General features: G+C 47.6%; 1 protein-coding gene across 2 annotated transcripts; it reads left to right on the top strand.

The window, feature by feature from the left end:
* The first annotated feature begins 14,745 nt into the window (after positions 1-14,745).
* Positions 14,746-56,996, top strand: GYPC (glycophorin C (Gerbich blood group)). 2 transcript variants are annotated; one of them, XM_030325267.1, is made up of 3 exons: positions 14,746-14,925; positions 55,284-55,343; positions 56,299-56,996. In XM_030325267.1, the coding sequence occupies exons 1-3, from the start codon at positions 14,889-14,891 to the stop codon at positions 56,496-56,498; spliced, it is 297 nt and encodes a 98-aa protein (XP_030181127.1). In that variant the 5' UTR covers positions 14,746-14,888; the 3' UTR covers positions 56,499-56,996. The 2 variants fall into 2 exon arrangements, with proteins under 2 accessions (XP_030181127.1, XP_030181128.1); XM_030325268.1 differs by lacking the exon at positions 14,746-14,925 and adding an exon at positions 50,289-50,311.
* The last annotated feature ends 15,093 nt before the right edge of the window (positions 56,997-72,089 follow it).

The raw sequence follows: 72,089 nt of genomic DNA, 5'->3' as shown, positions 1-72,089 counted from the left end.
ATTGGTTCATCAATTGTAACAAATGTGCCTTACTCATACAAGACTTTGATAATAAGGGAAGCAGTGTGTGTAGGGAGGGATGTATATAGAACTCTCTGTACTATATGCTCAGTTTTTCTGTTAATCCATAACTGCTCTAAAAACTAAAGTCTATTCATCCTTAAAGTCACTTTTTTCATATCACACTTTCCAATATTTTTGTCCGAGGATGCACTTTTTTCCTTCAAAATAGTTGCCTCTGAAGCCTGGCAGTTATTCCAGTGTTCATGTGAGCTGCTGTCAGACTTACAGGGTGTTCTTTTCTACCTCCTGCATTGGTATGTCTCCTGGGAAGTTTTAACTTGAAGAGCAGTCACCAGTTTTTCTGAACCGAAACTGAAGAACAGCATAGCTGATTGGATATATTTGTTTTTCTTTTTGTAAGGCCTGATTTTCTTAGTTGGCATGTAAAGTAAATCTGCAATTTGCCAAGTTGAGATGAGACAGAAGACCATTTCAAAGACGGGCTACATCACTGGAATATGGTTGTCGCCTCTACATCTGGATTTTCCCCTAAATACAAATAACTTCACATTCTATTTCTGCCTATCATTTTAAAACTATACAGACAAAAGGAACATCCATTTAAATATTTAAATCCATTTAAATGTGATTCCTCTTTGCCAATAGGGGGAAAAAAGTCAATTTTCAGTCTAAGTATTATTCCTTTGAAGGTAACATGCCCTTTTTCTCTAGCTGCCTTTAGGATTCTCTCTGCCTTTTTTTCTCACCAGTTTTCCTGTGATGTGTTTAAACATAGGTTTATTTATGGCATTTATTTTGCTTAAGGTTTAAAACACTTGTGGAAATTGTGACTTGATGTCTTTTGTCATTTGGGGAAATTATTGGCCATGATGTTTTCAAATATAGCTTCTACTCTGTTTCATTCTCTTCTCCCTCTGGGACCCCAGTAACTCTGTGTCATATATTTTCACCATGTTCCATTTGTCTCGTATTCTTTTCCCGTATTTTGTATGTTTTTTCTCTCCGTGCTTCAGTCTGTTTATTTTCTACTGACCAGATTTACAGCTTACTAATTCTGTTGTAAGTCTATCCAATCTGTTGTGAAATTCATCTGTTGAGCTCTAAATTAATATAGGTTCTTGTATTTTTTTTATTTCTAGACTGTTCATATAAACTTTTTTATAGTTTCCTTATCAAAGTCTTCATTTTGTCAGCTAACTCCTTGAATATATGAGTATAGAGTTCACGTCTAATAAATCCAATACCTGAATTTTCTGTGGGTCTGTTTGTATTGTCAGATTTTCTATTTTTAAAATTTTTCCCTGGATTATAATTAATATGCAGTAAAGTGCACAAATCTTAAACGGACATGTATTGGTGCATATATATATATATATATATATATATATATATATATTCTGTAACCCCCACCAGATTGAGATACAATAGTGATTAACAATATATAAAGAGTTCTAACAAATCAATAAGATTAGAGAAAATCACCACAAGGAAAAATGGACAAAAGTTCTAAACGGGCAATTCACAAGAAAACACAAATAAGCTATAAAAGAATAAATCTGACAGATGTGCAGGCTCACTTTTAATCAAAAATTGCAAGTTAAAATAGCAATCAGATGCTATTTTCCATACATTTCATTGAAAGTAATACAATACATCATTGATCTATGGTGGTAAAGCTGGAACTTTCATGTCTTAGGGAAGTGGAAATGACAAGTTTTGGTTGCCAAGTATCTCTCTGGGTTTTAAGTTTATTGCTCGTTGATTCAGCATTTCCATTGTTAAGGCTCTATCATTTCAGAAATTTTCATAGAAGCACACAAAGATATATTAGCTAATAATAATGTCAACATTTTTTCAGAGCTCACTATTTGCTAGACTTAGTGCTTTTTGAGTATTAAGATATAATTCTCAAAATGACATAGAGGCAATAGATATTTCCCTGTGTGAATGGTAAGTTGAATAGGACACTAAACCTGAAAAGGGAATGTAGGGCTTGCTTTTGCCTCACTCACTAGGTAGAAGACGCGAACGTCTTAAAAGGAATGGCTGAGTCGTGGCTATCAGGCACAGATCAAAATGTTGCCCAGGTGGGTCACAGGGCAATGGCATGGAACCACGTAAATAAAGCCATAAGACTGGGCTAACCAGGTCCCTAAATTTTGATAACTGTGGGAGAAGATTTCACTACCTCCACATCAAATAATGTCCATCACCTGCCGTCTCTGTGTGCTCCACTGTGCCAACTGCTGTGGGACTTACGAAAGAATGACAGGACTTAATCTGTGTCTAAAAGTCTGGACGTGATGTAAGAATAGCGTGTACTCTGCTCCAGACTCTCAGAGAAGGATCCCTGCCCAGATATCTAGCAGCATCGACAGCACGGTGTGGGGACGTTCTGACACGTGTTTCTCTCCAGTGCTTGTCTATGTTCTTCCTGATGGTAACTCTCTATTGGATTCATCTCTGTTATCTTCTACACCTAGTACAGTGTCTGGCAGACAGTGAGCAATCAGTTCAATAAATGAATGATTGGATCCAGGGATATGCAGATGAAAAGCTGAGTGGATGGGTGGAGGGGAGGGTAAGTGAATACCTCCTACCAAGTATCAACCCTTTCCTCATGACAAGAAGATGAAAGGGTCACCCTAGATAATGTCTAAAGTCTACTATGAATAGTTCTATATTCTGATCTAACTTGTGTCCATACTTCAGGATTCCAGTTTTGTGGAATTTATTTCCACCCTGTAAGTTTCATCATCAGCACAGAGAAAACTATAATTAAATTGGTGCTGTTTCCCTTAGCTGTTTTTTTCTCTTTTCCAAGCAGAAAGCTCTTTGTATTTATTGTTTCCTGTTTCTGAGAAAACAAGCACTAACAGCTTCAGGGATGAATATGAGAGTATCTGTCCACTGTCATATTAATTCCTCTCTGCAAAGAAAGTCTATTTCATGTTTATTATTTTTTATTGTTGCCATATACAATGAAATTCTGATATGTTTCAGACTGTCATCATTGTGAGCAAATCTCAACACAGGCATTCACAGCTGAATCAAGGCATCAAAATGGCATAGTAAGAGCCAGTGGGGCTTCCAAAGCATGACTCAGGCTGAAGAGTCATCAGCTACCAGGGGCACGCTCTTCCCATGGTAGAGGGCTCGAGGACAAGCGGTCAGGCCAAACCATGCAAACATATTCCAAGCCTCCACTGGGATGCGGCTTAGGTCATGTCCACTCACATTCCATTGGCCAAAATAAATCTCAGGACCAATCCCAATATCCATAGGGCAGGACAGCATACTGGGCTCTTGCTGGGGAAGGGAAGAGTAAATATTTGCTGAATAGTAATACAAGCTATCACAGGGGGTCATTCAAAAGTTAACTCTCAAACTCCTTGCTGCTTCCTTACAGTATCCTGGAGCTCTGCCCAATTTTTATGCTTTGGTGACTTTTAATTCAATGAGTAAAAATAACAACATAAAGAGTCATTATTTCTGGAGTACCCACTATGCTTCAGCCACTTCACATGTATCATTTGTAATTCTCACCACAGATCTACAAAGAAAGAGTTGCTACGCATATGCTACGTGTATCACATATGAGAAACCTACAGATCCAAGAGAGAAAGTATCACATCCAATGTCACGAAGTGCATGCCAGAGATAGACACCAAGACCATTCTAGCAGCCCAACTCACGGACCATGGGCCCTTTAAAATTTCTTGGGACGCTCAACCTCACTGATCATCTTATCTGATTTATTTATTTGTGCCATTTAAGACCACAATGAAATACTCCTACACACCCAACTGAGTAAGTAAATTTAAAGGACTGAAAATACCAAGTGTTCGGAAGACAGAGTATCAACAGCTCCCTACACTGTTGGCGACAATGGAAATTGGCACTTTAGGGATCAATTTGACATTATCTATTAGAGTCAAATGCATACTGTGTTAATACCCAGCAAGCCCGCTCCTCCTAAATACACTATGTAATATGTAGACATATAGATGTAGGCGTAGATATAGATATAAATATAGAAGTAGGTATTGATGTATGTGTGTGTGTACAAGCAAACAATAATTAAAGAAAAGAATCCTCACTTAAAAGGACAAAAGAGGAAGAAATGCCCTTAAAGAAAGCCATGCTCCTGAAAGAGCAAGAACAGAAAAGTAACATCTGACAAAAAGTTGCAGAATACAAGGAAATCTGCTGCTAGGAATGTGAGTGTTGCAGCACCAGTAGAAGGGCTGGGAGAGTCAGAGGAATGGGCAATGGGCTCCCAGTAAGGATTTAAGAGCTGGGTAGGTGAAGAGCCTGGGAAGCTTGAACTTGAGGAAACAAGAATGCACAATGATACTGATCTGGGTGATCCACTGGGAGGAGGAAAAGGTTTCTGTTTTAGAGCCTCAGCTGGAATTGATTGGTGGTGGGGCAGCGGGGACGGGGGGGGGGGGCGTTGAGGGGCTCAGGGCCAGTCCTTTAAGGAGACCACAGAGATTGAGACACCTCCCTTAGCACACACCCTGTAAATCATGCCACGAGCAGAATTGAGGCTGAGGACTGAGCTAAATTATGTTTCTGTGGTACCATCCATGTGCATGATTTTGAAGCAAGGTCAGGGACTTAAATTAATTTGCTGCTAAATTTCATCTTTCCAGGTTAAGCCCATTTTCTAAGCCGCCTGAAGGATTTTTGGTTTTGGGTGGGTTTTGTTTTGTTTTGTTTTGATGTTTTAGGTTTTTCCTGTGGTTTTCAAGTGTTTTACAAAATTTAATAAATAAATAAATAAATAAATAAATAAATAAATAAATAAATACATGATTCAAATAGCACAGAGGGCTTTTGTCTTAAAAGCAACCGCCTCCCACCCCATGCCCCTACCCACAGGCCTGTTCTCCAAATGCTCTTTTTACCATCACAGATAGCGGGTCTCCAGTTGGCCACATCATTTTTCTAGATAATATGCTCATTATCCTGGTTTGTGACTTGCCAACTTCAGACAATGCATTGACTTCTTGTAATGGTTACTGTCCATTTACCCATCTCCCAGACCCATTCTCCCCTACTCACAGCCAGAGGAGGGACTTGGGGTGTAAAGGAGTAATCTTTTCTTGTCCTCCATCAACAGTCCCCCAAAATGCCATATTTTAGCGAGCTTCGTATTTGGCTTACTTGTACAGCTTTTTGTTTGTTATTCTGGGTTTTTAGCCAACATTTTTTTTTCCTCTGTGGAAAAGCAAAGTATGCATTCTTAGTTCATTTTCAGTTATATCCAGCTGCTCAATCATCTCATCTCCTACAGCATTCTCCCTCCTGAATGTCACCATTTTCCAGAACTCAGCAAAAGCCCTGGAACCTCGCAGTCCTCCCTCCAGCCACACCTACTGTCCTCTGCATCCTGGGACTCCTCTGCCTGGTCATTCTCCCTTGGTCTGACAGATCTTATTTTCCAACAGCTTTCTTCTGCATAAGAACTAAACTTGTTGAGCCTTTAGATATCCAAAGACCTCTTATTCTTCTCTCATGATAATTTATTTATTTCTTTTTACTTAAACAAAATTTTAATGTTTATTTTTGGGAGGGAGAGAGAGAGAGAGAGAGAGAGCAGGCCGAGGTAGGGTAGAGAGAGGGAGACACAGAAGCAGAAGCAGGCTCCAGGCTCCAAGCGTCAGCACAGAGCCCAACACAGGGCTCGAACCCATGAACAGTGAGATCATGACCTGAGCCCAAGTTGGATGTTTACCTGACTGAGCCACCCAGGTGCCCAGGCATGACAGTTGATTTTTTGTCCAGGTGTAAGATGTAAGGTGTGAAGTCATCTTTGCCTCTTAACTTCTACATTCTGTATTTTTGATAGGCGTCCTGATGCCAGTCTGACTTGAATCTTCTGCAGAAGATGCCAGCTACCCTCCCCCACTCACCTGTCTGTGGAAGCTTTTAAATCTCTTCTCCGTATCATTGCTGTTCTGAAATTACATAACACATAGTTATATATAATTTTTTAAATGCAGTCCTTTCTATTTGAAAACCTGTATACTCCTTTAGCTCCTCATGATTTCCTCCTCCTTTCCCCGCTCATTCTTCTCTGTCTTCCTTATACATATTTACATGTAAATTCCTCTCTTTCATTTTCTCTGCTGTTCTTTGAGAAATTCATATAAGTTGGACCTCCTAATCTCATCACTCATTTTTTCTCCAATTTTCTCTTGTTTTGTTCTTAGTCTAGAATTACAATTGCACCAAGAAGAATAGAATACCCAGAAGTAAACTTAGCCAAGGAGGTAAAAGATCTTTACTCTGAAAACTATATAACATTGATGAAAGAAATGGAAGATGATGCAAACAAATAGATATTCCATGCTGATGGACTATAAGCATATGTTTAACAATATCAGTATTGTGAAAATGTCCACACTACCCAAAACGATCTACACATTCAGTACAATCTCTATCAAAATACCAACAGCATCTTCACAGAACTAGAACAAATAATACTAAAATTAGTGTACAATGGCAAAACACCCCAAATAGCCAACGCAATCTTGAAAACCAAACTAGAGGTATCATAATTTCAGATTTCAAACTAAACCGCAAAGTTGTAATAATCAAAACAGTATGGTATAAGCACAAAAGTAGACACATAGATCCAACAGAACAGAATTAGAGAGTCCAGAAATAAATAACTCCACACTTACATGGCAAATTAATCTTTGACAAGGAGGCAAGAATATCAAATGCAAAAAAAAAAGAAAAAAGACAATCTCTTCAACAAATAGTGCTGGGAAAACAGGATAGCAACATGCAAAAGAATAAAACTGGATCCTTTCTCACAATATATCCAAAAATAAAATCAAAATGGATGAAAGACCTCATTGTGAGACCTAAAATCATAAAAATCCCAGAAGGGAGCACAGATAGTAATTTCTCTCACACTAGCCATCGCAACATTTTTAAGGCCAGAGAAACAAAAGCAAACACAAACTATCAGTTATTCCTTCAGCTTTCACCTTCTTGATTGGATTTTCATTTTAGCCATTACAGATGGTCTCCAACCCAGCATGGTTCAACCTAGGATTTTTGGACTTTATGATGGTGCAAGTAATACACATTCAGTATTCAGAATTTTGAATTTTGATCTCTTCCCAGGGTGATGCTGCCTCATGATTCTGGGCAGTGATAGCTCCTGGTCAGTCACATGATCACAAGGCCAAACAACCCCCACACTTACCACCATTCCATTTTTCACCTTCTGTACAGTGGTAAATGAATTATATGAGATATTCAATATTTTATGAAAAAATAGGCTTTGTGTGAGATGATTTCACCCAATGATAGGCTGGGTAAGTGTTCTGAGCATGTGTAAGGTAGACTAGGCTGAGTTATGATGCTCAGGAAGTTAAGTGGATTAGTTGCATTGACAACTTATATTTTCATCTTACCGTGGGTTTACAGGGATGTAGCCCCATTAAGTGGAGGAAGATCTATACATCGTTAATTGTATAATTAATCTATATGTTGTTACTGCTAATTGTCAAAAATTCCTTTCTCATTATTCACCTCTCTTATTTTATGGTTTTATTATTTTCCCAAATTTCTGAGTATTAAAGTTTTGCCTTGTCCCTTGGTTTTCTTTAGATCCTCGTCTTATTTAGTTCTGTTTCTTTTTTTGAAGTTAGCTTTTTTCTTTTGTTTGGCTCGGCCATGTTCTGGCTCTTGTATGTGACTTGGTTGTCATATACAGCTGTCTATCGATGCTTAAAAAGCAAAGGCCAGGCCAATCTTTCTAAATCATGTTAAGGATTCTCTCTTCCATTGTCTGAATATGTTTCCTGATTAGTCTTCCTTCTGGGAGGGAGAAATCTGGCTGGGAGATCTGTGTTTCTGGACTAAATGGTCTCTGCTTTAGGGTGTGTGGAAAAGACCTTCTTGACAAATCCCAGAAAGAGGAGGGTTTCACCAAAAGAGGCTCCTTCCCACACTAGTAGCCTTGACTCACTTACACAGTTTCTTAATTTTCTTAGGGACATTCACACGCTTTTGTCCCCAGGGGCAGACCTTTGTGGTTGGCCTGACATTTTGTACCCAAAGGTGGGGAAGCAGGGAGGAGTTGCTTCCACAAGGAATAAACCTTTAACCAATGTCCTTGTCTGTATTCTCACTTCCAAACCCCATGCTCCAACCTGCCACTCTGAGCCCCGGCCCCTGCGGCTCTCACAGGCTGAGCCCAACCCCCCTGCCCGCACGCACCATTGCGCGCACGCAGGCACACACACACACCACACACACACACACACACACACACACACACACACATACACACACACACACCGGCCACCCTGCAGCCTCCCCTGGTTTTCCCCTGTGCTGGAACCTCTATCTCTCTATTTCCTCCCTTGACATACTCCATACCCCATCTTCCTGGAATTCTGGAAATCTCATACACACTGAAGGATCCCTTTAGAGCCCCTTCACTTTATGAGCTTCTTTCTTTACTATTCCTATAATGTAATTGTCATGTGCTGTAAAAAGAGTACAAAATACACTAATTCTGTTGTCTCGAGCCTTACACTTGAAGGGACTTAAGATGAGAGAAATAGGTATACAGTCACCTGTGTCCCTGTGGCCTGGACAGTAGACATAGTTATACCTAGTTGTGTTCGTGGCGTACTATGTCTCTCTGTGTATTACACATGATTTATTTTAATTTTTTTCTACAGTGCTACAACACTGTACATACATTTACATCTTGGTAAATGTGTGAGCTTTTGGGGGGAATCTGCACTGACCCCTTCAGAGCACATCGGATGTAGGGGTCATTAACCCCCTTTTGCACGTGAGAAATTTTGGAGGCAAAGTCACTGACCAAAGTCGCACATGGTGAGCCAAGAATGAGAAGCCATGTCTGCCACATTCCAAACCCTGTTCTTTCTTTGTTCATGAGATTGTTTGGGGTATTACATGAGATAAAATATGCAGAGCTTGTAGCAAAAGTTTGGCAAATGTAATTACCATTCTGGTTCCTTCTTCTTAGTCACAGCTACATACCCCAAATCCCTCTGTCTTCTTGGGCCAAAGGGAATAAAAGCCACAGCAAAGACTCTAAGGAGGAAACTGCCTCCTCTCTTAGTGGGCCCCAGACCTCAGCTGGAAGCAGCTAGAGTACAATTTTTTAGTTCAGGTTCACACCAACAACTTACTCACAAAGGGAGAGGGCTGTGACCCAAACAGGACTCTCTGAAAGTTGGTAATTCATTCTACCTCCCGGGAGATAATAATTTCCTTATGTGCTGGTGGGAACCGTTGGAGACTCATTTAGCAACTCCTTGCCTCCTTCCCTTGTGTCTCAGGGTTGCCAGCATGAAGAGTGCCATCAAGCTGGGCAGTAACACCAGGGAGTCCACCGGGGCACTTGGATCCTCCAGGGACACTTGGATCCTCCAGGGACACTTGGATTCTCCAGGGACATTTGGATCCTCCAGGGACATTGGGATCCACCAGGGACACTTGGATCCTCCAGTGACAGTGGGGTCCTCCAGGGGCACTGGGATCCATGAGGGCCACTGGATACAGGGATACAGGAGGGGTGCCAAGGAGACTGAACTAGTAGAATTTCCCCCACAGCAGAGCTTTAGGGTTGGACAGTCCTTGTTCCAATTCTAGCTGTCACTGAGTAGCTGTGTGAGCATGAGTAGTTACCTCTCCTCTCTGGTCCTCAGTTTCCTTTTCTGTAAAAGGAAGAAAAGGGAAAAGGAAGAAAAAAAAGTCAGAAACAAAATGCCACCTACCCTGTAAGGATACTGTGACATATCAGTAACCTCACATGGGAGGGCCCAACACAGCACCAGGCCTGGCACATTCTAAGTCCTCAGGAAATTGTTACTATCTGTATATTCCTATGTCTGCTGGGATGTGTTTTTCTGGAAAAATCACACTTGCTTAAGTGTTAGAACCACCCAGGCTGACTTATGTGCTGGCTGTGTCCTTTTCACTGATTCTTCCCTGCCTGAGATTCAAACCAACCCCATCCTGACATTTCTCTATGTGTTCTTTCTTTCTTTCCTTCTTTCCTTCTTTCCTTCTTTCCTTCTTTCTTCCCTCCCTCCTTCCTTCGCTGTCTCCTTTCTTCTTTTCTTTCTTCCTTTTTTTTCTTCCTTTCTTCCTTTCTTTCTTCCTCTTCTTTTCTTCCCCCACCGCCAGTCTGAAGCCTCTTCATGTGTCTCAATCCTAGTCTGTACTAGGTGGACTCTCAGAGCTGTCACCAATGCATAAGATTTTGCTTATGGTCACTTCCAACTACCCCAGCCCACCCAGTGTTCCTGCCGGGTTTCTGTGCTACTCTTCCTCTCTTAAAGATACTGTTAGAAAGTTACCAGAGTCAGACCATTCTGGATGCTTACGACCTATCTACTCCCGGATGAGGTGCTGCTATAAGCTAGGGGCCTAGGCTGCAGCTCTGGGTCTAGCATGAGTCCCACAGCCTCACTGACCTTGGACACCCTTTGCTCTGCCTGGCATGGCCAGAGCCAGCCTTTAGTAAAGTCTAGACAGAAGAGGGCTTAGCGGCTCAATTGTAGCAGACAGCCTTAGACCTTCTTTCTCTCAGCCTTCAAACATCCTCACTCATGGATTCTTCTCAGAAAGATGTGTGTCCTGAGGGGAAAAGGGAGAGGCTCTTGGCCAAGGCTGCAGCGTCTGCTGCCATTGATGTCTCTGTGTTCCTCTGGACCCCACCCTCCCAACTCCCAGCCCATGTTCCTCATTACTCACAGCTCCCCCTGCTTCTTCTCTCCACGCCTCTTAAAATATGCAGAGCCACAGTGTGGTTTTCTTAAAAGCTGCCAACTTGTCAATCAGATAAGTCAAGCTATGTTTCTGTGCTAATGAGAAAGAACCAGAAAAGGGCCCAAGGAGAAAATGTTCGCAATACACATGAAAAGACGTTGTTGTCTTTTGTGTATAAAGAGTTCAAGGAAATCAATAAAAAAAAAATAAATAAAACACCTTTCTGAATGAGAAACAGCATGAACAAAACATTCAGCCAAAAGAACATGCACTTTGTAAATAAGCATGACAGTATATTCAGCCTCACTAGTAATCAAGAAAATGCAAAGTCGAATAATTACATATTTCCCGTCCACAGAATTATCAATGATTTAAAATCTAATGCTTGATTCTGTCAAGAGGCTCTGAGAGGAACGCTTGACTGGGGAGAAGGTAAATTGTCACAGCCACAACTCATGAATGTATCAAAACCCTAAAACATAGTCCTAGCCTTTGATCCAGCCATTCCACTTGCTGGAATACAAGCTAAGGAGAAATATATGAAAAGTAGATATTTATGTTCATATGGTTTATCCCAGCAAAGAAAAGGAAACAACTTAGTAATTAAATCAAAGAGCTTTTATACCTGTATATGGGAAAATGGTCATGGCATAATGTTTGGTAGTGAAAACACAGCACTTAAAATCACACATTCAGTAAAATCTCAGTAATATAAAGCAAATGCCCACAAATGTGTAAAAGAGATTAGCACTTAATGTGCTAGACATTATGAGAAATTGTTAGAGTTTTTTTTTTTTTTTAACCTCTCCATTACATTTTTTTTAAACAAAGAACATCTATTAGTTTGATACAGGGCAAAAATTTTAATTAGAAATTTTAAAGGACCCAAGTAAAATCTGCCTGCCTCTACCTGTAAGAGCTCACAGACAAGGACTGCAGTAGGTCCCCTCCAAGAGGAAACCAGCACTATGCGTGTGTGTGCATGTGTGTGTGTGCATTTGGGTGTACGTGTGTGTGCATGTATGTGTGTGTTTGGGTGTATGTGTGTGTGTGTGCATGTGTGTATGTGTGTGTGCGTGTGTGTATGCGTGTGTGTGTGTGCGTGTGTATGCGTGTATTTGGGTGTGTTTGGGTGGGGATAAGTCAGGCAGGAATCCCCCTCACATGCACAACTCCCACTCTATGTAGTTCTGGGAAGGAAGTGAAAGTTCCCCTCTGGGGCCCCATCACACCCTCTCTGTCTGTGGTGAGCTCAGCAGGGTATCCCAGCCACATCCTGCACACATTACAGAGGCTGCCAGAGCTGAGTCCCAATCCTGGCTGCACTCCGTTAAACAAGTTCTTGTCACTGCTGCCAACCTCAATTTTCTCACTTTCAAATGGGCTGTTGGCAATATTCTCTTCGATGGTGCTTATGTGAATTAGATAACTGTTTTATTGTTATAAGATATAGCTGAGTTCTTGCTACTCCATTAATAAGCACCCAACACATCAAGATACACTGCATTTCTGTGACTTAGTATCAGACCCTTACCATAGAATCTAATTTTTCATGTTATGATTTTACCTTCTTAAAATACTCCTCGTTTCTTTAAAATTAGACACTTTTAGGATTAAACCTTCTAAACTATATCAAATGTTTCTCTGCTAGCTAAATGACTACTCACTATTAAACACTATTTATCTTCTTTTCAGAATGGCCTGAAGTCCTTACTATAAAGTGTGTCCATCAGGGGACAGGACCAATGTCTTCGATAACTTACACTTAATGTCTTTAACTTATTTGTTGAGTAAGATATTGTATTATTACATTATTATCTAATGCATCAGTCACAGTGACCTCACTTTGCAGATTGTTCCAGTTTCACAGATGAGAAAACTGAGGCTCAGAGGATTTGAGTAAAATGTTGAAGGTCAGCCACATAGAAGGCAATGAGGACTCAAGCCCAGACGGAGTTCCAAAGCCTCGGTTCCTTGACGGTCCATGGTGCAGTCACATCCTCCACTTATGGCTGGATCCAAGAAGCTTTCGTTGTATAATAAATGCTACTCTGTTTTTGTATCCGAACTTAGAGTTTGTGGAGCTACCTTTCTTTAGTTTTTTGGCTTCCTCTCTGTAAGGGATTCTTGTTACATTTTGGTGCTTTAAATTTTTTTTTAACATTTATTTGCTTTTGAGAGTGAGAGAGACAGAGCATGAGTGGGGGAGGGGAAGAGAGAGTGGGAGACACAGAATCCGAAGCAGGCTCCAGGCTCTGAGCTGTCAGCACAGAGCCTGATGCGGGGCTCGCACTCACAGAAGGGGAGATCATGACCTGAGCCAAAGTCAGACACATAACCAACTGAGCCCCCCAGGTGCCCCATTTTGGTGCTTTTAACCTGTCCTACTTTGGGAAATGACATAAGCAAATGTCTTATGATTATATCTAAAGGCCAGTTGGCTGTCAGTGAGGGTCTAAAAGTCTCCCTACAGGTGTTCTCACAAGTGAGATGCAATGACCTGGGGACTTGTTCTTTGGTTACCTAGTGGCTTTTTTGGCCTCCTTTGGGCTCCCCAGCTGCATTTCAGATCATTGAAGTTCTTTAAATTATGAACTCTGAATACAGGGGATTCTATCATCTAACAAGGACTTATATGCTAAGTTGTTGCTAGTTTCTAGTAAATGCCTTTTCTGTCCCATTGTTATTTATAGACATTGCTTCTGCAACTTTGAAATGCAAGTGCTCCTGTCTGCATTTTCTAGGCGAAGAAATGGAGACTCCAAAGTTTCCATACCTGGCCCAAAGCATTCCGTTGAATAGTTCCCTTCACATCAACATGTATATGTAGCATGGGAGTCTCACTAAGGATTTACAAGCAGTGTGAGTTTCTTCATCATCTAACTAATGAGAATTATGAACATTTGCCCACTGTGTCAAACAGGCCGTCCTCATAATAATGCCTGGAGTTGGTCCAGCCCACATAGAGCTGGGCAAGGAGTCTGCTCTGCACACCTCCAGGGGGCAGCCTTACATTGTGTTCAACCTGGTTGGTACTCCCAAGGGCATATACATCGTGCAGACATCTGAAATGGTGCCCCGGGACTGCAGCAGAGCATCCTTACCTGGGAGAAGGGGAGAAGGTGTCACAGCTGGTGCATTGGAGGACCATCAAGTAAACAACATGAAAAGCCCCACAGGAAGGGCCATCAGACATGAGGACAGGATGTGTCTTGGATCTAAGATTTAAAACCAGGCTGACATGGTCTCAAACTCCCTTGCCCTTCTCCCTGGTGGGGAGAGGGGAGAGATCAAATTTTGCATATAACATAGCATTCCTTCTCCGTGAGGTAGGCAGACTCCATTTAACTAACCAGAGTGTCAAAATCCATCTCAAAGTTTTTAACTGTCCAAGTAAAGTGAATTCTTTACAAACTCAACTATGTCTGGAAGCCTCAGACAAAAGTGATCCAAATAAATCATATGACCTTTGTCCAAGCAATCCCTTTTTCTAAGAATCTTTTCCAAACATCAGCCCACGGATGGGGACAGCGCCCTTGAGGAGGGCCAGCCAGGCAGGGACTTCCCAGGCCAACGGTGCCCCTCAGCCCTGAGTGGCCACACAGCCATCGAGTGGCCAAGCAGCCTGCCAAGATTCAAACACAGGTCTGTCCCTATTTGGTCACTGGCCCTAACAGTGCCCTGCAGGCCATCTTGTCACATCTGGGAGTTTTTCAGTCCTCACCCAGGGGAATTCTCCACCACAACCTCTGAGTCTGATAGCTGCAGATGGAAACAGAAACACAGAAAATGTGATTCTTGCGCAGGAAAGTTGGAACAGAGAAGAGTTCAGACGTGGGCGGGTGTGTGTGTGTTTAAAAAAAAAAAAAAGGGTGGAAACCCCACCAGCCAAGTCTGCAGAAAAAAAATAAATGCAGTCTGCCTATCTGGGGCCGGAGCCCCTCCCCTCGGGCCGCCGGAGACCGTGACACAGGTGCCGCTTCCTCCCGGCTGCTGAGGGTCAGAAGCAGGCCCGCGCGCCCCTCGCCACCGCTCGGCTTCTCCGTGCCCCTGGCCCGACCCGCGCCCCGCACCCGCTGGCGATGAGCAGTCTCAACAGCACGTTGCCGCCCGACCAAGGTGAGTGCCCGCCGCCTCCCTGCGGGGTTGCGCCCCAAGCCCCCGGGTCCTGCCGCTCCGTTCGTGCCTCTGTGCGGTGGCCGCGCGTATCCGCCGCGGGAACTTGCCCCAGGCCGGGAAGTAAGGAACCCCTGCGCGGAGGGAGGGGACAACGCCCGCCTTGTGGCTCGGCCGCCCAGGGACGTGGGGGCGGATTCCGAGTAAACTTCAGGAAACTCAGCCGGTGCCCTGACTCCTCTCTGGGGCGGCGGGAGGGACGTGCACGCGGCGGGGGCATCTCTGGCCTTGACCCCCAGAGCGTTGTAATTCCTCTTTCTTGTTAAGAAGGCACATGCTTTCCTGCTGACGGGAAAGAGAAATCGGATACCCCGAGCTTCTCTGTAAGGGTGTTGGGGGACCTGGCCTGGCCTCCCCCACCCCTCCTCTGCCAATGGGCTTTTGCAGTAACAACATCAACAACAACAAAAACTTAAAATTTTCTTCTTAAAAAAGCGAATGTTTATCCCTCTTATCCCCAACTCTGCCCAGGTCTGCTCATTAGAAACTGTCAGAGGGGAGACATTCTGAGTCATCCTGTTAAATAATTAACGTGATAATAGGGGTACTGGGGACACCCGCTCCTTTACAAGTTTTTAACATCCAGGTGGTTCTGTGGCCTCACCAGCGGAACTGGAGCATAGTCTACTGTGGCTAGGTTTGTGGTTGTGCACTATGTGCCTGTGTGTGTGTGTGGCCACCGGCATGCTTGTTTGGGGGTGCGTGGGGACAGGAGTCCTGGGGGGAGGGCCCCTCCGCCTGCATTGGCATCAGGCGTGCCACTGATTAGCCAGGGGCCTGAGGCAAGCCAGCCTCTGTCTTAGCTCCAGCACCGTCCTCATCATCAGTGAAATGGGAACATAGGATATTCTTCTTTGGGTCCTGGGAAGGAAGCTCTGTGTAAAGGTCCCAGCATGGAGATGGACCGCTAAGGGCCCCATAAACGTCAGTCATCTTCATTTTTCATTTTACAGGAGACTGGATCTGGGAGCTCATGTTGGCTCCTGTTTACGTGTGTAAACACACGTGAGTGTGAGAGTCAGACACTAGTGTGTGTGTGTGTGTGTGTGTGTGTGTGTGTGTGTGTGTGTTGGGGCCAGGGGTGAAGGGCAAAGCCACTGAGGAAGTGCAGGCAGGCTGCCACTCCCCCTTCTGGAGAGGCTGGCTCCCTCCCCAGGAGCCTGCCCCGCCCCTTCCCTTAAGCAGTTCTCTAGGCTTCAAGTTTCAGACCATGACCAATGGCTGCAAACACTTCCCTTCTGGAGCTCAGAGGGATGCAGCCATCACTTGCATGCCATTCTAGATTACCCTTAGGACTCCATTTATGGCAGGCTCTTTGCTGTGAGAGAACTGTGGGGCCCTCTCTCTTGCTGCTAACTCAGGCAGGATGTGTCTATATCCTGTGTCAGTTTACATCACTGCTTCTCAGAACCAGAGGTTAGGAGAGGACCGCTTGGGCTCCGCCAGGCCTGTCCCCTACCCTCTGGTCTCAGCCAACTCCTGTAAGCCAGAGTGCCACAGTTACTGCGTAGGAGTCATGTGCAGAAATCCATTGCCTTGCCCTTGGATGGAAGGGGTGATTGCTCAGTGAGGAGATGGTCAGGTTTGTGGACTTTATTCAGAATTCACTGCCTCCGGCAGAAGCGGAAAGGGTTGCATTAAGTGCCAAGTGAAATTCCATCTCAGACGTTGCCCAACGGCTCCAGATATATCCATGGCGGGAGGAGTCACAAGGCATTGGCACAATCAGCAGCTGGACGTTTCCAAGGGTGTCTAGGGTTGGGCAATTATTCCTGGGTATTTGGGCAACAGAGGGGTGTGGGGTAAGAGGCATTCTGTGTTTGCAATGGAAACACGTGAGCCCGTCGATAACGAGGAGGAAGAGGCAGTGCAGGGAGGTTGGCACCCCAGATCAGTTTCCCTCTTTGCATGGCAGATATTCATATATCAAATGGCCTTCTGCAGCCCCAACCAAAACACCTTCCAGAGACTGTGTGGCCACAGTGAGCCCAGCAAGCTCAAGCTAAGAACAAATTTGAACAATAAATCAAGAGTAAATAATAGGAAAGAGAAAGATACCATCCCACCTCCAGAGCAATTTATCAATTTATGAGAATCCTTCTAAAGTGTTATGTGTATACACAGCTACTTTCTGTTTTACAAAATAAAACTCACTTTATATATTCTCCTTCATCTTGCTTTTTTCTCATAAGAATATATGTTGAAGATTATACTTCATCGTCAAATATAGACTAACTCATTCTTCTCAGGGCATTGTATGAATATACAAATAAATTGGTTATTTTATTTAACCAGTCCCTACACCAATGGGCATTTAGGTTATGGACAATCTTTATTTGATTAAAAAAAACAGACACAGTGCAGCCATGACAAACCTTGTAAGCAGGCTTTATGTATTTACATGAATAGGTATAAATACATGTGTTTGTATAAATTTCGAGCAAATGCCCTCACACACAAATTTGATTTCTGGGACAAAGAGTGTGAACATTCAAAATGTTGTAGATACTAAAAAAAAAAAAATGCCCTCTAAAAAGTCACATGAATTTCTAATACCCACCAGTAGCCCATGAAAGTCATTATTCCCGCCCCCCCCCCATTCACCCTGTGTGGTTTACCTCTTAGCCAATCTAGTAAGTGAAACAGGTTGCCATTTTTGAACGTGCTTCTGTAATTCTAAGTGAGGTTCTGCATGTTTTCATATCTCCATACTGGATTTGATCCCACCTCCAATACCTGTGGGCTTTGAGGAGGTACACAGTATAGCAGAGCCTCAGTTTTCTCATCTGTGAATGGGAATAATAACAGTGGCTTCGCAGGGGTCACGTGATGAACGAGAGAATAAGGGTTTGGCATCATGCCCAAGAATGGTGGTGACTGTGGCTGCTGTTGTGAACAGAATTTATCACAGTAGACCTGACCTGCGAGTGCTGGTAATCTCCAAAGTCTCCTTTACAGACAGTTGCTGTTTTGGCTTCTGATAACATAACAAGGATATCAGTACCTACGTGCTGAGCCTTGTGGTAGGGCCTTGCGTGGGTCACCTTTCCATAGCCTGGTCTCATGGGCATTTTCTTACCTATTTTGCAGATGAAACACTGCAGGCTTGGGGGACGATGTACCCCAGGCCTCCCAGGCACTGAGGAGGGCACAGACAGGCTATGGACACAGGCTTTCAGACCCGAGAGTCAGCAGGGGCCAGCCTGAGGGGTGTGTGCAGGCAGGGCACTGTGGGGGCTGTGCCTGGGAAGTCACCACTGTAGCTTTGCACACAGAGGAACTGTATGTGGCACAGGCGCTGAGAACCTGCCAACCAGGCCACAGTTCCTCGGCCGAGCCTGTGTTCTGACCACAGTCTATGACCTCAGTCTACCACTGCCTACTGTAGTTCCCTGTTCTGCGGTTGGGCCCGACCCACACCAGGCCAGCCGCTGCCCTTCACCCTGCCTTCCACAGCCTGCTGAGGCTGTCCCCTGGAGCCTTTTCCTGTGGACTCTCCTGATGCCCAGACTGCCCTGCCTCTGTAGCTTCATTTCCAGGGCTCTCTGGGTATCCCCACCACACATGTACCTATGCCCGTGCACACGCACATTCACATCCACATACACACACACAGCCTGCCTGCCTCACTCCTGTTCATCCCATAAAGCCAAGTTTATGACCCCCAACCTCCCTGGGCCTTCCCTGAACACTAGAAGACCACCCACCGTGGCCCTGGAGACACTGTAGCCACCCCCCAAATTCCTGGATCTGTCTGTTTCCTGGAAATTCTGACCTCCTAAGGGGCTCCATGACCTTACCCACTCCCTCCTTGAGGCCTGGTCCAGAGAGGTGAATGCTCCCAGGTCTGCATCCATTCCACACGCTGAAATTGCCTTTTAAAAATCATAGGGGCTCCTGGGTGGCTCAATCAGTTATGTGACAGACTTTGGCTCAGGTCATGATCTCACCTTCTGTGAGTTCAAGCCCCGTGTCGGGCTCTGTGCTGACGGCTCTGAGCCTGGAGCCTGCTTCTGATTCTCTGTCTCCCTCTCTCTCTGCCCCTCCCCCACTCATGTTCTGTCTCTCTCAAAAATGAATAAACATTAAAAAAAAAAAATCATTCACTCAATAGCTCCTAGTCCAGCACTTGGCATATACATGGAGGTCAGTGACTAATAAGTTAAAATGGACAGAAAGTCAAAACGAAACAAACTCTAAGAACAGGGCTGCTGGGCCCTGGCACTCACCGCCTGGCTCTTTCGCACTCCTGCACTGATTCTCACCTCCTGTTCTCCCCCGATACCCCAACACCTTGCCTAGGGTTTTCTCCACATCTCTCTGTCATCTGAACTTCCGAGGCAGTGCTGGCTCCTGCCTTTAGTTAGTACGCATTTTCACTCTTGCACATTCTTCCAGAACAAATAGCGTGCAAAAGTGTAGCCAATGGCAGATGCTGACAAGAGCGGTTTTCCTCTCGTGCCAGCAGGCGCCGAGCCCAGGACACTGGATTCCATCACAGGTCAGGCGGGCGTGGCAGGCTCTTTGCATGACTCCCTCAGAGAGCCTGCGAGGTTGTCACCACTGCACACCCAGCCCCTGTGGCCCCAGCCACAGTGGCCCAGCTGCCCGGCACAGCGGTCTGAGCCCTTCCTCCCGGCCGGGCATCTTTACCCCTCTTGTTGGTAACTCTGACACTGAGCGGTTGCTGGTTTCAACTGAGAAGTAGAAACTCCAGGGGGACCCGGTCAGAGGGAGCCCCCACAATTACCTCCCAGAGCGCGACCTGGTTCCCACAGGAAAGAGAGGAAACTTCCCTCAAGCTTCCAGCCGAGGAAGGGAAAGGTTCACATTTTGATATCGACCAGAGCACCTGTTGTTAACAAGGCCTCCCTCAGCAGAAGCTACCGCTGACTCTTGAACACCAGGGCTTTGAACTGCGTGGGGCCACTGTTACGTGGATTTTTTTCGATAAATACAGTACACGCTGTAAATGCATTTTCTCCTATTTATGATTCTCTTAATAACCTTTTCCTTGCTCTAACTTACTTTGTTGTGAGGAAACACTACATAAGCCATATAATATAACAAAATCTGTGTCAATGGACTGTTGAGGTTATTGGTAAGGCCTCTGGTGAACAGTTAAGTTTTGGGGGGAGTCAAAAGTTACATATGGATTTTCACCTGTGTGCAGGGTCAGCACCTCTCACCCCCTACATTGTTCAAAGGTCAGCTAACCCCCCAGAGGTATCATTAGAACCTATCTGACCTGGAGGAAGGGACGTAACCAACACCAGCCCACCGCACCCATCCTGTCCCACCTGAAGGGTGAAAAAAGAATGAGAAACACTTGTGAAGTTCACGGTCCAGAGACACAGGCTCCTACTCACGGAACCATGGGCCACTTCCTCTGCCCCACCCCACCACGCTGTCACTGCGGTTCCTTCTACCTAATACATCATGCCTGACTGTCAACAAAATTACAAGACCCACTAAAAGGCAAATAATACAAATTGAAGAGACAGAGCAAGCCTCAGAACCAGACGTGGCAGGGATGTTGGAACCTGACCCTGTCACTTGCAGAGCCCGTGTCCCCTTCACCTGCACACAAGGCATGTTTTTAAGAGGGGCACAAGCATACAGCCGCCCAGCTGACCCCAGGCCGAGCCCTGCCATTTCTCCCCCTTGGAAAAATTTTCTCCTGGAGTGGAGAAGCTTTGCGTTTTAGCCGTGGGCACATATATTCTCACCAGAGTCTAAGAGTGAAGGACATTACGGTTTGCTAAATCAAACCCAGGTAATGCAGTCATGCCTGCCTGCCTTTTGTGTTGGGCCCCAGTCTGTGATTTCTGCATTCACCAGGCAGCATGGCCCACTGGCTATGACATGGTACTTGCTCCTGAGAGGCTCACCAGACGCCAGAACCTTGCACGCCACCTTCAGCGAGCGGAGGCTTCGCGTTCAGGTCCCCCTTCTGCGCTTTTGAAAACCGTTTAACTAAATTCACTTTGTAGCAATTTGCTGGTGATGAAGAGGTCAGACTGAAGAGGTCAGAGGTTTGAATCTGAACCCGTTCTGACCTGCCTGTGGCCTTGAATGTGTCGCTGGGCTCCCTGCGTCCCAGTTCTTCCTCCAGGACAGTGCTGGCTTTGTCCTATACAGTTGCACAGGACCCCCACCCTCAGAGGGCCCCATGCTCTCAATGCTCTGCAGTCACTTCCTTGAAATTCTTTGCTTTTTTAAAGGGGCCCCTGTTTTCAATTCGCACTGGGCCCCACAAATTCTATAGCCAGTCTTGAGCCACTAAATGGGGATAATAATAATTTCTACCTCAGGCGTTTGTTCTGAGGATTAAGTGCATTAGCCTAGATAAAATTCCTCCGGTAGCACCTGGTGCATGTTAATCACTGCCACTTACTGAGTGCTTGAGTGTGTTGTAAATGAATGCTGGCTCACTCCCCCTGCCCAGCTCCCTCCACGTTCTTCAGTCTCTGTCCATGTTTGCCCAATTGCTGTTGAAAATAGTACCTGAGGCCAAGATGGCAGAGTCTGCCCAGGTCTGTAGGGCCTGGTCGAGGACCTCTCCAATAGCTCTGGCAAGCCACTCCCTCCTGAGCTGTGAGTGCATCAGAGGGGGTACAGTAGGGGGAAGGTAGCCCAGAGAAGGTGTGCAGACCACTGTGACCTCAACACCAGCTGTGGCCTCAGCAATGGGTTTCCTTACATGGTGCCTGGTGGACCCTCCTTGTTCCATTAGCCTCATCTGAACACCAGCCCCTGAACAGTAGGGGCTCAGCTGTCCTGTTCTCCATGGGGAAGAGTAGACTCCTAAAAACACTGAATGAATGAATGAATGAATGAATGAAAAGGTCTAGCCAATGCAAGCCAAGCCTGATGTACACAGAGTGCAGTGGGTCCCCGTAGTCACCTCCCCACCCCCACCCCTTAAAGTGGCCTCCGAGCTCCTCTTGGTTGAGCCCACCAGCTTGTCCCAGCCCTGCACTCCTTACGCACCCTAACCTGTGTTACCCGCCTACCCATCTCACCCACCACCTCTCAGTACCTTCTCTCCTGGCTCCCTTCTCTTTTTCTTCAATGCTGCCATTTGTGTGGGTTCACAGCCAGGACTCTGCCAGGTGCTCCTTAATGCCCGGGCTCTCCTCTCTCCTGGGAGGGCTCCCCTTGTCCAGCCTATAGCCCACCCCTGAACTCCTGCAGGGGGCCTGAGCCTTGCTTCCTCTGAGACTGGCTTGTCATTTGAATTGCCATCCTTCCACTTCTACCAAAATTCTCATTTTAGTGAATTAATTTCAGCTATGGCTGACAATCCTGAGTGATCTTTTTTTTTTTTTAATTTCACAATCTCTTTTTTTTTTCCCTCTTGTTACAAACTCTAAATTATCCTGACTCACTGTCCTCTTATGGTGATGGTCTCTCTGACTCAAAGGACAGAAAGTAGACTTCACTTCCCATATGCTATCTCATTTTGCCTTGAAGCCACCTTAACTAAGGGAGGTATTTTTATCTCCATCTTGCATATGATGGCACTGAAACCTAAGAGGCAACCAACGTGGCTTGCGGAGAGAGCCACAGCCAACCCCTCACACTCAGGCTCACATACGGTGGATTCAGGCTCATGTTCAGGGAGTTTTTCTAGGAAGGCTCAGCCAGGACCAACCCACATAGCAGGCAAGTGCTTAGAACCCAGGGTGCTTTTAGAGATCCACAAAAATTTACGTTTCTTTTACAATGAAAAGGAAGAAAGGGGTGCCTGGGTGGTTCAGTCAGTTAAGCATCTGACTCTTGATTTTGGCTCTGATCGTGCATGATCTCCCAGTTCATGAGTTTGAACCCTGCATCAGGCTCTGGGCTGACAGTGCTGAGCCTGCTTGGGATTCTGTCTCCCTTTCTCTCTTCCCCTCCCCTACTTGCTCTCTCTCTCTCTCTCTCTCTCTCTCTCAAAATAAATAAGTAAACATTTAAGAAATTTTAAAAAGAAAAGGAAAAAATGAACTTTTGAGACTAAACATTACATTTGTCTTTATACCTATGCCACTGTAAAATACAGCTTTTGGTATTTTGGGGGAGAAGGGACCCATAAACATAAAGCACCAAGGTCCAAAACGGTCACCCTGCAGCCCTGCCTGGCTCAGCACAGCTGAGGCCAAGGGACCGGGTGCCTGCCTGCTGCTCCCTGCACTGCCGTTCTCCCCGCCGGACTCTGCCCTGCTCCCAGCACTGTGACCCCTCTGCGCAGCTGTCCTGCCTCGAATCCTCACACTTTTTTCCCCTGGCGGTCCTGCCTAACCCAGCAGAACCCTGGGGGCTGCGCAGCGGTACTGGCTGCTTCTGGGCCTGCCCTGTACCCCAGCCTTCAGGAGATTTAGAGTCAAAAGTAAATGCTTGAGGGAACCTAGGTCTCTCTCTCTCTGTCTCTCTTTCCCACCCACTCTCATCTCTCTGTCTTTCTCTTACTCTCTTGGCTATTTAAGCCATGAAATTAGGCTGGTCTCCACTTTAAAAAGTTTTGAAAAGAATAAGTTTTCTTTGCCCTGTTTCACTATAACAGAAACAATCACGTTCGCTGGAGAACTATGTATATGACCAAGAGGAAAGGTGTAGGATGACTGTCTCTAGAGCGGAGGTGACTTGGAGATGCCTGTGCGGCAGGCAGGTGACAGCTGGAAGGCAGTTTCAGAGAGAGATCTGGGCAAAGATAAAGACGGCCTGGGGGCCCCAGTGAGGAGCTGGGGGCCGTGAAGAGCCTGCTGGGGCTGCACGGATCACCCCAGACAATGTGGGTCTTAACACAGGCACAAAGGGGCCGGGGGGGGGGGGTGTGGAGAGCACTTGCTCCATGCTGTCTCTGTTCCCCTCCAGACCCAGCGACGATATACGGGGTACCTTGTTTCATCCTGAAGGCGTTGCACACACGTAGATGTTGTTTGTTCCAGTTTAGGAATACGGAAACTGAGTTTTAAAAAGTCGTGTCCCCAGGCACTCGCCATGCACCACAGGCACTGTCCAGCCTTGAGCTCGGTGTGTCTCCCTCTGCCTCTTGGATGTGGCTCCCCGCCAGGGCAGGAGGGGGGCTGCCCGTGACCCCGTGCCCTTCTGCTCAGCTGTATGCAGCTCCGAGGTCACTATCAGAAAAAAAAGGCCTTTTTTTTTATCCACCCACCCCAGGCCACTTGTGCTCAGCTCTAACCTCCTCTGCCGGCCCACACCTGCCAGCCCAGCAGCTGCTAATGAAATGCCCGCAGTGGCACACAAGGGCCGGGCTGTGGCTGTGAGTGCCTTGCCAGCCAAGGCCAGCCCACACACAGGTCTCGCTTTCCCCCAGGGAAGCAGTGGGCAGCTGCCTCTCAGGTTCACCGCAAGGGCACTGGGAGAGAATGAAGCCCCCACCAATTCCTCACCAATTCCTGGGATGCCTCCACCACAGAACCACCCCTGGGCTGGCAGCTTTGTCTTCTGTTAAGATGCTGTTAAGATACTAGCAGCCGCAGGACCTTTCCTGCATTGTGCGGTACTTTGCCAGGCACTTTCAAATCTGTTCCCCTTCTTCATTCAAGAGAGACTGTTCTCCCTCTCTGTGAGGAAACAAAGTAAACCTTGGAGAAGTCAGTGACTTTTAAGAGTTCCCACAGCCAGGGGTAGTAGATGGAACAAGGCTGTGCCGCAGGCTGAATCTTCTGGGGGTGTGTTGTTTGTGCCACAGAAACTCATTCATCAGGTTCTGAAGCGGGGGATAGGATGCAAGGACTGCAGGGTCACTGAAAGGGAGACACTTTGACACTGACCCTACATTCTCCTGTATATCCACATGTACACACATGCACAAGCACACACACACACGCACACTCACGTACACACGTGCATGAACAGGTGCACACACACACACACACACACACACACACACAGTCCTTACCACTTCCTTGCAGTCATCAGCAACAGACTGGTGTCACCCCCAGGTTCAAGGTGGGGAGGAGCTCTTTTGGGTTCTAGTTTGGCCTGGGGCAGCGTGGACAGGCGTTTAGTCTATGGGTCCTATGACCTCACAGAGATAGCTGGAGACAAATGTGAGAAGTGCTGTCTACAAGCATCTTTGGCCTTGGGCATGCTTTTGAAACTATTTCCTCTTCCACTAGTTTTCAGACAGCATCCCATTTCTCTGCCTTGGTCTGGTATCCCTGCAGTACATCTGACTATCAGCGGTCTGTTCTGTCTGTGATCTCTTTTGAGGTCAGTGTGATGTCCAGGCCAGATCCCCTTTACCACCACCCACCCCCCATTGTGGCAGACAGGGACACACAGGTCTGAAGAAGGCAGCAAGGTTGTTTTGGTTATTTGGGATTTGGACTCAGCATTGCCTCTCCCCGTTGAACCCACCCCAAGTCTATTAACAAAGGCAACAGTCTATTAGTCCATTAATAAAGACAGCCTTCTCTCTGGTGGGTTATCTATGCAGCCCATACATGTACCAGTAGTTAAATTTAGGGCTGGTTTCCAGATTTGATCCTTACACACACCGTCTTCACCCCCAGCCTATCACATGATCTGGATCATGTCTTCAGGGATCCCTTGGGTAGCCAGTGACACAAACCATGAGCCTTCTGGTGAATCCAGTCCAGAGCACAATCTTCTGATCACCATAATCCAATCTGATGCACTTTGATTCTGATCCAATGAGCACCACCGTGCAAGGGGCCACACAGGAGACACAGGGGACCCTGTCTTCAAAGGGTCTTCAGCCTCCACTGGGGAAGCAAGACCCAGGAACATCAGAGGGCAAAGGAATTCAGAACACCCTTCAGGTTCATGCAACTGTGCAAGTCCCCTCTGGAATAAAGGCCATGTATCCCTGAAATTCCAAAAGAAGTAGCTTCTCACCTGGGGTCTCCACTCCAAACACATACACACACACACACACACACACACACACACACAAAATGGTGTCACAACTATAAATCTCCATTGCAGTTATTTTCAGCAGAAAGGACATTCCCCCAAAATAAAGTATCAGATAAAGTCTAGAAATACAAAAGAGATAAAAGTTTATTTGATGTCTGTTGAGGAGAAGAAGTGAGTGACCACACTCCAGGGGCCCCTTGTAATGGTTCACTCTCAAGTTATCACTGGACACCGAGGGCTTTGTGAAACCCAGTCTGCAAATTCCTCCTGCCTGGTGCCAAAGCCAGAATGGTTCACTGATGTCCAGTCACTGTTGGTTGTCAGTGATGATACCTGGGAGCTTGGATCTCAGAGGATCTTTCCATCGTGGATGTTTCCATCACATAAAGCCAGAAAATGCTCTCACTGTGGTTAAATGTTTGCCTATGGCCAGATTGTAATGGATGCCTAGCTGTCAATCACTTTACCAATGAATTCCATGAGGACAGTTCTTACCAACTTCAGGACCACTATGCTCAGACTCCATGAAGAAAACCTGAAAAGTGGGAAGGGAAATTGGATGGAAGAGTCCATTATGAAAGCGATTTATGCACAAATTTTTACCAACCACCATATACATTCCTGGTTCTTCAATAGAAACACGCATCTTGTCATCTGTCCTAGGGATTAAGGAGGAAACAGATAAAGTATAAGACAATATCCCTGCCCTCAAAGCATTGTTGGGTTTGTTGGGGCAGCCAGACACACATCATAATAGGAATAAAAAGCGACCCATCCTCCTAGGGGGAAATTTCTTATCACATAAATTCAGATTGCAAACCAAATTGCCTATATCTTGTGATTATTCACTAAAATAGCTAAATAGATATCAAGATATTTAAAGAGTAACAAAGTAATATAGCCCTCAAATTAAATTATGACCTAATATTAGCTAATATTTGTAGGTAATATTAAATTATGATGAATTTCTACTTAACCAGATAGAGTTTTATCTCGGGTTAAGATTTTGTGCTTGAAAAAACAAGTTGTCAATGATCAACATTGATTCTTGAGAATGTTCTAACTTTGGGGAATGACTTCGGGAAAGATACATTGCAAGGATGTAAAAAGGAAAACTGGTGCAAATGTATGCGGTCCCCATGATGTGCAGGGATGATCTGACCTGTCAGAAGAGCTGAGAAAATGTTCACTGGTCATACTCACCAGTAGCCATCATCCTCACCATCACTGTGAGGTGGGTGCTGTGGGTGACACCCCCATCTTCAGGATGCAAGACATTGCCATGAGTGGTAGGGCTGTGATTTGAACGCGAGGGGTGGACCCCTGGGCTGTCTTTTAACCCATGCGCACTGCCACAATCGGTGGGTGCAGAAAATGGGGAGTTTGCAAGGAGAACAAAGTTTTCTTTCATAGGAGGAGGGAAAGAAAGTTGGTTCCAAAGGATTTTTTAATTACATTTCTGGATGTGGGTCTCTGGTAATTACCCCAGGTCATCTCCTATTTAAGAATCATGGAGCTTCCGAAAAGACCTTTCAGAATGTGCTATTTTTAAACAACTCATTTGAGTGAAGTGACGTTTGTCACTCACTGAAAAAGCAAACAACTCTGGGGAAAGTCAAAATATGTCTTGGAGGACAGGGCAGTCAAAGGGGGAGGAATCCGCAGTTTTCCTTCAAATTTCAGAGCTCTGAGGCTGTGTTTCCCATTCTTGATCCCTTCTGGGCCATTTGTTTCCTGAGGCTTTGGTCTCGCCTATTTTCCCTGTTCTTCCTTTTGTTTCCAGGGTGGTGCTTCTGGGGCAAGCCAACTCTGAGATTCCACTGCCTTGGAGGCACAATTATCTGAGTTCCTGGCTTTATCTTGCCCTCCTTGTCCAGGGGCTGTGGAAACAGAAGGCTGACTGTCTAGGCAGATAAAAGGCTGACCTCTCACTGCCCTGCCTCCTGCCCACCCCCACCCCCACCGGGGTCCCTCATGGTTTTCCTTTGAGCTCTCCCCAAGAGGGCCCTCCCCAAGGGGGAATGAGTGCTTGGCAGCATTCTCCTCCGCTCAGTTCATGATGTCTCTTTCTGAGCTGACAACCCCCTACTCAGGGATGCTCGGACTGCAGCAGGCCACTGCCCGGGCCTCCTCTGGCCTCCCTCAACCCAGCCCTTAGAATGTAGCCAGGCTGTGGCCATTTCTCCTCTTCTGGGACCCAACACCCTGGGGGCTCAGGACTCCCTGGAGAGTCCCTATGTGACAGGGCTGGGACAATCAGTGCAGTTGACCAGAGAAGGTACACAGGGCCAAATCAGAGAGGCCCAGGCCACTGCCCTCACCAGCAATGATGGCTTCAACCCCATGCAAGGTTTAACTCAGAGGCAGGACCCCACCCCACCCATGACACCTTGTCAGCTACTGTCGGCTCCACCACTAAGCAGTGAGGATGACTTTGGGATAGTCACCTCGCCCCCTTTGGCTTCCGTGTCCCTGATGCTTATGTCCTCACAACTTCATGGGATGTCCAGGATGCAATGAGTCCCAGGTGCCACCAAACTCTGCAATCTGTGGAAGCAGCCATGGCAGTGGACAGAGTGCCTGCATTCGAACAGCTGAGCATTGCACAGGTTAAAGTTCACGCCTCAGGTGTGACAGACCTGGGTTCAAGGTGCATCTGGGTCACTCGATAGCTTCCTCCCTGCGGGCACCTTAAATGAGAAGATGTGGGTAAAGGCCCAGGCCAAGGATGGGACAAATTCTTGATAAATATTAGCCTGAGTGGAAAGAGAGAGACTTAGTGACACAGACTTTAAACCAAGGGTCTGCAAATTAAGGCCCATGGCACAAATCCAGCCTGCCACCTGCTTTTATAATTAAAGTTTTATTGGAACACAGCTGCACCCATTCATTGATATAGTATCCATAGCTGCTTTGTTGTAACAGAGACCATATGGCCCTCAAAGCCTGAACTGTTTACTACCTGGCCCTTTATCAAAAAAAGTTTGCTGACTCCTGACTTAAACTAACAGGAAAATCTCTAATGGCTCAACTTCCAAGCCTAGAGCCCACCTGGGCCCCATTGCCCCTCTTTCTGGAGACACCACCCCCATGACAAGAAGCCATGGAAGAAAGACCAGTGCTAAAGGTCAGGGACCAGACATCAGCCAGGAAGGCTCAAATGGGCCAGGCTGGGGACACACAAAGTGCCTTGGTTCCCATCACTTGATCTGCCAATGCCCAGGCCACCAAGGAGAGGGCCTTTGTTATAGTCTTTACTTTCTCTTGTCCTCCAATCACCTATCTGTCAGTACAGGCACTCAGAGCTCTGCTGCTACCCTGCAGAAAATCCTCACCTTACCTTGACAGGGGTGGGAGGAAAGGCAAAATATCAGACAGGGCCCCCTGGACCTACAGCGAAGGAGGGCCAGCCAGCTCACCTCCTAAGTTCAGAAAACAGTGCTTCTCACCCAGGGCCCAGGCAAGGGAGAGGGACACCTCTCAATTTGGCAGGAGTTGGGCCAAGTACATTGCCTCCTGACCTTACTGAAACCTCCTACCCCCTTGGGGAGTTATCCTGTCACCCCTCTTTTCAGATTTGGAGCTGGATGATCAGAAGCGTGTCCACATTTGACCAGTTATAAAATGGTGGATCCCCGAGTCTACACCCATCTTCTCCTGTGCCACCTACACTAGTTAGCTAGTAGGCCAGGAGTCACATTCCATGACCATGTAGTGAGGACCAACTGTGTGCCAGGCCCTGCTTGAGGTTCTGGGGAAATGACAGTGAACAAACCAGCAGTAATCCCAAAAGGGAGTTCATATTCTATTGGGGTTGGACAGGTAGACACCAGACACATGGGGATAATGCCCAGTACATCAGATATTGCTGAGTTCTAGAGAGGACAACCAAGCCAAGAAGGGAGGGAGATAAGGAAGACCAAAGGATGAGGGAGGTACCATTTTAAAGACCATGGCCAGAGAAGTCTTCACTGGGAAAGATGATGTTTGAGAAAGACCTAAAGGAAAGCCAGTGAGTTAAACGGGGATATCTGAGAGAGGACATAATAAGCAGAGAGCACAGCAAGTGCAAAGGCCCTGAGGTAGGAGGAGGCCTGGTCTGATCAAGGAATAGCTAGGAGACAGTGTGACTGGGTAGAGGGAGAGGAGGGCAGGAAGTGGTCAGAAGGAGATGAAGTCAGGTGAGGTGGGAGAGAGACAGTGGGACCATCTGTCAGCACCTTTTGTGTGCAGCTGGAAGCCCACCATCCTCCTGAGTCTTGGGGCCTGCAAACCTCCTGATAGAATGCTCCAGACCCTAGGAGAGGAGCCATTGAGCACCTCAGCTAATGCTCCAGCAAAAGACTAAGGAGCAAGGCCCTGGGTGAGCCCTGGCAAGTGGTGAGAGTGAGCAGGAGGGAAGAAGGAGGTAGGGAACTTCTAAGGGGTGCCTGAAATACAAGAAAGTGGGAGACAGGAGGGACTGTACCAAGAGCCGCATTTGTCCTCAGCCGTCCTGAGAGGTGCCTTAGTGGAGTGCACAGGCACTCGCACACCCAGGCCAGCTTCCAGAAGCCTCTCTGAAATTGCTAGTTGCGTCTGCTGGGTCTGAAGGTTTTTCTGCTGGACTGTGCTGGGCCCTACAGGGACTGAGTGTGAGTGCGGGGTGGCAGCGGGGGGCAGGCCCCATGCACCTGCAGTTCCCAGGGCACTAGGACCCCGGAGGAGCAGCTCAGAGCAAAAGGATGTGGATCAGCCCCACACCTGCAGCTCTGGGTCCACAGAAGCCCTGGGGGCAGCCACCCAGCAGAGAGCACAGAGCAGCAACCTTCTCCCCTGGGGTGGAGGGTCTGGCCTGGAAGGGGGTAGAGAAGAGGACCCTGAAGGGGTGTGGACAAGAGTGGTCTGCCCTGCTGCTCCTGGGGTCCAGGCTGCCACCTTGCTGGGGAAGGACGTCACTGTGCCCTGTTCAGCCTCATCCAGTCTTTCCTGGCAGAATGAGAGCACAGCCCAGAATACAGCCTCCTTCTCCCTGAAATCAGAGAACTGAAGAGACAGCTCAGGCTCAGACAGCTCAGGTTAGAGCCCAGGACTCCACCACCTCAGGTTCTCCCAAGCACACCCCCAACACCCACGTGCAAGGTGCAAATTCATACAACTCCCTGCACCCCCGGAGGTCCGGTTCATAAGACCAGGAAAGATGTTGAGAGGCTCTTTACACCTGCTTTATATTTGCATGCTTTTTTGTTGAGTCTGGTGAGCAGTCCAGACAGCAGTTAAGTGACCAAAGCCACTTGAACACGGACACAGGAGCTCATCCTGTGTGCCTCCTCTCCTCAGATAATATGATCCCAGTGCGAGAATCCAGTTTCTTTCTTTTTTTCTTTTTTTTAAATTTATTTCTGAGACAGAGAGAGACAGAGCATGAGTCGGGGGAGGGGGATAGAGAGAGAGAGACACAGAATCCAAATCAGGCTCCAGGCTCTGAGCTGTCAGCACAGAGCCCCAGGCAGGGCTCAAACTCATAGACTGTGAGATCATGACCTGAGCCGAAGCCAGATGCTCAACTGACTGAGCCACCCAGGCGCCCCTGAGAATCCAGTTTCTACTGGAGTGACTGACTTCCCACTTCCTCCACCCGAGGGCCTGTTGGAAGTCAGGCCACCTGGGCTGTACCTGGGCTGTACTCGGGGTGGCTGGCACACACCAAAGCCATTCACATTTCCTACCTCACTCTGTCCTCACCCAGCCTGGAACAGCAGAGCGGGGAGGGCCAGAGAGGCTGTTGGCATTTACCGAGCTCTCTGTATGCCAGGGTGCCAGGGCGGACCATCCACGTGCCCACCGGGAAGGACAGTGCTGTTACACACCGCTCAGAAGAGGAGCCCGGGGTCCCCATACAAGTTAGTATCCTGAGTGTTCCTGGAAAAGATATAAAGTCTGTCCCAAGGGTGCACGGATAGCACAGGGCACAGCCAGCACTGTGATTCAGGTGTTACCTGATCCGCTAACCTCCTCCCTGGCCAGGCTCATGGGCAGGCAGGCAGTGTGGCGTCCTTATGACACCATGCACTTTATGTGCTACAGTTTTAAAGGGATAAATGCTTCATGCTTAAGCACTGTCTGCTCCCCCCAACACATACACACACACACACACACACACACACACACACACAAGTCCAGGAGACCTGAAAGGCAGCACACACACCAGTACTGAACTCAGGTCTCTGTGAGCTTGAGACCTGGTGTGCAGGAGGGTCCCCACTCACTCCAGCATGGGGAAGCCTGTGGTGCCTTGTCCTGAGTCCCCCTCCACCTGCACTTGACTGCGTCTAAGTGCGAGCACATTATATTTTCTTCCAGGGGCCTTTTTCTCTCCCCTTCACTCGCATGGCATGGAGGAGAATGGGGCCTCCACCCAGGCCTGCCTCAGATAGGACTCTGGGCGGGAAGAAAGCAGAGTTGAGCCTCTTATCAGGCAGCTGCAGGGAGACGAGATCCGGTGCCCCGCCTGGCAGGCCTGGGGCTGATAAAGTGCATCTGGGCCCTGGCGCTCACCAGCTGCTCTCTCAGACCTGTCCCCAGGGCCTAACCACTCAGAAACAGGGCCAGTGAGACCCAGGAAGCTTCTTTCTGTTCTTCCCCAAAGCAGACTTCTGGTGGCCACAGGCAACAGGACCCGATAGGAAGCAATTGGGGGCAAAGGTTTGGCAAGGAGGGTCGGTGGAGAAGGAGATGCTGGAGAGTTCTTGGGGACTTGGACATGGCAGCGGGAGTGGACACCTCTCCTGGACATACTCAGAGGACTTCTGTGGTTTGAGCCTCCTCAGGACCCCCCGGGAGGCACACAAGGGTTCCCATTTCTTTAATGTTTTGTTTATTTTTGAGAGAGAGAGAGAATGCGCAGGGGAGGGACAGAGAGGAGGACACAGGATCTGAAGCAGGCTCCATGCTGACAGCAGAGAGCCTGAGACAGGGCTCGAACTCACAAACCATGAGTTCATGACCTGAGCCAAAGTCGGACACTCAACCAACTGAGCCACCCAGGAGCTCTCTGTTCCCATTTTTTGGATCAGACGCTGAACCTAGGAGAGGGAAGGTGTTAAGGTACTTCATTGACTGTGGTGTGGTCAGGTTGAAAGCCGGTTGGCTGACCCCAAAACCTCAGGTAGCCTCCCTCTTTCCTGGGAGCTCTGGTTTGAAGGAGATCAAAGACTCATCCCACCACCCCTCACACACACACACACACACACACACACACACACACACATACACACACCTTCTGGACGACAGCCAATTTTACCTTCAAAAGTTAACTACTTTTCCTTTAGGCTGTTAAACTTCTCATCGTTGGGTAGGGCAGACTGGGTTAGCAGACTATGATGTTCACCAAATTGTCTCTCTGGCCTTAGTTGTCCTGTCTGTAAAATGGGCTGGTCACCCCTGCCTCACAGAGCCGCTGTGTCCAGTGCCCTGCCAGGAGCACACAGGCTCCAGAGATGGAGGGCATATTGTGTCACTGGCTGCCAGGGTCCCATCCCCAGACTCAACACTACACTGGGAGACAGGGCCAGGGGCTTTCAGGGGTGGACAGCAGTAGACCCTTGGGCTTTGAATCCTGGTTCTGACTTCGGCAACTGACAATGTCTCTGAGCCTCAGTCTTTTCATATATAAAGCAGGGATGGAATATAAAAATATATATTTTGGGGGCGCCTGGGTGGTTCAGCCGGTTAAGAGTCCAACTTTGGCTCATGGTTTTCATGGTTTCATGATTTCATGGTTCAAGAGTTCGAGCCCCGCATCAGGCTCTGTGCTGACAGCTCAGAGCCTGGAGCCTGCTTCGGATTCTGTGTCTCCCTCTCTCTGCCCCTCCCCCTCCTCCCTCTCTCAAAACTAAACATTAAAAAATGTTTTAATAATAAAAAAATTAAAAATTAAAAAATATATTTCGTATGTAAAGCAGGTTGTTTGGGGGAGTTCAGCTAATGAGAGGTGCTCATGATTTGTGTCTGTCCCATGACACAGGATTTTGAATGAGAGAAGCATCATGAGTGGCTGGAGGTACAGTTGAATTCCCAGCGTGGAACAGACCATACAAAGCAGTGGCATGGGCCCGGCTGACTTCTAGCTGCCCTTTGCCCCAGGCTCTGATGCACACGGATGCAAACAGAGTCTGAAGGACCCTCCAAGACAAGGCAGACACAGCGGCCTCTGTGCAGGCAGGTCAGGCAGGGCCTCCTGGCACCCTGGCCCAGTGACTAGAGGCTTCCCTGGAGGGGGCGGACACCCAGAGGGGGCCGGCAGAATGAGCGCCTTCAGACCACCTGCCAGGACGGTTCGTCACAGCAGACCCGATAGGAAAAGTGCGTTTCCTGACTCAAATCCCCAAATTGGGACCATACAGGTGGTATGGCCTGACATGGAGACTGAGCTCAAGGCCTGGGATTATAGCTGGACTGTGGAGAAATGAGCAAGTTTCAGACCCCAAGGCTGACAAAGCCTGACGAGCTAGAGAAAGGGCAGATCAAGGGCAAGGGCAGAAGGACTGCCAGCATAAGGGAGGAACAAGGCAGGGACTCCTCTGATCTCTACCCTGGAACGAGCCAAACCATCACCAGACATCACTAGTGCCGAAGGATTAGTGTATGTAAAAAGTTCTCTGCCCTGTGGGGCGCCTGGGTAGTTAAGCGTCCCACTTTTGATTTCAGCTCAGGTCATGATCCAAGGGTGGTGGGATTGAGCTCACGGGATCTTGGTTGGGATTCTGTCTCTCCATCTCTCTCTGCCCCTCCCCTGCTCATTCTCTCCCTCTCTTTCTCTCTCTCTCTCTCAAAATAAATTTAAAAGAACATTTAAAAAAAGTTCTCTACAGTGTGGAAAGATAGATGCAAGAGATGGTTTTACCACCTGGTACCTAGTAGGTGCTCAGTTAAGTTGGTTTAGCACACTCCTGCTTCCATAACCTGTCTTCTGGGTGATTTGCCTGCTGCATTTCGATGTGGTCTGCTGAGAGGAGCTTGCTCTCAGTAAGCTTTTGATGACCACCTACTTACTATGTGCAAGCCACCTTGCAAAATGCCAGGATACCGAGATGAAAGTGGCATGGCCCTTCCTGCTCCCCCAGAGTTATTTTGACATGCTTTGTGAGTCTGTCTGTAGTAACAGGAGGTCACTTCCACTGGGAGGTCAGGACAGACATCCTCCTTGATGGGTAGACATCCATTCACCAGGTAAGCTGGGTGGAGTGGACATTTCAGGCAGAGGGAACAGCATGAGCCAAAGTCTGGAGGTGTGGAATAGAATTAGAATCCGTGTTATGCACAGTAGGCTCACCTGGGACAAGTAGGACGGATGTGAGCGTGTGAGATAATAATGTGGGAATTCAGACTGGCTTGTGCCTGTTGTTCTGGGCTCAGGCCCAGGAGATCCCAGGGCTCTCCTCTGGGTGTATCCACTTTAGGAGACCCCCAGTCTACCTGGTAAGCTGACAAAGAACTAAACAGTCTGTGGAGCTGGCGTGCAATATTTGGTCCATACTTATTATACTAAAAAATTTGTTGTTGCTTATCTAAAATTCAGATTTAACTGGTGCCCTGTATTTTGTCTGGCAACCCTAGGAGGGTGGGACCTGGACAAGAGCGTTTTTTAAAGGGTCTCATGTGGTTCTAATGTGCAGCCAGAGTTTAGAACCACCAACACACACTCAGTGCCCCAACTCCCAGGCCAGGTTGCCTAGGTGCAAAACCTTCTATGTGGATGGAGCCATTGTAATCTTCAAAAGCATCCTCGTTTCAAGCAGTGTCGAGATCCCCTTGTCATTCATTCTTCCCATCCATACATGGATGCCTCTCGCAATAGTCAAAAACGTACTTTTTATGTAAATTTGAAAATCCGAAACACAGCCTAATATTTAATACTTTAAATGATATATTTATTTGATAATAAATTATGTTATGTAACTACAATATAATTATTGTGTGATTATGGAAGTTAGTCATTAAATGGATATATTTTAATACAAAATAATAAATCATTGTCCATAACCCTCCAACCTCTTCAATTACACTGTCTCCTTCATTTAACTTCTAATCATACTCCTGTCAGAATCTCAAACTTTCCAACCCTCAAGACTCCTAGCCTTGTCGAGTGGGCCTTGCTAGCCCCTCATTTCACATCCGTACCTCTCCGCTCATGTCCACTTTTCTCAGCCTTGTTGGTCTCTCATTGTGTCATGCTGATTCTTTCTTGTCTTCCAACTGCTCTTCTGAACTTGGAAGAGAGAATGCTCTCCCTCTCTCCATCCCTGTACTACTTCAGGATTTCTAGAGAATCCCTTTTTTTCATAATCTCTCATTTGCTCATGGCCTACAGTAGTAGACACAGCTTCTTTAGCCTGATATTTAAGACTCTCTACTTCCCATAATGAGTTGAATAATGAATAATAAAGTTTATTAACAATACTAAATGTGGTAGTGATGGTGGAAGAAGTAATAAGACACGGAAAAGGAAGAGAGGAAAATAAACCCAAGATATATACTGGATTTAGCCATTCATCTCTCTCCTTCCTTCCTAAACCATAGCTTTTATATTTCCCCCTCAAAAGTTAAAAATAGATATTTGGAAGGCACAGAATTACAATTTGACAATTTGCATTGGTTTACATATGAAACCATCCCTGCTAAAAAAAAAAAAAGGATAAAATTATTTGAAATCTGCACTTGGACCATCTGGCATATCTGGGAGCCCTAATCCTAACCACTCAAACAGATCCAAGTCTATAAGTGGCTGATGTCTCTTTTGGTAACTCCATTTTCACTCTGTTACTTGGTTTGCTTAAGAAAGCAGTACATCAGTTTGACAGAATAGTAAATTGTGTCTGTACCTACCCTTTTCCCCTAAGGTTACATGTTAGATTTCAACTCCACATTTTGAAATGCTAAAAACCTTGATAAGGAAAGATGCACAAAGTCTGCTTTCCATCTCAGCTGTATTAAAACATCCAATTCGCCAGTCCTGTTGGTCATGCGATGTAACCAGTTGTTGGACTTTAACCACACCACCTGCAAAATTCCGAAGTGAAACAAAGTCTAAGTTTGTTGGCTTTCTTGATTGGTCTCCAGGGCATTTATCACTTTCTGTGAAAGAAACATTTAATTTAGATGGCAGTTGATTTGTGTCATGGGATTTCAACTGACGGGAGGAAGAATTATGTATGTGTTTATAGCTTCTTTGCTTTTAAAAGATTAATGTTGGAGAAATATAAATCACAAGACCTTAACGGGGGGCTGGGAAGATAGAACAGGAGTGTCCCTGTGTGATGGATTGAGACATATTATAAAGTGTCTCCATCAGCCGGAAACACAGTGGGAGGATGGGGTGGTGGGGTGGTGGGGAGTGTGCAGTGAAGAGAAATATTTTTTTCCTCCCCAAGCACAAAAACAGTGCAGTGGCCTGACTGGGGGCAGTCAGCCTCCTGGCTCTGGTGCTGGATACAAAATGAGGTGAATTGGTGCCTTCCTAAAGTTCCTTTCCTGCCCTGATACCCAGAGGACAAAGGAGGAGTAAAAGCAAAGTGGGAAGCATTGGGAAGCCCAATTATCCCAGGAGATAAACAAGCACTCCCTGCCCCCCAAGTCACAGGAACTGGGCCCTCTGCTTCCCCACAGGGGCCCTGCATCCAAGGACCATGTGGGCCTGTACACACATGCAGGAACCATGCTGAAATAAATGGGGATTATGAGAAGAGCTTGCATGTGTTGGAGACCACCTCTCTTGGAGCCATGCAGGTGCATCGTTCTGTTCTGGCAAGTGAGCTGAGGGTTAGAGAGGGTCACATGCCAGTGGGACTCAGAAGCCAGGACCCACAGCTCTGGCATCACTACCCACATGACAGTGTCCCCGTCAAGGGCTGTAAGATGGTTTCTATAGATGGCGTATTGATATGCATTTGCCCTTTTCTTCATTACCACCCCAGGATTACACTTCCTATATATATATATATGTCAAAATGCACCCTCCCTTTCAAACACTGGTCCAGCCTAAAAAACAAACCACAGAAGTATCACTCACAATACTAGCTAACAGGTATCATGTAGCAAATCATACCTCACCATCGACATGCATCATCTCATGCCATCCTCACAGCTGCCCTCCGAGGCAGGTTCTCTTATGGTCTCATTGCACACGGAAGAACAGTGAGTATCAGCACACCTCCATCCAGTGTGGAAAGAAAGCAGAATCCCTCAGTGTGGGTGCCCTCACTGGCTTAGGAGGAGGAGAAATATTCCAGGGAATGGGGGAGGAACTACTCATGCCTCCTACTCCTGTGGCATGCCTTCCTTCCAGAATCCTTACCACATCTCTACCCTTCTGGTCCATAACCTGGAGGTCCAGCTGTCTCTGGATCACTTTGGCTTCCCTTAGCACATCCTGGGGGGAAGTGACCTTGTCTGGCTTTAGAATGTGGGTACTCTGACAGGCTCTACCTGAGGCTTTGAACCAAGATCCCCAGGCAACAGGAATCCCCCCAGCTCCCGTTCCCCTCTCCACCCTGCTCCCCTCCTGCCACTCCTGCCTGTCAAACCCAGGGAGGGAAGGAGAAAAACATTCTCCACATCCTGTTCACCAACTGATGAGCCTTCTGGAAAGCCAATAACAAAGCACGGCTAACTAAATCATCATTATTTACACATGCAGCCTGATCGAGGACATTTAGTCATGTAATTAGGTACCTAATTATGCTGAAAATGCAATTATATGATTTTTTAAGTGAATTAAGTCCTCCAGAGAAGTGGGAAGGATTAGCACACGTGATCCAGCTGGAGTGCAGGGAGCATGGAGGGCATGTCAGCGCGACCCTGAGCTGCACGGCGACCCAGTGATCTGTACCTAAGTCACATGTATGAGCACATGCACATACATGCACACACACACGCACACACGCACACACATGCACACGCACAGTATGGTGGCTTCACTTCTGTGTCCATAGGACTCTACATTGGCCTGCTGCATACCGGGGACCTAACAAATGACATCCATTAATATCACTGAAAGCTTGGTATGCATCTGTGGAGGGACTGTTTAATGGCTGACTTGGAGACTCTTAGGGAGGTTGTTTATTTAACATGTGAGAGGCAGGTGTGCAGAAAAATGATAAAAGAGTCAGCTGGGACACGTCAGAGGATATTTTATGCAACATCAGTTATTCATTCATGTAGCATTGTGTCAGATGTGGAGGTATATAAAATACAGTCCTTGCCCTCTAGTAGTTAAAAGTCAGTGCAGAGACAGACAAATGCAAAGCATTTTAATGGTGATTTGAACGAGTTGTTCAGCAAACTGCAGCCTTCAGGCTAAACCCAGCCTGTGGCCTGCTTTGGTAGAGTCAACCAGCTAAGGATGGTTTTTACATTTTTAAAGTATTTAAAAAAAAAGCATACAAACCAACCAACCAATAGAATAAAGAAGAATATGCAATAGAGACCATATGTGGTCTGTAAAGCCTAAAATATTTATGAGGAAGTTTGCAGCCTTCTGCAGGGGTAGAGGAAAGGAGCGCACAAGCCATTTGCAGAAGTCAGGGAAGGCTTCCCGGAGGTGACGTGGTCTAAACTTGACAGCAGAGAGGAGTCTGCAAAGGCCCACAATCACTGTGGCATAGTGCAGAACCTTGGCCTCCCAGAGCCTCCTGCCAGCCAGGCGGCCAGCAGCACGTGAGAAAAAAGAAGAGGCAAATTTAGAAGACTTGCCCCTGAAATAAGGGCTGTAGGCACCCAGAGGTTCTGAAATGTCAGGCAGTGGAACTTGGACTGGATCTTCAGCAGAAGGAGCACGAGGCATCCGGCCAGACACAGCTGGACTGCCCCCAATGCCAGTCAGAGGGGAGGGACAGACGACTCAGCTTCTCAGGCCCCTTGTGGCCCAGATGCCACTGATTTAGCCCTTGAATCATCAGAGGGTCCCTTCTGGGGATGGAATGACAGGGAAGAGAAGAGCGGCTGAGTGGAAGAGACAGGCACACACAGATAACTCTGAGTGCCCCAGGCCTCTGACACGGATGGCCAAGGACCTGGGACACCCCCGGCCCTCTCCCTGTGGCTCAGTGCTCCCCCCACAGGGCCCCGGACTGCATCACCAAGCTCCACCTTTCAACCTGTTTGAGCACAGCCTCACCTTCTCCCCCGGGGGAGGAAGCCTGGCTCCCCGAGGACACTGCGTTTCTGTCCCACACTCTTGTGCGCTGGGTGCAGGGTAGAGACAGAGGCCTTTCCCAGGCACTGTTACCCTTTGTTGCTAAGTGCCCCTTCCTTCCACGAAGCACACCTCCTGTCCTCCTGGGTGAGGCGGGCACCTCTGCCGTCCCTCGCACCCATCGCCACCGCCATCCTTAGAGCTGTGCGCACACACAGGTGACTTACCTCAACTCCTGCCTCTGGCACCCTGCTCCTGCACTCCCTCGCTGCCATGGGGGCAGTGCCAGGGACCCCAGTCTCCATTTTGGCCACCCCGCCCCCCGACGGCCCACAGCACTCCTAGCTCGTGCTGCTGTCCGTTCCACGTCTCCCCTCCCTCAGTTCCTCAGCCCAGGAACACCTCCCCTCCGCAGCCTGGCTGCCTCCCTTCCTTCCTCACCTCCTCCCTCTCACAGCTCAGATTCCATAGCCCACCATTGTGGTCCCTTGTTGTATGTCCTCAACTCCTGCCAGCACCACCTAGAAGGTATATTCAAGCCCACCACCTCTCACCTTTTCTGCTGGAGTCCAAGCCACCATCCTCTCTACCCTGGGTTTTACCACAGCCACCCCCCCCCCCGCCGCCCCGCGTGGGTCCCTTCCCCTGCATAGTATAATCCTGCCAACGTGTCGGTCAGTTTGTGTCCCTCTTCTGCTCAGAATCCTCCCATGGCTCCCGTCTACCTCGGGGTGAGAGCTGACGCCCACGCACTGCTCTCAAGGCCCTATGTGGTCTGGCCTCCATTCATGCTCTGTCTTCTACAACTCACTTCACTACGGCCACCCTTCTGGCTGTTCCTGAAATATGCAGAGCTGTTCCCACCTCAGTGCCTTTGCACTTGCTGCACTTCTGTGTGCAACACTCTTCCCCAGATACCCACATCTTCCCCTCATCACCTGGCTCAGGCCTTAGCCATATGCCGCCTTCTTCCTGACGCCCTCCCGGCCACATTTTTAAAATTGCAGCTCCCACCCAGAGCCCCATCCTTTTCTCTAGTTCATTTTTCCTCTTAGCACCATCTAGCACACTGCACACCTCATTATTTCTCCTTTGCATCATCTGTATCCCTTCCCTAGAATGTGCACTCCAGGAAGACAAGACCTCTGAGTTGTTTTTTCACTGCTGTAACCCAGCTGGGTTTGGTTGAATACACTCTTAGCCTTTTTTATTCTCTCCGTCTTGGCTCAGTCTAGATTCATCCAGCTCCTCCCTCCTGCATGCCTGCACCCAAACATGGCCATGGCTGGAAACTCACACACACACTTGCACACTCACACACATTCACACTGACCGGCCTCACCTCAGTGCCACAACCACAGCCCAAGTGCGCTGTCCAGCAAACCACCACCTTTCTCTGGCCAAGGCCTCCCCCTGCCTCCACTCTCTCCAAGCCTCCCACATTCTGTAGAAGGCTCTGTTTCAGTTTATGTCACCAGAAGACAAAGAAAAAGAAGCACTTGAAACACCAAAAGTATGTAGAGAAGGCCTTTTGCAGAGCTTTGCTGTGAAGGGAACAGGGAAGAGGCCAGGAGCAGGAGGGAGACAGGCCATGGTGGGGGGCGGGGGGGGCCCCTTTCCTAAGTTCGGGAACAGACATGCTGCCAGAGATGATCTGGTGGAGGGGGAAGATTCCGTGATACATGGGAGAGGGCAGGATCTTAGCAGAGTTTGGGCAAAGTGAGAGGAAATGAGGCTAGTATAGACATGGAGGCCTGGAGCACAGGAAGCTCTGGGCAGCAGCAGAGGGAAGGCTGGGATCTTCCTGACATGGTGCTCCCTGCTTTCCTCCTGGCCCTCTGCCTGCTTCCCCCCGGGATGCCCTATGCAAGACCCCCGGCTCCTTTTCTTGTCCCTTCCCATGGCTGTCCGTGCCTTTGAGATGCTGGAGGTGCCAGCTGGGGCTCCAGCCCTCACCTGTCCCCTGAGCCCTAGACTCTGTGCCAGTGGCCTACCCTGCACCTGTGCTGCACATCTGACGGGACCCCTGGGCATAGTAGAGGTCACCCCACATCTTTGCTTGCCCTACAGCTAATCCAATAGCAACTCCTGTCAGCCTCAATTCCAGACATGTCCAAAATACCTCTGTTCCCCGTCACCAGTGCCACCACTGTGCAGGCCTAAGCACTTGCCTAGACCGTGGCCAGAGTGGCTCCCAGCACGACAGCCACGGAGATGCTTCTCAAATAGACACAACCCGAAAGGCTCCTATGGGGGACCCTCCCTGGCCTCTCAGATGGAGGCCACACTTCTTTCTATGGTTTAATGCTGTACCTTCTAGCCCCACGGTCTCTGGCTCACCGTGGAGCTCACCCAGCCTGCCTGCCCCGGCCTTCACACTGACCCATGTCCTCCTGGAACACTCCTCTTTCAGATTCAGAATGAGCAGGCCTCTTTCTGTCCCTGCTTCACCCTGTATGAGTCAGGCTGCTACCACAGAGTACTGGTAGACTTCAATGACAGACATTTAGCCAAGAGCAAGGCACTGACAGTGCCTGCATCTGATGAGAGTCTGCTTCCTGGTTCATAGACAACTGTCTTCTCTGTGGGCCCTTACAGGGCAGAAGGGGTGAAGGAGCTCTTGGAATCTTTCTCTAAAGGCACTAATCCAAGGGGTCCACCGCCCAAAGGCCCCATCTCCTAATACCATCCAGTGAGGGCTTTCAACATAGGAGTTTTGGGAGGACACAAACATTCATTCAGTCTCTACCACAGCCCCAAAACACCTCTTCTGAGAGGCCTCCCTGATCACTCCCTCTCTTCTTCTTTCTTTTTGTCTTATAGCATCTATCACCACCTGGCCTAACAACATGGGTCCACATTTTTTATGAGCTGTTGACTGTTCCCTCCCCTAGAATAGAAGGCTCTGTACTGTGCACTGTTGGATCCTCAGGCTCTAAAACAGGAACACAGTAGCTTCTCAGAGACTTTTGTTGGACAGATGATTCTGGAAGGAGCTTTGGAATCAACAGACCTGGGTTTCAGTCCCACTCTTACCCATTATGTAACCTCAGGCAAGTGACCCAACCTCTCCGAGCCTCAGTTTCCTCAACTCTAAAGTGATAGGCATTATAACACCCTCCTCAATGACTTTGGTGAGAAATTGGAACAATACAGGCAATTATAAAGTGAGCCCATAAAATAATGGCAATGGCATCATTATCCATATCAGGAAAGGAGGGTTTCAAGTAGAAAAAGAGAGACTCGGGCAATCTGGATCAGTAGGTAATTGGGATCCCAGGGGAAGTAGAGGGTGTGGAGGCCAAAGGGGTGGTCCAGGCTTCAGGGCATGAAGGGGAGAGAAAACAGAGGCCAAATAGACCTCTGGAGGTCTGGGCAAGTCTGGAGAAGGTGACCTCCTCTTCAGAAAAACTTCAGATGCAGCCAGATGCCCTGGGTTGCTGTAGAGAGAAGCTTTATAACACCGGCCTCTGTTGTGTCCTAAGCTGGAGACGTCAGGCACTCCCTAGGTCCCCTTGCCTGAAATCAGGATTGGGGAGAGTCTCACTGGCCCACTTCCTTGGTGAGCACTGTCATTCTGAGCCTCACACCTCACTGAGAGGCACAACTGCTCCTTACAGAATTATCTTCCCTATACATGGCTCTTGCTCATTGTCCATGCACTTGACCTTGGGCTGGGACAGTCACATAGCTGGGAAGCTGACAACCTGCCAACCAGTGCCAGAGCTTGTGCCTCAGAGAAGCAGCTGCATCAGCCAAAGAAGGGGCCACACAAGGCTGCAGGTCCCAGAAGGCTGTGTGGTGTGTGTGTGTGTGTGTGTGTGTGTGCGCACACGTGTGTGTACGTGTGTATGTCTGTGCCTGTGCACCTGCGTGTGTGATGTAATGCAGGAATTTCCATGAAGACTCAAAACTGAGGATGGGGAGCAGTAAGCACACTCACATGCCAAATGCGCACTAGGCACAGCCTGAGTGGAGTCCACACTGGTGCAAGCACGGTTACCCACAAGCCATGGTCGCAGAATGGATAGATAGCCACCCAGAGCATCCCTGAGGGCTGTTGTGGGAGAATCCCACATCATCCTCATCTGTCTCCATGGTCCTCAGCTTCTCTCTGCCTCGAGCCAAGTGAGGAGGGCCCAAGAGAGCCCCCAGAGCAAGGGGGCCGGCGCCACAGGGGAGCGAGCTCCCCGTCCGTCTGTCCATGCAGCATTGGAAGCAGCAGCACATCCTCGACATCCCCGCCTGTGCAGGACTAGGCCCAGAGGGGCTGGGTGTGAACCATCTTCAAAGCAGCCCACTCCCAAGAGCCCTGTCCAGGCCGCACAGGGGGTTGCTGAAGGGTCAGTCAGCTTGAGGCCCCCCAGGGTCAGGGGCAGTGCAGTGTGGACACACCTGCCTCAGTTCTCCCCAAAGGCTATCACTCTGTCCTCAGAAAGAGCCTGCCCAGCCTAGGGCTCCCCCCACCAAGACCAAGTAACCAGTGTCACCCATGAGGGTGAAAAATGGTTTCCCTTAGCCTCACATCCCTTTCCCACTGCAGCTCTGAGGGGCTGAGCTCAGAACTGGTGGGGAGAGAGGAATTAAGGAGAGCAGGCCAGGCCGCCTATCTCACTGTGGTATGAACACTTACCACGAGATCTACTCCCTTAACAAATGGTCCAGTGTACCATGCGTTATAACTGACCGTGGGCACAATGTCCGAGGACACATCTCTAGAGCATCCTGCCTTCCTGTTCTGAAACTATGCTCACTGATCCGCAAGCCCCCATTTCCCCCCAGGCCCTGGCACCCACCATTCCCTGCTTGGATTCTATGAATTGGACTCTTTCAGATTCCTCACATAAGTGGAATCATGTAGCATCTGTGTTTCTATGACTTGCTTATTTCACTTAGGAGCTTTAAAATAGATGTGAGACCCTAGCTTTTGTTTCCGACTGGTCTTTTTTCCAGAAGGGACTGGAAAGTTATAGAATCTGCCCACAATGCAGTCCCAGGTTAAGAGCAGCCACATAGAGCCTGTTCTGACAACTCACAGGAAGGACATAAGCTGCGTCCCCATTGTAGGGCCCCATTCCTTTTTCTGCCTGCCTCTCCTGCACCACAGAACCCTCCTTCTCCCGAGGTGTCTGCTCAACTCAGGGCCTCCCTGCTGCAGCCATGACTTGGAGACCAGAATAAAAATTACATTGTGAATGAGTGGTTGCTTTGAATACCCATGTGCTTAACAGGGCAAGAGAATGTGTAAACTTGCTAACAAAGCATTGCCGTAGCCCATATGTATCTCATTTTCTACCCAAAACAATGGGAAGTGGTGGCGACAGCCCCATGCCAGCTCACGAAACTCTCCCGGACACATCAGGCCACAAGACAAATGCCAGATGGAGGGCTGTGTCCTGAGGCCAAGGAGCCACCCAGCTCAGGTGGAAAGAGGAGGAATCCAGGACTGAGTTGATAACCCCAAGAAGTTGTGGACACAGTGTAAGCGTTGTGGTCAAGGAGGCTGTAGAGTGATGGAAGAACAAGACAGCCATAGCCGGAATGAGCATTCAAGGTCATTTCCAACCCAAAGCTACTGTGATCCCAGCAACTGATGAGTACATGCTCACTGCATGCCCACAGTAGATGATTTTAACTCCTCCAACACCCTCCCCGCAGGCACTTTGAAAGACAAGACATTCTGTGACCTCGAGGCCCAGTCCTAACAATCCTGAGGTTCTAATGTTTGGCTTTCAGGGACTACAAGGATCTTTCCAGATTGAGCTCTCTGACACCCACACAGCTAAGTGCACCTCTCTGCAAGGCAAGCTATAAGTCATTATTCCAGACGCTAAACTCTACTACTTCTTTATAAGTAGGAGAATAGACACAGCCTGCAAAAGTATAGGGGCAAAATCATTGATGGAAGATTCATTGTGCTTGAGAAAAAGAAGCAAGAGATATGGATGAGTGTGAAGTGACTGACAATGGCCACAAGGATAAGAAAAAAGGAAGAGATGCAGGAAAGAGGAATCCAAGAGGGGAAACTGAGTCTGTGCATTTCCATTATAAGGTCCCTTCCCCTGAGACTGAAATTAAAGGGACAACTGAGGCCTCCCTTCAGAGAATCCTGTCCAGAGGGCTCTAACCAGTCCAGGAGGTGAGAGGGACCCTTCCAGGGTCTTTAAGAAGATACTCAAATCTGAGGATCCTTGGGAGCCCAGCTGAGTAGGACACCCACAATGACTCAAGGAGCTCCAGAAAAGCAAAACCTGGGCTCGAGCAGCCACAGGTTGCTAAAACCCAGGCTCTGACCCATTTCCTGAGAGGGCCAGAGCTTGCTCCATTTCCATCTGCAGAAACAAGGGTGTCTGTGAGCACTTTGGGACTCAAGCCACATCTGGAACTCTCCCATCCACAACTGCAGCCCAGGGAAAAGGCAGGGTGAGCTATGGGTGTCGAATGCACTTGCACTTGTCCCCGGCATGCACCTCTTCATTGGAAGGGAAAGTGTCTACACGGAGCTGTCCCTGACCAGGTCAGGCAAAGGGTATGTGAGAACAAGACTCAGATATTCGGGAAAGTGCAACCATACTTGCACTGGGGTGGGGCGGGGGAGACCATAGCGGGGGATTCAGGGGGAACTTCATGGACTTTCCAGTCTGAGGCTTTGAAGACTCTGTGACGAGAGCCAGTTCTGAAGATCCACTCCCATTTCTTGACCTGAAAAGTAACATGTTTGTTGGAGGTGATTTGGAAAGTACAGAAACTGCATGTTAGAAGAAAGCAACACTACCCCAACCCCCACCCACCACCCAAAAGCCACCACCTCAACATGCTATTTCCTTTTATTCTTTTATCCAAGAATTTTTTTTAATATTTAACATAATTGATATTTACAGGGTCCTGTTTTTTTTTCCTTTAAATCACACTGTAAGCATTTCCTCCTGTCACTGAGAATTTCCATACATCACTTCAATAACTGCATACTATTCTATCACATAAGTGTATTGGAATTTACATAACCAATTCCCTAATGTGGAACATTTAGATGGGTCTCTCTCTTTTATTTTCCATTTTACACCAAGTTGCAGTATACTTTTCTGAGCATGAATTTTTGTTTCCTTTTCAGGTTACGTCTCTAGGGCCCATTGCTAGAAATGAGGTTTTTGATGCTCAGGGTGACACATTTGCCAAATCGCATACGAGAGAATTAAAGGTGCCGTTTTTGGAAATCGCATTTGGAGGCCATTTTGGCATTGCTGACAATAGTCAGAATGGTGACAATGGTGTTAACAACAGTGAGAATCACATTGCTGCCCTGTGCTGGCCACTGCACTCTCCAGGATGGTCCCGTGTGGTCTAAGTGGGAGTTCAGTCATGCTGTGGGATGGCCCCTTGCTCTGGACCTCACTCCCTCACCTGTTCACTCTCACACCTGGCCGACTCAGCCAGTGTAGGCAGGCGGGCAGGCCCCCACCCCGAGCCCAGCAGGTGGAGGCTTCCTGCACCCTCACTCTCCCCCAGTGTGGACAGAGCTGGGGCTGGAAATAGGTGGATCTAGGGCCTTCTGTGCTCCAGTTGCTTCTGCTGACTGGAGCTCAGAGCTGGAAAGCCAAGCAAATGCTGATTGGGATACACTGTCCCCTCTTGGCTCCCCAAAATGTCCCCAAGCACCCATTTCCTTTGCCACTCTGGTGCCCCAGACACCTTTCTTTGGAGAAGCGCTTCCCTGGTGTGTCATCAGAGCCCAGGGATACTGAAAGAAATCAGCAGAGGTTACTTTTCCTTCCAGGGGATAGCTGAGACTTTTGGAGTTTCCAAAGAACGAGGCAGAGGAGACTACAGTCTCCTGATCAGGCATTCATCGGAGGCCAGTGCACCTACCAGACGCTGGCACAGGGCCTTCTGTCCTGTCTCCCAGCTCCAGTCGCTGGCGGCAGGCAAAGGAGCCAGCGCAGGGGACAAGTCCGCAGAGTAACCACTGTACCAGGTCTCAAACTACATCCGCTGGTCCTCAAAGAAAGCACACAAAGCTCAGATTTGTGGCCTGGACAGCTGTGACTGTGTCTTCTTGTGTTCATCACTAAGAAAGTACGACCTACCCCCCATACTTTCATTTACTGGAGCCTACTATCACCTCCTTGCAAACAAGAGCTGTGTGATAGCACTGGAACTGGGCACGTGACCTATAAGCCAGTCTCACCGTCATGAGCTCAGGGGTCCTCACAGGGCCAGCGGCATCAACAGCACATGGGAACATGTTGAGAAATGCAGATTCTGGGGCCCACACTAGGTGTCAAAATCTGGGGTGAGTGCAGGGATCTGTGGTGTCACAAAGCCCCCAGGAAATCACGAGACACACTCAGATTGAGACCCCACACCTTGCCGGCAGCCCCCACTAACCCTATCAGGAGCAGGTTTCACTCCATACTTTACAGAAGTGGTAAGGAGGCTCCAAGAGGTGAGCTAACTTGCCTGAGAAGTTCTGCCTCCCGCAAAAGCACAGGAAGAGGGCCCTGCATCTCACATACGATGACCAGGTACCACAGCAGTTATGCCCACACAGAAGTCCTGGCCACTCCACTGTGAAGGTCCCCTCCGTGCTCTTCTCTCACCACTGCACCCAGCTCCCCCTGCTGGCCTGTCCATCCCACCATCTGAGCAGGCCAGTCTTGGGGGGTCTCTTCCTCCAGGAAGCCCTTCCTTAAACTACCCTTTCTGAACTTACCCACAGATGCATTTCTCTCAGTCTGTCACACAGCAAGCTCCCTAAAGGCAAGGGCCTGGACTCAAGTAGAGAGCTTGCTGCTGTAAAAGTAGGTGCTAGAGACATTTTGCTGAGGGAGGAAAGAACAAACAAAAGCATGAGCAAAATCAAAACCACTGTCACAGAATCTGGGAGTCCTGCGGCCCAGAGTCTGATGGGTGAGTGCCCTCTGTGACACCCCCAGGCATATCTTTATTGCTTGTTTTGACACCTTACGACACAGACAGTGTCGGCAGTCCCTTTTCACATAAATATGTCACATGTCCTCAACCAAGTCCTGAGCTCCCTGTGGGCATGTGCCATTGGGGCTGGGTGAATGCCACCTACACAGCCAACATGGCTGCCGTGCAAGAGACATGGACAGACAATGTGTAATCGTTGCTTTGTCACACTTCCATCCTGAGACCAACTCTTCCCCAGTTGTAGCTTCAGTGTTACAGCCTTTCAGGCTGTGATAACAACAAACCATCCAAGAAAAGGAAATTTGATTGACCTGTTTCTCACCAAAAAAGAAAAGGCAGTTCATAAACTTCAGCCGTCAACTGCTTTCTGCTTGACTGGCATGAGGACTTGGAGGCATGAATCTAGTGCAGGAAGAAGAAACCCCAGTGGGAGCCAAGGAGAACTTTCTGCAGCCACAAAGTTTCCTGTCCCTCCCCCAGTCGCTGGCCTCATCCTGAACCCAAATCAGACTCACACAAAGTCACGGCCAGGGGAGAGCAGCTCTTCTAACCAGATCCGTAGTTTCCTTGAAATAGAAGTCTGGGTGAGTGGCATGGAACTTGGCAAACTGTAGGCGGTGGTGTGGCGGCCTCTGCGCTGCTGTCCTTGACACAGTTGTCATGGGAGGAACTCTCCAAGGACTCCATGACTTCCCCTTCATGGTTTTAAAGCTGAAACAATCTTCTTCTTCCCAGAACACGTAGTCCGCCTAGTCTGAAGGCATTCTCCCCCTTGACTCGAAGGAACTCACTCTCCCAGAGTCCTCTGCCCCAGTTGGGCGAGGGAAGCAGGGAGCAGGCATTTCCTCCATAACCTTGAGGCGCCAGGAAAACCATCCGAGGTGGGCAGGAGGTGGGAAGATAACACCTCTAGGGGAAGAAGAGTGCCCTTGGCACAGCTTCATCAGAAAACACCAAAGAAGGGAGATTCTGGACTTGTGTCCCTGGGGCCAGCACCTGACCTCTGCTCTCTGTCAATATCTGGGAAGCACCCCCCAACCCCCAGCCCCCAGGGTCCAGCTGCGGCTAAAGTCCTGTGTCCTGTTGGCCGTGCCCAAGCTGCCAGCCGGAACTGGGAACATCACCTTCAATGAGGGGCAGCACCTGTGTGCCCCGCTGCCTTTGACCAGAAGACAGGCGGCCGGCCACCCTGTGGACCGTATGGAGAGTCGACAGGCCTTGGCTGCAGCCAGATTGCAGACTGCACAGGAGAAAGCCATTCCCAGCACTTCGGAGGGTGCACACTCTGGTTCTGGAGAATCCTCCGATTGAACACAGGCTCTGCCCTTGGCTGTGAGTTTCGCCCCATTATTTGACCTCTTTGGCACGCATGTCATTTTCTGTAACTTAGAGAAAGGGACGGAAGTTCCCTTTTGCAGGCCTGCTGCAGGATGAAATGAGGGGACTTCCGTGGAGACCATGCCCAGTGCCCAGTGCCTGTGCCGGCCGAGTAGCCTTCCTCCTCCACACCCTCTCGAGGCTAAACCCCCAGGACACGTGGCCTCATCCCCATCATGAGGGAATGTTCCTCCCGCTCACCACCCCACCCCTGCCCCCACAGGAGGGCAACTTCCCTGAACAGTTTAGGGCAGTAACAGCTCTTCCCTTTCCTCTCCCCCAAGAGACCCACCAGCTCAGCTCACAGGAAGCATCTGTTATCCCTGCACTTGGCTCATGGCCCAGGCCCTGGCCTTGTGGCGAGGACTCTGGCTGGCCACACTGGGGTTCAGAAGCCCGGAGCTGTCATACACCGTGGCCACCTTCCCGCCTTGGCCCACGTCAGCTTTTGTCAGAGTGAAGCTGTGTTTTCTTCACCATCTGCCTGCTCAGAGTTGGGCTCCCTTGAGCCCAATGCTGCAGGACTAGGGATTTGGTTTTTTTCCCTTTTATGGTGCTGTGGTCTAAGTCATGGCCTCTGAACAGTACGGTGAATGCATTTGGTGTGTGTGCCCAAATGAAACCAAAGCCCCACCAAACAGTATTTACCCTGGCTGAATGATAGAGCCTAATGCTTTCTGAGCTCTCCTCTCTCTCTCCCTCTCTCTCTCTCACTCTGTCTCTCTCTCCCTCTCCCCTCTCTATTTCTCTCTCTCTAGTTAGGACCCACCAGTGGGTTGGGATTTACTGTTTGACAAACCCTGCCTTAAATAAGTTTTATGTCACAGTCGTATCTCCCAGAGAGAGACTCATTCTCTGTTTCCTGGAACCTCCTCTGTGCCGACGGTGATCCTGGGAACACAGAGACACTCAGCACCCAGATGTTGATTTACTGTCCACCAGGCCCGTCCTAGGAATCCATGACCAGTGCCCATCCTCTGCATGGACTCCAAACATTTGCGAGTGGGTCGCTTAGGTGATTGGCACTGAATTATGTGCAAACCAGAGTAGTAATGAGGGTGAGATCAAAAGAGTGGAGACAGGATGTGAGGACCATCTGGCTGCCACCTCTGTGACAGCAACCCATTGATGGCCCGGGTTGATTCAGCAAAACTGCCTGGCTAGGCGGGCATCCCCTTCCTCCCTCACTGCTCCCTGTGCGTCCCTCCAAAAGCTGCACACTCTGTTGAAGACGATGACCTTCCTCGATAGAGGAGGACTGCTCTTCAGTCAAGGGCATGTGAGTGGCTGCACTGTCTTGCTAGAATCTCCAAACAAGGTCTCAAGGTCCATTTGTAGGAGAGCATAGGCTCATCAAGCTTCCAAGAGCAGATACACCCAAATGAGGTGCTGCACATGGCAGTCTGCTTTTCTTTAAAAAAGAAAAATGATGACAACTTAGTAAATACCTATTCTGAGCTATGTGCCATGTAGGTCTTGTCTACACAACATACATAAAATATCATTATCATGCATATCTTTTCTAATCCCAACCACAGGGTGGGTATGGTTAATCTTGTTTTACATACACAGAAACTAAAGCCAGTGTTAAATATTTTGCTGGATGCACTACTGTGAAACTGGTCGAGCCAAGACTTGAACCCAAAGCTTGTCTTCACAATGATGTGGACAGCGCAAAGGGCAGTTTGATTCTCAGTTCCTCCAAAGGGGCCAGGTTTCAAATAACATCCAACAACCGTTCTTGGGTGCCAGGTACACAGCCCGATGCTGGGCATAGAACTGTGAGCAGGGCTAATGTGGTTCTGGGGTTTGTAGAGCTTTCTCTCTGGTGAGGGTATTGCAGTCTTAAAGGGAGCCAAGAAAGAAAACCACAGGGTACCTGGGATCTCTGTGAAAAGGTTGAGGTCTCCAATGCCTGTCCAATCTGAGGGCTACACAGTTACTTTTTTTCTGATCTCGGACCCACACCTAGCCATAAATAACACCTACCTCTGCCATAAATGCACTCCCTAAGGCTTCCCATAAATCCCTCTGCCCCAAGTCCTGAACTCAGAATGATGCCATCTCCAATCACATACTCACCTTTCAACCCCAGCTAGGGGTGGGCTTTTATTCCAGGGTCCTTATCTGCTTGCACACTAGCCCATCAACTTCCTTGGGCGGGATGGAGCTCATTCCAGCTACTCTTCCAAATATCCCTTATCATCACCACCGGCTACAGGGACCCAGGACAAGGGACCATAGCCGATGAGCATTCTAACTCCATCTCCAGAGGCAAGAGATGAAAACGTAGGCTTCACAAGCCTCAGTGTCATGGATGGCGAACAGACATTTAGAGGGAAAGTGAGAGCTACAGAGAGGTGAGCATTGTTGTGGGTGCTGAGCTCTCTGCCTACAACACTTATACTCCTGTCTGTGCAGCAAACTCCTATTCATCCTTCAAAGGCCAATCCTAACGACTTCCCTCGGGGAAGCCTTCTCATACACCAGCAGTTCTCAGCACAGAGCATGCATCAGAACCACCTAGAGGCCTATCACCACAGATTGTGAGATCCAGGTCCTTGTTTCTGATACAGCAGGTCTGAGATGGGGCCCAACAATTTGCATTTCTAGCAGGCTTGTAGGAAATACTGTTGGTCCCAGGAGTACGCTTTGAGAACCACTTTTCACACCATCTCCATCCTCCTAGACAGGCCTGAGCTTCCTCTGCTGTGCCAGTTCTGAGCTCTATAGCTGTTCTGGTCATGCTGAAGTGTCACCTCCCTGGGATCAATCACATTGTGCAAATTCAGCTCCACACACCCAGAGGGGTAGGGCATGGAGATGAGGCATGCCTGCCCACCTTGCTCCCGGGCACACATGAGCTCAGAGGGAGCCCTGTTGACCCCTCAAAGACCTCAGATCCCTCCTGTCCCAACCCCACTGGCCTGCAGGGAGAGCTTCCAGTGTTCCAGTATATAGGTTTGGGTGCACGGTCCCTAAACACAAGCTAAGAAATTCACCCCAAGTGGTTCAAACCAAATACCTCATCTAGCACTTAAGCAGTACTGGGCAGTGCCAGGCGGGGTTCAGCACACTGACCCAGAGCAGCCTGGGCTTGACTTGGTTGACCTCTGACTCTCTTTCAGCTATAAGATCCAGGGAATACAGTAACACTTTTCTGGCACTCAGATTCCAAATCTGTAAGATGGGAATAATAGTAACTTCTACCAAATGGGACAGCCATGGGGGCCAAGCCAGGTAAATGCTGAGGATGGCACCTGTCACAGGCTAAGCTGTTGCTAGGTGTTTTTCAAAGAGGAAGAACCAGCATTCCCTTCTAACCCTGACTGGGTTGGACACACTGGCCTAAGAAATGCTGGTCTTCAACCTGGAAAATCCCAAGTGGCAATTCTAGGTATTTGAACTTCTATGGCCATCCATGCCAACTTCAGGAGGGGGCCATTCTTTATTCTTCCTGAACTCTGAAGTTCTTGGTGATTGAATAAGGTCCGCAGTGCCAGCATCTGAATCCATTCACTCATATATGCCTGCATTTATGGATGCAGTCATGCATTCAACAGATGATTATTGAGGACCTACTATGTGCTACATGCTGAAATCCAGGCTGTTGTTGTCCACCCTAAATCTCAAAGTCAGATGCCACTTGCACTTCCTGCCCCTCCTGCCTCAGTTCTCAGTACCGTGAAGCACTTAGAAGGCTGAACTGAGCTCTCCTCCTGCCTCCCCCTCCCTCCCCCGCCCTGACTCCTGCTGTGTGCTTGCTCTGTCTCTTTGCTGACTTGAGGGACCTCTTTTACCCTCTTCACCACCTCCAAACTCTGGGCGGGCTCTCCTCCTCCTCTGCCTCCAGCCTGGAGCCTTCCCTTTACTCACCACACTCTCCTTCCTCGCACCACGGCCAGTCCCTCCTCAGAAAGAGGCATCTGGAAGCTGGGGAGAATGACCTCATCCCACTATAATTAAAGTGATTATCTGAGCGGAAAGGACTATTACGAAGTAGCCTTCTCTGCTTTAATATGCGTAGCCATTATAATTGAAACATGGGATTTCCATGTTAACACTGAGATTTCTGTGGTCTAATAAATCCTTCTCCTCACTCATCTCCCAGAGGAGAGAGGAGACACTCTGTGAAGCAGCTGGAGGTGATGTACAGCTTCCTATTCCAATTGAGATGCTAGCCCTGTGGCCAGACCAACCGGTCAGTAACTCTGAGAGTGCCCCAGTGCGGCCCTTCCCACAAGAGAGCCAATCGGAGACCACAGAGGGGACTCGGGGAGGAGCCACCAGACAGGAGCCCTCCTGGGAGGGTGGCTTCAACAGAGAAAGGAGAAAGTTGCCCCCCAGATGCGGGAGTGTGGGCTGACTGTCCTGCCAGTGTGACCCTGGGCACGTTACTCCCTCACTCTCAGGGTCCCACCTGTGAAATAGGCTAGTAATACCATCCACCTCATGGGACTGCACATGATATGATGGGTGAGAGGCAACTGAACCAACACCTGGCATGTTTGGACCCTCCACGTGTGGGGACACTTCACAAATGGTCTGTTTTTACCATTATTGTGAGAAAGCTGAGGCCCAAAGGCAGATGCTGCTGGTACCGGGCACATGACTGCCTACCTTCATACGCACTACTGAGCTAGCCTACCTAACGTGTCTACCGAGCACCTGCCCAATGCAAGGAGTCCGCCCCTCACCCCACTCAGAGACGCAGGAACCAGGTCAGCCTCCACTGTGGTTCCCACGTCCTCTCCAGACTGGTCAGCGACCAGGAAGAGCCAGAAGCCTGTCCACACACACACCGCCCTCTGTCCACTTGGCCCGTTCACAATGCTGCGCACCTGTGAGTGGGGGGGGGCGTGCAGACACACTGCTGAGCATGGGTGGATTTCCTCTCCCCACTTAGGCTCTTCTCTTCTGTTCACAGAAATGGTCGACTCTGACCACATTTTCATGACGTTGGGTGTGAACATCGCCATCATTGCAGGTGAGCTGTCCTGGGCCTCCAAGCAGGAGAATCAGAGGGAGTGCCCAGGGGAGAATCCACCCAAGGCTTCAGAGCAAATGGCTGAATGAGGGTGAGGTTGCATGAGGAGCCACGCCTAAGCCCATCTAAAACTCACTGGTGTCCCCTCACCCCATCACTCCCAGGCCCTGAGTGACCTGGCCCCTACCACCCAGCCTCCCAGCTTCACCTCCCAACCGCTCCTGAGTCCAAACAGAAATGAGGGGCTGACTGCTGTTCACACTCCACGCCTTTACTGGGTGTCCTGCAGAACCCCCTCCCTCTCCAGTCCTCTGCTTGGCTGCCCCTGCTCCTCTGGCAAACCCATGCAGCCTTCACCTCCAGAGAGCATGCCAGAGCTAAGGTAGGGTGATGAACAGTGAACCACACTCCCCCCAACCTGTCCCAAGTGCTTCCCATGGCCCTGTCTTGTTCCTCCTAAGAGTGCACAAGGCAGGGCGGCCACCAGGGCCCAGCCTTCGGGGCACTTTCCTAGATTTAGTACCAAGTCTCACACCCTGGGGAACTTCTCAGTTGAGATCATTCTGGATTTAAAACTGCAAGTCCTGAGGCCATGAACCTCTCAGTTTTAGGTAAACTCATGTAGTTGATTCTGCAGGGTATGCACAAAAGTCTGTCTTCCTCAGTGGACTGAGTGGCCCTGAGCAAGGGTCAGTGCTGGAATCCTATCCCAGCCTCAGTCTGCGCCAGTCTGAGTGGAAGGAGGGGGAAAGAGGAAGGGAGGTCGGAGTAACTCAGATGGGTGTGGATAAGGGTGAGCACATGCCAGGCAGGAAGGAGAAGGGCAGGAATGAGCCAGCCTGTCTGGGGTTGGTGCTGACTGTAGCAGTGTCTGTCCTGGCACAAGCCCTATGAGTCCTGACCCCAGTCCCAGGCGCCTGCCCCAGACAGAGCCATGCATTTGTTCCCTCTGCAGGCGTGATCGCCGCGATAGCCATCATCCTGATCTGCCTGCTTGTCATCACTCTACGCTACTTGTACGGGCACAAGGGCACCTACCACACCAATGAGGCCAAGGGCACGGAGTTTGCCGAAAGTGCAGACGCAGCCCTGCAGGATGACCTCTCCCTCCAGGACACAGGTGGGGACAGCAGCAGAAAAGAGTACTTTATCTGAGGGGCACCTGGTCCCCTCTCCCCCAATGCCTTCTTCACGAGAAAAGATACACCCCACAGCCCCACCCTGCTATCTGGACCACCAGGCAGACCATGAGAGCACCCATCTCATCCCAAGATATGCACCTGACCTGAGAACTCTGGGTGCCGGCCTGGGGACAGGAAAGAAAGAAGGAGGAACTGAGCCAGGAGAGGCCTGTCCCAGGCACCCAGGGATGCAGTGGTCACCCAGGAGGCTCTGCCAGAGGGAGAAAATCTGGGTCCTCCTGGGCAGTGTGGTTTGTCATCAGCATGGTGTGAAAGTCCTTGCTGGGTGGGTGGGCCTGAGGGCTGGGGAAGCAAGGAAGTGAGTCATCTGTAAGCTGACTGGGGATAATGGCATCAAATGTCAGTCCTTGACATTTGGGGGGAACAGCAGGTGCCAGCGCTAAAAGGCACCTTTGTCTCCCATCGATCCAGTTCTAAATGATTGGAAATAAATTTGAAATGTAACCAAGCATTCAGAGTCAAACAGCATTACTGTAATTGTCTGGGGAAAGATAACCACCACCCAGGCCTTGCTTTTCACCAGTGTGACATTGTGTTCTCCACTACAGTCTGCGTGTGTGAGGCTGGGACCGTCCACTTCTGGCCCCATTGGCCTGTCCTCAGCATAGACAGTGCAGAGGGCTTCTGGGCCTCCCAGGAGAGGAGGGCCCAGTGACCAGCATTCTTTTCCCCACAAAAGTACCAGCTTCATGAAACAAATGTAAACATGGAATGTTCCTCAAGAAATAGGTTGCCCTGGCTGTGAGGACACTGGCTGAAGTGATGGTTTTCTAAGGCACAGTATTAGAGAAATCGGCCCCATTAAATATGAGTGAACCCATCCTTCCCCTAATGACCATGGCTGGAGCACAGACTGCAGAATGTCATTATCTTGGGTTTGGGCCCTGGATCCTCCTTTCCTGATCCTAGGTCCTCAGTCAACTTGCTTGACCTTTCTGGCTTCAATGTTCTCATCCCTCAAGTGGACATGGCTCCATGGCAGTGTTGAGGAGGAAAAAGTTTTCTTCTATGTTTCAAGGTCCTTCTGGCTGGTCTAAGGATCAAGTTGACACAAGACAGATTGGCCACAAAAATCACATTTAATTTTGTATGTCCTGGGAATCCACATAAACGTGGGATTCCAAAGGCAGGCAAAATGAGATATATATGTCCCCTGAACTAAGGGGAAGGAGGTAGGGGTCTGGGACTTCAAAGGGAAGGAAGGCGATTCACTGGAAGGTGAAAAAGGGTAATTATTTGGTAAACAAATGTGTACTGGGCCCCTCAGAAACAATGGGACAGGGAGAGGAATTTTAACAAAGATACTTTGCTAAACTCCTCCTTTTACTTCCTCTGGATAATGTAATTGTGATGATAGCTCCATTCTTGGAGTAGGTCCTCTAAATTCTTAGAGATAGTTGGGGGAAGGTCAGAGTTTCTTCCTTGGTGTTTTGGGCACCAATTACTTTCAGCTCAAAATAATCTGCATGGCGAAGTGACCCATCCTGAGGGACTTCTTCTGAAACCCTCTAGTACCAAGCGTCAGGGTTGATGGTGGGAACAGATGCATCAGGTGCTCAGTGCTGTCTTCTGATGTCAATTACTAGTGCTGCATAGGTAGTGCATATGTATTGGTTAATGAAACTTCCTCATTGTACCACTTCTAAACATTTCCTGAGGAGGAGTAACTGTCACTTAAACTGATGGGGACATCTGGGTGGTTCAGTCAGTTGAGCGTCCGATTTCAGCTCAGGTCAGGATCTCATAGCTCACGAGTTCGAACCCCATGTCAGGCTCACTGCTGTAGGTGTGGAGCCTGCTTCAGAACTTCTGTCCCTCTCTCTCTTTGCCTCCCCCCTCTCTCTCCCTCAAAAATAAAAAAACATTTTATGGGGCACTTAGATGGCTTAGTCAGTTAAGCATCCAACTTCGGCTCAGGTCATGATCTCACAGTTTGTGAGTTCAAGCCCCACATTGGGCTCTGTGCTGACAGCTCAGAGCCTGGAGTCTGCTTCAGATGCTGTGTGTCTCTCTCTGCCCCTTTTCTGCTCATGCTCTGTCTCAAGAATATATAAATAAATAAGTAAATAAATAAATAAATACATTTTTAAAAGATAAAATGAACAACAGGGAGAGAAGATGAACTTACTAACCATCCTCTTTCATAAGTGTCTTTCTAGACTCCCCGCAACTCAGCAGTCACTCAGAGACCAGCAGGTCCAAGTTTAAGCCTGCAGCCTGGGCTTTCCTGAACTCCCTACAACTCAGGTTTCTTGAGGCTGCACCATCTATGCCCGGGAGTCAGCAAAAAGGTCCCCCATCACTCTCCCTAGGGGATAACAGGATCCAAGCCCTGCCAGGAGTGGCCACCAAGCAAAAGAGCTGGAAGTTATAGGGTTGACATGGGAACAGGGGGGAGAAATAGAAGGAAAGGAACTGGTGATCTTCAAACGGTGAGACCTTCCGTGGAGTAACCCAAGTTCGCTGCCCCACCACTTTTTCATCTGTAAAACCAAGGGTTTGACTACATCCATGTGTCCCAAAGTGTGATCTATAAAATACCAGCCTGGAAAAATGGTGATAAACAGCCCAAACAAAAAAGGTGTTCCATGTGCAAATGTGTAAAATGACGTGTTAAGCAAATCTAAAGCCATGTGAGGCCTCTTGCCATCCTGTGTTCCAATGTGTGCCATGACTCTTGGGGTGTGGGCATAGGGGGATGAATTCAGCATTTCCCAAATGTATTTTTCCAGACACCCCATTGCTTCCCAGAATACCTGTTACAAACCTGGGGGCCAAGAGTCCCCGGAACACATTTGGGAAACAACTGTACCAACCAACTACCCAACATCCCTTCCTGTTGTGACATTACTTCAGGATTTTGAGAACATATGGGGCATATGTCCTCATGTTCAAGGATGATGAGCACTCATCACTGCCCAGTGGGCACAGAGGAGGCACCCAGAATCCATATGCAGGCATGCCTTGCTTTACAAAAGTCTCCAGGGAGAGGGTCAGCCCAGAGGACCTGGGCCCCCTGATGCTGCCACTAGTGTCTGTGCTGGAAAAAGATGCTGGTGGCTCTTCCCCACTCTTTCTGCAGCAGCCCCGGGGACCCCCTACTCACTGCTCTCTGAGAACCGGTCCCTGCCTCCCCTGGTGCTTGCCCTCCATGTCCACCGAATGTCCTGGAAAACCGTACTGAAGCATAGCCCACTCCCAGCCCTCAGTCCCAACCAGAATCAGATGCAGAGGTGACATGGATGTTGCCAGGCTGGGTCATCCAAGGTGGCCTATCCAAAAGTCCCCAGAAGGGAGCTGTCACAGGCTAACTGTAGAGGTGAGCGAGAGCATCCTACCAATGAGAATGCACATGGACACCCCCCATGGGCATCCAGTGCACACTGGTGTGCAAATAATGGTGCTCCCTCTGGTAAGGGACTGCACTTTCCTTATCTTTTATCCCTCCCCCAGTGATGCGTAGAGTCACCATGTAGCATGTCTACAACAAATGTGGATTGGGGCGAGTGTGCACTCCTATGTATGCGCCCATTCTCCAAAAGCCATTAAGGAGGAAGGAAGTGGAGAGGAAAGGCCAAAAGGGCAGATAAAACAGGAGAGGTGGAGAGAAGGAGGGCTGGAAGAAGATGGAAGGGGAGCTAGCACACTCTGTATGCAATGCCCCCTTCCCCATGCATGTTCCTCTTAGCCTCACCACAATCCTCGCAAGCGAGTGGTCTCATTCACCTTTCACACCTGCAGAAACTGAGCCTCAGGAAGCTTGGAGGGCTTGCTGGAGATGACACAGCACCTAAAGGCCATGGGAGCATTTGAGCCCAGACCTGTCTGACCAGTAGGCTGGAGAGAGGAGACTCCTTCCTTCTGTAGGCTGAGGTGAATCAGTGAGGACTCTTTCTGCGAACAAAGCAGGTGGCACCAGGACTCAGGGACCCTGGAATGACCAGTGCTGGGGTCAGAGCACTCCAGGCCAGGGCTCTGTGCCAGCAATGACCTGGGCTCTTACACTAACATCCCCATCCCTGTCAAGGGCTGGCCTGGGACAGAGGCAGCCCTAGAGTCCTGGGCTGTTGGGGCTCTGCAGGATGATTAGCAAGATAAAGACAGTAAGTGTTTTCAGGTTGATCACACTTGATTCATGTGCTAGCACCCAACAATCTTGCCATCCAGGTCACTCTTATCAAAGAGGAAAATGATTGGGTAGATTACATCTTGTCAGAATATCCATAAAACATCTGTACTAATCCTCTTGGATGTTTTGTGCTTTTAAAAAGTGCTTAACCCCAAAATAAGAGTAATGGTAAAATTTCAGATACAGAGATCGTGTGTGTGTGTGTGTGTGTGTTTCTGAGTCTTTAGCTGCAAGCCACAAATATGAGCAGCCCTGTTTCAAGAGCTCATGGCTTGGTGGGAAAGATAAACATATCAGTGTAGATAGCTCCAAAGTGTCACAGATTCTGTGAGAGAAGGGAAACAGACAAATGTGGAACACAAAGGAAGGACAGGCTGGTTCCACCTGAGGCATGGGATGGATTAGGAAGCCTTCAGAGGAGAAGGGAAGGTTGTGTTGGCCACGCAGTAGACTAGGGCTGGACCATGGAGGGTCTTAAGTCCCAGCTAAGAAATGAGGCTTTGTGTCACAGTCCACAGGAAGCCACCGGAAAAACAGGTCACTCTCTATCATAAAGATAAGGCAATGATCAAATTAAACAGGATGAAAATGCATTGTGGAAATGTACAAGGTCATTCTGTCATCCTGGAGTAGTATCCCATTACTCCAGCCACCCCATTGCCCCATCTGAAATTCACATGACTCAGCCCATCCTGCTCATTGGGAAATGGATCCAATCCACTCACCAGAAGAAAGGACAGTAGGTCGGAGCTGCAAGCCAACTGTTACATAAATATCAGAGAAAAACTTCTTCAATGGAAGCAACTCCTGATGGTTTTATCTTGTTTATGTTCCTTTGGAAGAGATGCTGTTTAATTGTTTTCCATTTCTCACCTGAGCTTTCTTATCGGCATAGCAACAGAGATGCCTCAAAGGTCAAGGGGCTTGGGGGAGGGGGAAGGAGCTGTGCCACAAATAGAACTACAGGCACTTGAACATCTGCAATCATGTCAACATGTTATGGAAAGTTGTGGTTCTGGAATTGGACAGAGTTGAACAAAAACCTCCCACTAGCACTAACCACCTCTGTGACCTAGGAAGAGTTAACTTCTCTGATTCAGTTCTAATCCACAAAATGAAGATTAAATTATTTTAATTTATGGTGTTTTGAATGTGAAATTCAATAAGGATATAAGCTTGTCAGGGACTGTGAGGGCACTGAGATTTTACCTGCTTGTGAGGTAAGCCAAGGCTATAACAGTTCCATGGGTGCTGACAGAAGACACAGGGCAGAGGGCTTTCTTACTCATAGCAAGGGCATAGACATTGGCATATTTGTGTGGGCACTTCCTGTTCCCTAGCCCCAGGTGGACAATGTGGGTGGTCCCCAATGGATACTTGTCCACATGGTAGGTTGAATTCCAGAAGAAGAACCCTGAACTAAGAGAACCAGAGTCTCTTCTTATGGGCAGTAAGCACGTCTGCCCCTCTGATCTGGAGGAAGGTACTAGCTCAGTCTTCCAAAGCTGTTTGCTATGCAAACTTCCTTGAAAAGATAGTCCAGAACAGCCAGGTCATGCCTCACAAGATGTGAGAAATTTGAGAGACCCACAGAACATTTTTACCCCAACAAGGTAGGCACTGCCTAACAGTACCTGGTGGCCCATGAGTGTTCGGTACCTACTGAATAAGCGTGTACATACATTAAACTCTAGCAATGTGCTAAGTAGCTGGGCTCGGAGCCCATTGAAATATTCCCACCTTGTCACCAGCCAACCAAAAAGCATATTCTGCTTCCTAAGGCACGTGGGGGAGTTTCAAGGGGAAAACTTTTCTCCATCCTTCTGCTAATCCCTGAGAGATGTAGCTTCAGGTTTTGTGGGTTTTATTAGTTTGCTGTCACAGGAACAAATAGAGGTATACACCATGGGAATGTCTCAGTTCATGGGTGAACTCATAAATCCAGAGCCCTGACAATGAGACTCAATAGAATTCTCCAGCTTCTATTTCTAAGGTCACCCAGTGATCAAGAGGTCTCTCTTACCAACATTATAGATCTCAGAGGATGCTTAAGATAGGCAAACCCCCCACCCAATCTTTAACTTTAAACCAAACACTTTGGCCACCTTTTATTTTTCAGATAGCTGAAATCGTTCTTCTTTTCCCCCCAAGTCAAAGAGTAGGAAAGTGTTCTACATTCAGCTCTCCAAAGATACAACACTCTGGGGGCTCCCTTGGATGCCCCAAGGGCAGGCCACCCCTTCCTCTGGGGCAGGACCATTTAGGTCACAGCCGCTGCTTGTCGGACATTGTCCTCTAAGGGTGACAAGTGGAGACATTAGGACAAAATGATGGTGAGCATCTAGAACTCAGCATCCAGGCAGTGACATACCTTCATTCAGTCCCCAAATGTCCCCTGAGTTTATACCACACAGTAGGCACCATGCCAGGGACTTACGGTGAGCAAGTCACTGCCACTGCCTGGAGGACACTCATCACAACAGGAAATATGTTAAAACTGCTCGGGTTGCATGGGGTCCACACTGGAAGAAAAATGAAGAGCCTAATGGAGGCCAGGGAAGCCTTCTTGGAGGAGGAACTCTAAGCCTAGTTCTGAAGGACTCAGCCAGTCACAGGGGTCAGAAATGCAAAGAAATAAAGGTGAGTCCAGAAACTGCCAATGCCATGTTCTTCTGGAGCATGTGGTCTGCGCAGAAGTGAAGGATGAGGCTGGACCCAGAGACTGCAAAGAACCAAGTAATGAGGGGTCTGGCCATCAGGGGTCTTGTAGGTGATGGAGAGCCCTTGGAGGGGCTTACAGGAGGAAATGGGGTGTAGATGTGGTCTGATTTGCACATTACATTGGTAGCCAGAGGTGAAGATGAATTAGAGGCCTGGGGAGAAAGATGGCTTAGAAATTGTTGAGGCCTGGATAAGGAAAAGCACCTTGTAACAGATCCCTTGGGATCAAAGCAAAATTCTCTTTTGACACAGTTGTGAATTCACCTGACTCTGTATTGGTTATGGCGTGCCATGCACACAGAAAACTACAGCCCCTGGAGCGGAAGTTCATACCAGATTTATTGGGTTTGTAGACGCAGACTGTTCATCAGCCATTGTCACTAAAATCTACAAAGAATGAATCAAGGTCTTCGGCATCCTACAGTCACATCTGCAACTCCTCTGGGACAAAAGATACTTGACTAGAACCCCAGAGGGGAAATCAAAGCAAAGGATTCAGAAGGGCTACCTCTTAAAGCCTGCCCATAGAGCACTTGAGATGCCCAGGGAAGGCATTCTACCCAAACTTCCCACCCCAAGAAAGTCAGAAATTCTACTACTCAAGTTTTATTCTTTAGGATGAAAAGTTGCAAAGCCTTCTGCCACACACATCCTTCCAGGCACGGGAGAAATGGTGGGTAAGCCTCTGCACACCCTGTCTCTGACCAGAGATATAGGGCATGAGAGCCTGGAGGTGGGAGAGCAGAATGGGGAGCTGAGGCGTGTTTGCGCGGTGCATGGTGGGATAGAGACGGGAGGGCAGAGAAGGAAGACATTTCTGACTTAATTACTTTGCAAAGGTTCAGCTCTGAAGCCTTTCTCGGGTCAGAACCTTGTCCTGACCCACAGAGGACTATGATACAGAAAAGAGGCTGTGCCTTGAAGTCCAGCAAAATAGCTGCACATGTGCCAGACAAGGCCACAGAAACCAATCTGCGTACTTATGTCCAACCTTCTAATTTCCCTTGGAGAGGAGAAATGGGGTCTTGGAGCCTCCAAAGGGGGCAGGCTCCACATATTTTGTAAATACCAGCACCTGTGCCATACTAGCAGCTATGCATATACCAGCCTCTGGGCAACGCCCAGCACCTGTGCAATACTAGCATATATGCAATACTGATACCTGAGCAAAACTGGCAGCTGGGCACCACTGGCAGCTGGGCACCTGGGCAGAAGTGGGCACCTGTGAAACCCTCCCGCTCCTTGTGTCCCTGGCAGTCATTGTTGACTGATTGTGTCGTTCTCCCACTGGAACCAGGCTGGGCTTCACCATCTTCCCCACACCTCGCTCCCGGCAGCCTGAGCCAGACTGGAAGTGACCTTACTGTCATCTTGCCACCATCTAAAGAAGACAAGCTGGTTCCTGGGAGTTGACGTGGAGCCGAATCAGGAGGCTCCCCTCTTTGAGTCTTCATTTTCTCATCAGTAAAAAGGGAATAAAAAGCCCTAGCCTCCCCGCTTCATGTAACTATTAGGAGTAGGCATAGCCAGTCCTGAGACAGCGTTGCTAATGTGTGACGGGTGGAAAGCCTCCACCACCGGTCCTCCTGTCCTTGCCAATACCCTGTTGAAACGTACCATGCAAAACATATGGAGGGTCCCCCCACCTACACACAGACATGTTCAATTTTCAAAACAACAAAGCTGGAGAGTTTCAACAGCCAGGCTGAACTGGAATTCTTGGCAACCAACAGCAGCTCCCCCCGAGGGAGGTAGAAGGAAGTTCTCTAACTTGTTTATCCCACTTATTATTAATCACCTGCCATTGAAAAATGATTCTAAGAGGAAAAAATGTGCCGCTGAGTTGCAAATCAAAGAAATATGTATATGCATTTTATTTTATTAATTAAGGCAGAGATTATCTAAAAGAAGCTTACTCAAAGCCACTAAGGGTACAAAGAGCCCACACTGGACGGAGTAGACTTGGCAGTCCCTTTGGCAGTGTGCCAAGAATCTCATAAATGTTCACATTCTTTGACCCTGAAATTCTATCTCTAGAAGTCTATCCTGAGAAACTATCTTAAAATGCAGACCAAGATTTCAGTTAAAAAGCATCTTTAATCGCTCTATTTACAGTAAGGGAAATATAAAACTGCTTAAGTGTTTATCATTAGGAGAATGTTAAGAAAATTATGATGTGAACTTGCAATTAGATATTCTGAAGCAATAAGATGATGTTACAGAGAATTGTTAATAAGTTCAAGAAATGCTTGTGATATAATGTTAAGGGGAACACATTAAAATACATGATACACCCCCCACCCTGCCCTGTGCAAACTCAGGCGTGCTAAAAAGGCACAGAAAAGAGAGGAAAGCCCACCTGCATGCTAACAGTAACCACTCCGGGTGCTAAGACCATTGAGAGAAGTTTCCACAAGAATCAAGGAAGCTTTTCTGAGACTCCTCGTCCTTTGGAGGTGGAGACCAGAGCTTCACTGCGGCCTGTTCAGTCTTCGCCCTTGGGGTTCGGTACCTTTGTGGGCTCCCTCACCCTGCTGTGTGTCTCTCGTCAAGGGCTCCACACTGTCACATCATGAGTCCACACAGAGAGACTGCAAACCGCAAGTCTCCCTCTCTGTCTCAGTGACTGCAGAGGACTTTGGCTCCTCTGGACAAGCAGAGGTTCTGCTGCAGGAAGTTACAGGTATGAGTCATCATTTTCAGCTATTTCTTTCCTATCAAGTACATTTCCAAGTCTTCTATGAAAATTATATAATCAGGATAAAAAAGTAGTATAAATTAAATGAGCCTCAACCAAGAATCGGCTCTGCTGTAAAATGCAGAGTATTCTACAGCCCACCTTCCTCCTTGAGCCCCGGGCAAATCCCTATGTGAATTCCCTCAGTGAAGGCTATCTACCCAGGAGAGGTGGTCTGTAGAGCCAAACAGAGAAACAGGGCAGGAGTATTGCCCAAACCACAAACAAGACCTTGTGAAAATTGATTTAGACCTATGCCCAGCCACACTATTCCACGAACACACCATCCATGTTTGGAAGCACTGCGCACCGAGGTGGCAAGACAGAAGACAATGGGGGCCCCTGCTGCTAGAAGGCACGGATGAGGTTATACAGCCCAGCTCTATCACTGAACAGATGGGGACACCAAGGAGATGTAGGGTACAGGCTTGTCAGATACAATACAATGCCTTGGAACTGAGCTATGACAAACATTTATAAGCTTACTAATCACTGACTGTGTACCCATTGTGATCTACTGACTCACTTAACTCTCACAGAAGTTCTTTGAGGTAGGAACCCCTTTTACAGATGAGGAAACTGAGACACAGGGACACTTGGAAGGTCATCCAGATTGCATGACACGACATGGCAGAGAGCCAGGATTTGAACCCAGCCTTCAGCCCATGAACTTAATCAGCACACAGTTTCTCATAAAGGGCTGATTCTGAAATGAAAGGGCTGCACTGAGTTTCTGGGAGCCTGATGATTGTGGGCCTGCAGGAGAATTGATCTAAGAGTGTCTAGATACTCTTTCTGTCTGGCATGAGGAGAGTGGGCTCATCTCCAACCCTGACCCAACCAAGCCAGCATCTCTAGCCCCTGAACTAGCATTTATTCCAACTGATGTAAGTGTTTTTTTCCCAAGCAGACTCCCAGAGGCTAGGCAAATAGATTCTCAGAAACACCCCACAAGGTATATGTTCCTTCAGGGTAGCCCTGCTTCCCCCAGGATGTTTGCGTGGGATGGGGCACTAGAAGAGGGAAAGGTACTGCCTTCCAGAAATATCCTACCTGGATGCAGACACTCAGTTCTTAGAATAACGGAAAACCCTGAGGATGGTGTTGAGCAAGAGGCAAGCTGGGGAGCTTTGTTCATTGGCCATGGCAAAGCAAACCTGAGACCCTGAGAGAGCACAGCAGCACTTGTACACCATAGTAGAACAGGCCTTCATTTTGAGTCACAGAGCATGTACAAAGAACCTTCTGTGGCCTGCTCTTATATGGACATTTGGTCTACAGAGATGAATGAGGGAGGTCACAAAGACCAATAGTGATAGAAAGGAACTCAAAAACTTCAATACATCTTGCTAAATACAGAGACAGAGGAGACCACAGGATGTTTCCGTATGTGACCCAGGAGACAGTGGGATGTGGGAGAGAAGCAAGGGATAGGAAGGAGAAGGGATAGAAGAGAAGAGAAGGATCAGTCAAGCAAAGGTCCCTGGGAGAAGAACTCTGCTTGTCAGTCTGAAAAAATAAGTAGGAATTACTGAGTTACCATCATTTGAATTAACAAAAGAGAATCTTGAAAAGAGGTGGGTGACAGACAGAAATGGGTCTGGTATGCCTAAAGTGCTAGAAGAATGTTCAACAACAGCCTTGAGGGTCAAGCTATGAAGTATGCATTTCACTCAATAATCATTGGGACACCCTGGAGGACTCTAGACAGGAGGAGGCTTAATCAGTTTTGAAATTTAAAAACATCACTTTTAGTGTCATGACAGATGGGCTAGAAGGACTCTTCTCCTTCCACAGGCCAAAGTCATGGAAATTCCCACTACTTCTTAAAATCCCTAATTGAGAAGAATATGTTCTCTTCAGAAAAGAACTTAATAGCACACAAATATGTTCCCTGGGTGCCTCACCATATTTCCCTGGGTATTTCTTAATATTCAGTGATTAATACATTAGCATCCACCAATACAAAGATACCTATAGCATATTAGCCTGTATCCCATTTTCAGGTTAAATGACAAAGCAAATGAAGGCCCTAAAATCATGAAGCAACGAAAGTACATTTAATGTATTTTTAATGTTATTTTTATGTACTTTTAGTACATAATGGCTGACTGAATGGCTCCAGTCAAGATGGTGTAAATAAATTCCCTCTTTAGGTGCATCATATCGTAGTTTGAATAAAGCCCAAAAGAGAGAAAGCAGCCTCAAAAGTAAGGAAGGTATTTATTTCTGTGGAGTCAGAAAAGGAATAGATACGTAGAGAGGCACCAGCTTGCTGGCTCAGAGATGGTTCTGGCTGGGTGGTAAGAAGTAAAAGTATTCACCTGGAAAGGGAGACCCAGAGTTTAGAAAGTCTGACTTTCAGAGAAAACTGGCCCTTGGAGAACCAAGAAGCATGAACAAAAGTAAGCTCACACCTTGACACATCCTAGTAAAACCACAGAGAACATGGGGATAGAGACCCTTTCCAACAGAATAACAATTGAGCTAATGGAAAGTGTCTTAACAACAAAGAAAATCAGAAAGCAATGAATTACCTACAATACACTGAGTAGAAATTATCCAGGAAATGAAGAATGTGAACAATAAGATGGGAAAAGAAGTTTTAAGAGATGAAATATATATAAAGCATTCAGGAAGGATATCTAATATACATCTAGTCAAATTTCTAGAAAGAGAAGAGAGAAACTGAAGGAGACAAATTTTTAGAATTATTAAAAGACACCAATCTTCAGAATATAGAAATCTTAAAGATTCTCAAGTAGGAAAATACAAGGAGCCCACAACTAGGCAAATCATAGCAAAATGGCTAAACAATGAAGACAAGACTATATTTGAAATAATGATAGAAAAAATAAAGATTAAATTCAAAAGTATCAGCAATTATTTTGACAGATAACTTCTCAACAGAAAAAAAAGCAGCCTTGAAAACTGAAATAATACTTTCAAAGAGAAAGTAGAGAAAACTGTCAAAATTGGATACTTATCAAAACTACTCTTCAAGAACATGATGAAAGAAAGACATTTTCAGATGAACAAGAAACTCTCACTAAAGGACATTCTAAAATAATTCAGGCAGAGAACAGAATTCCAGATGGAAAGTATAAGATGCAAAATAAAATAATAAGCAAAACATGTGGCAAATATATAAGTAAATCTAAACAAATTCAGACTTTATAAAACAATAATAATAATGTCTTGTGAGATTAGAAATATGGTATGACTAAAATACTGAACATCAACCCCATATTTAGAAAGGGAAGTTAAAATTAAAATGTTCTTGAGGTTTTATTGTTTAAGAAAATTACAAAGATATTAATTAAATTTTGACTCATAAGTTAAATATGCATATTAAATAACATTACATAAAAATGTATAAATTCCAAATTGTAAGCAAAATATGGAATGAGAAAAAATAAGCAATCAATTCAAAAGAAGGCAAGAAAAACAGAAAAGATTAGACAGAAAGCAAAAAGGAGGTTATTGGAAATCAATCTTATTCTGTCAGAAATATAAAAATGTAAATTTATTAAGGTCTCCATTAAAAAAAAGATTGTCAAAATAGAAAAGTAAAAATAGCTATAAACAACACACAAGATGAAAGTAAAACAGGACAAAAAAATCTAACCATTTAAATAACTGATTTCCCCCAAACTAATAAATACTTAGAAACTTGTATGCATCTAAAAATATGGTCTCTAAATATATAAAACAAAAGTTGACAGAACTGCAAGAAAACATAGACAAATCCAGCATTATTTTAGGAGATATTGACACAACTGTCTTGGGAATAGCTAGATTAAGCAAGCAAAAATAAAACAAAAAAACAAAAAATAGAGACATAAAAGATCTGAAAAGCACACCAATCTTGACATAACCGAGATTAGATAGATGATAGATAGAGAGAGAGATAGATAAATAGATAGACAATTAATATTCATAGCATTCAACAGTTTTGAAATGCACATTCTATTCAAGTGTACATGGAATATTTACAAACTTGTCCAGGTATTAAGACCAAAACAAACAAACAAAAATGTCTCAAATACTTGTAAAGAATTGGTATCCTGGTATCTTCAAACTACATTCTCTGACCACAACGTAATTAAATTAGAAATGAATAATGAAGACAATTAGTGGATGTAAATTCAACAACATACTTCTGAATAGCAAGGGTCAAATAAAAAAATCATAATGGATACTAGAAAACATTTCAACCTGGAAGAATGTAGAAGAATGCACATCAACATGTAATGGAATGCTAATTTGATATATAGATAGAAATCTATCACCTTAAATACTCATATTAAGAACAAGAAAGGTTAATGAGCTAAACATATGACTTAAAAAGAACAATAAAACATACCTAAAGAAAATGAAAGGAAGAGTATACTAAAGATGAAAGCAAAAATAACTGAAAAATAAAACAGTATGGTACTGGCACAAAAATAGATACATAGATCAAAGGAACAGAGTAGAAACCCAGAAATGAACCCACAACTTAATCTTCGACAAAGCAGGAAAGAATATTCAATGGGAAAAAGACAGTCTCTTCAACAATGGTGTTAGGAAAACTGGACAGAAACATACAAAAGAATGAAACCGGACCACTTTCTTACACCATACACAAAAATAAATTCAGAATGAATTAAAGATCTAAGTGTGAGTCAGGAAACTATAAAAATCCTGGAAGAGAAAAAGGCCATAACTTCTTAGACATCAACAGTAACAACTTCTTTCTAGATGTGTCTCCTGAGGCAAAGGAAACACAAGCAAAAATAAATATAAGGACTTCACCAAAATAAAAATCTTCTGTACAGCGAAGGAAACAATCAACATAACTAAAAGGCAACCTACAGAATGGGAGAAGATATTTACAAATGACACCTGAGAGAAGGTTAGTATCCAAAATATACAAAGAACTTACAAAACTCCACACCCAAAAAAATGAATAATCCAATTCATCTGGGCAGAATAGGCAGAAGACATGAATAGACATTTTTCCAAAGAACACATACAGCTGTCCAACAGACACATGGAAAGATGCTCAAATCACTGATCACCAGAGAAATACAAATCAAATCTATAATGAGATATCATTTCACTCCTGTCAGAATGGCTAAAATCAACATGTGTTGGAGAGGATATGGAGAAAGGGAACCCCTCTTGCACTATTGGTGGGAATGCAAACTGGTGCAGCCACTGTAGAAAACAGTATGGAGATTCCTCAAAACATGGAAAATAGAACTACCCTAAGATTCAGTAATCACACTGCTGGGTATTTACCCCAAAAAATACAAAAACACTAATTCAAAGGGATACATGCACCACATTGTTTATAGCAGCATTATCTATAATAGCCAAATTTTGGGAACAGCACAAGTGTTCTTTGACTGATGAATGGATAAGGAAGATTATATAATATATACAATGGAATATTATTCAGCCATAAAAAAGAATGAAACCTTACTATTTGCAATGACATGGACAGAGCTATGGAGTATAAGGCTAAGCAAAATAAATTGGTCAGAGAATGCCAAATACCATATGATTTCATGTATGTGTAGAATTTAACAAACAAAACAAATGAGCAAAGAGAAAAAAGAGAGAGAGAGAGGCAAACCAAGAAACAGACTCACTATAGTGAGAAAACTGCTGGTTACCAGAGAGGAGGGGGGGGGCGGTATGGGTGAAATAGGTGATGGGGATTAAGGGCACTTGTGATAACGAACACCGGGTGATGGATGTTAAGTGTTGAATCACCATATTATACCTCTGAAACTAATGCTACACTGCACGTTAACTGGAATTTTTTTTTTAAAAAGCTTAAAAAGAGGGGCGCCTGGGTGGCGCAGTCGGTTAAGCGTCCGACTTCAGCCAGGTCACGATCTCGCGGTCCGTGAGCTCAAGCCCCGCGTCAGGCTCTGGGCTGATGGCTCGGAGCCTGGAGCCTGTTT

This window comes from Lynx canadensis, chromosome C1 (assembly GCF_007474595.2).
Source record: "Lynx canadensis isolate LIC74 chromosome C1, mLynCan4.pri.v2, whole genome shotgun sequence".
NCBI lineage: Eukaryota > Metazoa > Chordata > Mammalia > Carnivora > Felidae > Lynx > Lynx canadensis.
Note: the sequence above shows the minus strand (reverse complement) of the source record. Positions and strands in the feature narration are given on the sequence as shown.

What these genes read in the sequence shown, in the direction of transcription:
- GYPC (XM_030325267.1), top strand. Translation starts at nt 14,889, where the DNA reads ATGAGCAGTCTCAACAGCACGTTGCCGCCCGACCAAG. An exon ending in CACGTTGCCGCCCGACCAAG is followed by an intron (nt 14,926 to 55,283) that starts GTGAGTGCCCGC and finishes TTCTGTTCACAG; the next exon opens with AAATGGTCGACTCTGACCAC. An exon ending in GAACATCGCCATCATTGCAG is followed by an intron (nt 55,344 to 56,298) that starts GTGAGCTGTCCT and finishes TTCCCTCTGCAG; the next exon opens with GCGTGATCGCCGCGATAGCC.